General features: G+C 35.4%; 2 protein-coding genes and 1 pseudogene across 3 annotated transcripts; 2 read left to right on the top strand and 1 right to left on the bottom strand.

The window, feature by feature from the left end:
* Positions 1-503: 503 nt before the first annotated feature.
* LOC146942041 (serpin-ZX-like) lies at positions 504-1,731 on the top strand. Its single transcript, XM_085758030.1, has 4 exons — positions 504-854; positions 959-1,225; positions 1,345-1,525; positions 1,586-1,731. Exons 1-4 carry the CDS (start codon positions 504-506, stop codon positions 1,729-1,731), a joined length of 945 nt encoding a protein of 314 aa, XP_085614156.1.
* Positions 1,732-17,613: 15,882 nt separating this feature from the next.
* Positions 17,614-19,600, top strand: LOC146942040 (serpin-ZX-like; annotated as a pseudogene). The gene is made up of 2 exons (XR_015032559.1): positions 17,614-18,080; positions 18,659-19,600. The product of XR_015032559.1 is annotated as a serpin-ZX-like (transcript).
* An 18,724-nt stretch (positions 19,601-38,324) lies between these two features.
* Positions 38,325-40,466, bottom strand: LOC146942039 (serpin-ZX-like). The gene is made up of 2 exons (XM_085755991.1): positions 39,964-40,466; positions 38,325-39,334 (listed from the first exon to the last, which is right to left on the bottom strand). Exons 1-2 carry the CDS (start codon positions 40,357-40,359, stop codon positions 38,528-38,530), a joined length of 1,203 nt encoding a protein of 400 aa, XP_085612117.1. The 5' UTR covers positions 40,360-40,466; the 3' UTR covers positions 38,325-38,527.
* Positions 40,467-56,447: the final 15,981 nt, after the last annotated feature.

Raw genomic sequence — 56,447 nt, 5'->3', positions numbered from 1 at the left:
AAAGAAAGTGTCGAGATTTCATTATTATGCAAACCTCTTGGAACTCATTCGAATGCATTTGGATTTTGGATAAGGACTAAGGAGTAAGATATTTCAATTCATCATATTTTTCGAGAAGGAAACTCTTGCGCACATATACTTGCAATATTAGGTGTTAATCATCAACCATTACGTACCATGTCTATCTTCGGTCTTAGTAGCTGATTCTTATTAGGATGTAGTTTTTCTTTTGCTTTTTACAATGAACTATCTCTTTTGCTTTTTTCTTCTCTCATGTAACAAAAAAGAAAAAAAAATAGAGCACTTTTTTTTTTCTCTTTTCACGATTGATCTTGCATTGACTTGATTAGCAAGAAATAATTTAAATATAAAATAAAAAAATGCAACGGAAATAGATGACACAATATTAAACCTAGACTTTCTCTGTTGCCGTCTCAAGAGAGTCAATCAGAAGAACAATGAATATCCTTAGCAAATCAGTCGCAAACCTAACCAAGAGTTCTATGAATATCACCAAACATTTGTTATTGAAACCAGACTTCAAAGAACGGAACGTCGTGCTTTCGCCCTTGTCACTTCAAACAACGCTCAGTATGGTCACCGCTGGTTCCGAGGGTCCTACTCAACGTCAGCTTCTCTCCTTCCTCGGATCAGAATCCGTCGACCATCTCAACTCCTTGTCCTCTCACCTCGTTTCCCATGTGCTTAAAGACGTTGCTCCTGCGGGTGGTCCTTGCTTGTCGTCTGCAAACGCTATTTGGGTTGAAAAAACGCTTTCTCTTTACCCTTCCTTCAAAGAAACTATTGCTACTAATTATATGGCCACTCTCAAATCACATGATTTCATTAACATGGTAAATAGATATATTACTCCTTTGTTTTATTTTTATTTTTTCTCTAGAACTATACAATCTTTTATTTTTGCATTATTAATTTTATATTTGATGTTGTCCTAAAGCCTGATGAAGCTGTCGAAAAAGTGAATTTATGGGCTACAGAAAAGACAAACGGACTTATTACTGATGTTCTTTCACCCGGGTCAATTGATAGTTTAACCAGACTCATTTTTGCTAATGCACTATACTTTAAAGGTGCATGGCATCAACCGTTTGATGCTTCAAAAACAAAAGACTATGATTTTGACCTTCTCAATGGTTGCTCATTCAAGGTCCCCTTCATGACTAGCATGAAGGGTCAGTTTATCAGTGTTTTTGATGGTTTTAAGGTCCTTCGTCTTCCTTATAAGCATGGTATAGATGACCGTTATTTCTCATGTATTTTTTACTTCCCGATGCAAAAGATGGGTTGTTAGCTTTGATTGAGAAAGTGACTTCCGAATATGAGACCCTGGAACACATAATTCCTAATAGAATAGTTGAAGTGGGTGACTTCAGGATTCCAAGTTTCAAAATTTCTTTTAAGCTTGAACTTTCTAATATGTTGAAGGAGTTGGGAGTGACTTTACCTTTCTCTGCTGGAGGTTTAACAAAAATGGTAGACTCTCTAATATTGATTTCCAATATAAGTCAAAAATCTATCATTAAAGTAAATGAAGAGGGCACAAAAGCTGCTGCAGTCACTGTAGCTGGTTTTGGGAAATGTGGTCGGTTTACTTCTATTCCAACCCCGATAGACTTTGTAGTTGACCACCCTTTCTTGTTTTTGATCAAAGAAGATTTGTCTGGTACAATACTCTTTGTTGGCCAAGTTCTCAATCCTCTTGATGGGTGATATTAAACATCCAATGGATCACCCATCAATTACATATGATTTATGCAGGGCGGAGCCACCTCTTAGTGAGGGGGTGCACCTGCATACCCTGGAATTTTAAATTTTCAGCCAATAATCTTGTTTTATTTGCATTTGCACACCCTCAAATATTTATTTTGCACCTCTCCACACCGTTCACCAACATTCTGTAGTGGCCCAAGTCCAACAGTTTTTCTCTCACCTTCTGACGCGTAAAGATGGCACCGCTGCACACCAATATACAACTTCTTTCTTAGAAGTGTTTTAACTTTTAATTACTTCTCTCCATTTTATTTTATTATATTATTATTTACTTAAAATTTCTCTTCAACGTTAAAATAAAATCATGTGGGTCCTCTTGAACTTATCTCAGTTGGTATAGACAATGCATAAAATATGCAAGGTCTGGGGTTCGAACCCCGACCACCACAAAATATTTTTTGAAGGGAATACAAATGACATGGTATATTTTCTTTTTTGACGGAAATGACATAATATATAATACTCAATAAATAAATTAATATTATTTCTACTATTTTTTTGGTAGTTTAAGTCCGTGTTCGACCTAACAAATTCGACATTTTTATAAGTTGAGATATGTGGACATTTCTACTACTTTTAAATTATATTTCGTGCTATTTACGACAATGACTAACAACTGATAATTAATTAATTAATAACCTCTCAAACAAAGAAGCTAGTTATTAATAAGAATAATTTTGCAATATTGCAACATTATTGAGTTTAAGTCCGTGTTCGACCTAACAAATTCGACATTTTTATAAGTTGAGATATGTGGACATTTCTACTACTTTTAAATTATATTTCGTGCTATTTACGACAATGCCTAACAACTGATAATTAATTAATTAATAACCTCTCAAACAAAGAAGCTAGTTATTAATAAGAATAATTTTGCAATATTGCAACATTATTGAGTTTATGTTTAACTTTTTTAAATTTGTGTAAGAAAAACCTAGATCGACATTGTATTTTTTTTTTTGTGGTGGCCGGGGTTCGAACCCCGGACCTTGCATATATTATGCATTGTCTATACAAACTGAGCTAAGTTCATGATGACAGATCGACATTGTATCTAAGAATATGGATGAAGTATTTTCTAGTATTCCATTTTTTTTTCTTCTAATCCTAGAGACTATGACTCTAATCATCAAAGACATTATATTGTTGTTGATATTTCTCTTGCTAGTTCCGAGCGGTAAAACATTATAACTTTTTATTTGTCTAAAAATCATGAAAGATACAAAACATTATGCCCTTTTTTTTTTAAAAAAAAAAAATTGGTTGAGTACAACAGCTATAAAATTATGAATTTTGCAGTTTCGATTTATTCTTATTTTACCATTTTCTTTATAAATGAAATGCAATACACTAAAACTTAGAATATATATATATATATATATATATATATATATATATATATATATATATATATATATATATATATATATATATATATATATATATAAAGCTAAAAAGTCTGCACCCCTGATCTAGGGTCTTGGATACGCCACTTATGTGTGGATCAAATGGATTGAGTTTGTCGTACTTACTTTTCTGCTTTTGAGACTAATTATAAGATTTAAGGTTATTGATTATAGTTTTGATTTTGAATGGTTACAGCCTCATGTTTTGATTCTTCATCCTTGGCACTAAACTACCAGTAAAAGTTAACTCTAATATTGAATCATATTATCTTCGCAATTTGCAACTACCGGATTTAGTGTAAACTGGCAAGAATATAAATTATTTGGGAGGAGAAACTAGCCTCCATTTTGTGATGAAGTATTCTACCCAAGATAATAAATCAGATATCTAGTACGTTTGAAATTTATATTCTTTTTTATCTAGTACTATAAGATTATTTAAATTGAAATGGAGCTATATGTTAATCTGTGGTTAATTGTGAGATACTCTAGTAGTATGGACATTTTAGAGTGTGTTAAGCTACTTGAATACAATAGTATGCTTGATGCTTTTGCTGTTTGGAGTTTATGATTGCTCTGATTTGATGAAAAAGAGGCAAAGCGTAATATCAAGGAGCGGATTCTCTCGATTGAGAGAAAAAATTGAGGAAATAATTTGTGCAAATCCTGTCGCTCCATTTCGTCTAACTAATTAAATTTCAATGATCACAATCCAAAACACAAAAACCCACGTAGTTTCATTTTATATTTCTCCTTCCCAATTGAAAGATGCGTGCTTTAACCTTGAAGAACAAATTCAAGTTTGTTGATGGTTCCATCGAAATCCCCAAAGAACACGATCTCAATTTCTTGGCTTGGGATCATTGTAACAATTTGGTCCATTCGTGGATAATCAATTCTTTGGCTCCTAGCATTGCTGAAGGAGTCTTGTATATAAAAAATGTGATTGACGTTTGGAAGGATATCATCGAACGGTTTCTATAAGGTGACATAATCTGTGTGGTCATTTGGAGGGCAGGGGTTGTTTGTTTTGTTGTCTTTTTTGTGTTGTTCGTGTTAGTCTCTTGGCGTCTTTGGTGGTGTTGTATTCTTTTTCAGTTTCGGTTGGCGGTGTTTTTGGACACCTTGTGTAGTTGTGTGTTCAATTCTCTTTGTACATTCGTTACCTATTTCTTTTAAAGAAGTAACCTTATTGGTTGAAAAAGAGACAAATGGTCTTATTAAAACTATTCTTCCATATAGATGACTCAACTAGTCTCATCTTTGCAAACAAGGTCCTTTTTGTTTACCTACTGATGAGTCATAGAATAGTCTATTTTATTGCATTATTTAGTATCGTTTTATTTAGATTTGGTTTTATTTTATTTTAAAATTATTTCCTTTTTGAATCTTTTACTTCAAATTGCATTTTATTATATTTTAGGAACAAATATATGGTGGAAGGTGTCTTGGAGCAAAAGAAAGAGGACTGGAGCAAATACAATACAAGAATACGAAGATACGAGACAAAAATATGTCTCTACCAAGTCAGAAGCTTGGCACGGCCCGTGCCAACATGTGGCACGGCCGTGCCACCCTCCAGGACCACTTTTGCTGCTTTTCTTCAAGCCCAAGTTACTCCGTTGCAGCTTTACTGTTTTGCCCTTATAGTAGCTTAGTTTCTAAGTCAATTGTAAAGCTATAAATAGAGGAGCACTCCATCATAAACATTCATCTTTTGTTCTTTGAATAAAAATTCACTTTTATATTATTGTTCTTTTACTTTATTGCTTTCTCTCTTCTTCCCCCACGTCTACAATGAACGTTAGTGAGTAGACTTCTTTGTCTTGGGATTGTTGGAAAAGTCTAATGACGTAATCCGGATCAAGCCAAGCCTTAAACCCTAATTATATGTTACCTTAATTTCTTATCTGAATTCACCGTTTTAACATGAATTAATTATTATCAAATTGTGGAAGCGAACGCGGAGGGTTTGATAATGGTTAATTCATCATCACAGATATCAATTCATAAAGCGAACGCGGAGCTTTGATATCCGAACAAGTGAATTTAGACAAGGTTTGCGAAACATGAGAATAGTCTAGCAAACCTTGGGACACATAAAGTTTCGATCTTCAAGGGTCCCAAAGGCAATCACCCATGAGAATAGGTGTGGTTGTTGGAGGGATACACTCACTGACTTCGAGAGAAGCTGTGATATGCTAAAGAGAAACTTGTCCTTAGAAATTAGGATTAACGCATAATTATAAGTTTAAGGCTTGCTTGTGAAAAGATTCGTTGTTATGATGAACCAATAATCCCAAGGCTCTTTTATTATTATTATTGTTATTTAATTCAGCAATTAAACCTCCTTTTTTATAAGCTTTCTTCTTTTCTAATCATTCTCTAAAAGTTAATCGAATTCATAACTCCCTAGCGGAACGATACTCTTTTACTACTATTACTTCGATAGACCGTGCACTTGCGGTTTGGCCTATCAAGTTTTTGGCGCCGTTGCCGGGGAGTTGTTGTAATTTGATTAACTTTTTAATAGTGATTAGACTAAAAAAAAAAAAAAATCTTTTTCGTTGTTTTATTTTATTTTATTTTATTGTTTTTCAAAAACAAAAAAAAAATCTTTACTTTATTCTATTTTATTCTATTTTCGTTTTATATTTGTTTCAAATATATATATATTTAAAAAAAAAATATCTTTCTCTCTCTCTCTCTCTCTCTATCTCTCTCTCTCTCTCTCTCTCTCTCTCTTTCTCTTTTTCTATTCTATCTCTAACTGTTTTGATTTCAGGCATGGCTCAAAACCTTTATCAATGGACCTTTTCTCCCCTTTCACCACCTTGTAAAGCTTATGAAATTTTTGGTCACACTGGTGTTGAATGTCAACTAGGTAGTGTTGTTAGAAGTCCCGAGCAGGTAAACTATGGGTTTAGGAATAGTCAATTTTTTTTTCAAAACCCTCAAAATCTTTTTGGACAACAAACATCACCACCCGGTTTTGCAAACAACCAAAGAGTCTCTCAAAAATCCGACTTGGAACTTTTGATAGAAAATTTTGAATTAGATAACATTAGGCATAACCAAGAGTTTAAAGTCAAAGCTGGAGTTTTGAATGACTCTCTCAATAGGCTTTCCGCAAAAGTGGATTCTCTTTCTACTCACAACAAAATGCTTGAGACTCAAATCCCTCAAGTAGCCCAACAAGTAACCTCTTACCCACAACCCTCCGGAGTCTTCCCGAGTCAAACTGAAACCAACCCCGAAAGCCCAATAAATGCTATTACACCTAGGGATGGTAAGCAATTAGAAGACCCCGTTGTGGAAACCAAGAAAATTGAGGTTGAGGTAGAGAGTGAAAAGCCACAAAGTGAGAAAGTTGTAGTAGAAAGTGGAAAGCCTCACATATCACCACCATATGAGCCAAAAATTCATTTCCCACAAGGGTTTGATGAGTCCAAGTTAGATGAGCAGTTTAGGAAATCTATTGCAATCATTCAAAGCAAATTGTCATCTAAACTTAAGGATCCCGAGAGTTTTCCCATACCATGTGACATAGGATCCAAGACTATAGAAAGAACAACATGTGATTTGGGGGAGAATATTAGTTTGAAGCCATTGTCCCTTAGTGAGAGATTAGGTATCGGATAGAGAAACCTTTTGATCGTCAAGCTAATGACATTAAACGAGCGCTTCGTGGGAGGCAACCCATGCATTTAATTGCTTTTGTTTTGTTTGTTTTTCTTTGTTTTAAGTTGTTTTGTAGGTAATTGTCCAAGTATGATTCAAGAAAAACTGGAAATTTTGAAGCCCCCGTGACCAGAATGTTGGCACGGCCCGTGCTAAGGTTGGCACGGCCGTGCCAACCCAAAACCACCTAAAACCAAAAAACTGGCAGAATGTTGGCACTGCCCGTGCCAATGTTGGCACTGCCCGTGCCAAGCTTCTGCACCACATACCTTCAAAAAAATTCTTCTCCTTCCCCATTCACTCACTTCTCTCTAAAAACTCCATTAACCCCCAACCTCCAAACCTCCATAACTCCACCAAATCCAACAAATTCTTAACCAAATTATCCCAATTCATCATTCCAAACTTAACCACCAATCAAAACCAACCTTCATCCAACCAAACACCAAATTCATACACCATTAAACCCTAACCCATTTTCTTCACCAATCTTCATCATCAAACTCATAAACCTTACTCAAACATCAACCCCATCCCTAAACCAATCCTTTCCACCACAAATCTTCCAAAACCCTAACCTTCAACCAAACCACACAAAGACAACCTAAGGTCAAGGTCTAATGGCTTCAAGAAGAAGTGGTAAGGAACCAACAAGGTCTCAAGGAGGACCTCCCTCAAAGAAGCAAGCACAAGTGAAGAATCATGGGATCAAGTTCAAAGACGACAAGCAAAGGGATAGGTATAAAATTCTAATCTCTAAACCCTTGCATTCTTCTTGATATCCTGATTCTCCTACTTTGAATATGCTAGAGCTTAGAGATGATGTCTATAGATTGATAGGAAGGCTAGGTTGGACTGATATGTTAGAACCTATGAGGGATTATGAGAATTTCACCTATAAATTTTTGAGTTCCATTGTTTTTACTGAAGATAGGTTGAATTATGATAACCCTAACCATAGAGTTTCCTTTAGGCTAATGAATATTTTGATATGGCTCTTCAGCACTTTTGTGATGCCTTAGGTTTTGCAAACGAGGGGTATATCCTTGATTCTTGGGATCCTAGCCTTAGGCCAGTTGACTATCAACCCGCTGTCTTTTGGGAACGTATCACCGGCCTTAGCTCCTTTGTCACTAGAGCCAATAAAGCTAGCAACATTCACAACCCTGTACTTAGGTACCTTCAAAGGGTAATGACTTGCACTATTTGGGGTAGAACCGAGCTAGGAAACACTAGAACCGATGAGCTGTTCATGTTATGGGCAATGCTCTACAACCACCCTGTCAACACTTGCTTTTATTTGATTAACTACCTAGACTTTGTCGGTACTAGACCGGCCGGTAAAGGAGATATAGTAGTGGTGGCATCATTACATACATAGCTAGGCATTTTGGCTTTGGTGAGGATGAGGGGATCAAACAAATTGAGGGAAACAATAGACTTAACATGGACACCCTCATTGCTATAAATTTCATCAAACCTCGTCCACCACTCCATCACCAACTCAAAGCTTAATGTGCCTATTATGTTTTTATTTCCTAACCCATCTCGGACTACCACCAAGGTGGAAGCAAATTTGTTGTATGTTGATGATGTGCAGGTTCTTAGTGAGCAAGATGATGATGAGGGAGGCGATGCTAACTTGCACTATGATGTGGGAGAAGGTGCTAACTTGCACCAAGAGGAAGAATATCATGGCCATGAAGCAGATGAGTTTAATGAAAACCAAAGATGGGCATGAATGCATAATAGAGTAGAAAAGAGGTAGGAATGATGAGGATTAATGAGTTGTTTATGTTGTGGACTATGCTTTATAACCATCATATTAACATTTGCTATTATTTGCTTGATTATCTTGTTTCAATTGTTAAAAAGAAACCGAATGATAAGGGTGATATAATGGTAGGTGGAATCATCACTTTTCTTGCTAGGAAGTTTGGGGTGAGTGTGAATCAAGGGATCAAGAGGATAGAGGGGAACTATTATTTAGACTTATATACTATTTTGTCTTTCCTTAGAACCCATGACCCTACTCACAATTACCAATATGAATGGAGAATTTGTTTGATTATTCTATCTAATTCGGACATAACTAATCCGGAGGTGGTGGAAAATTTGCTTTATGTTGGTACTAACCCACAGGTACATAATGATGGTGATGATGATGGTAATGAAGAGGAGGTAGGTGCAAACTTGCACCATGAACAAGAAGCCGGTGGAAGCTATAATGATGAACGGCGGGCATAGATGCAAACCAAAGTTCAAAGAATAAGCACCGAGAAACAAGGACAAGGTGTTGAAAGGAACAATGTCCAAATGAGCACGCAACACCTTCACCCTCCAAAGTCCACCTTATGGAACTCAATGAACAAATTGTGAGCTTTCCTCTTCCTATCTTCTCTTATCTCTCCTATCCTTCTCCTACTCTTCTTCTACTCCTTCTTCTTTTTCCTCTACTTCTTCTTCTTTAAATTTCTTTTTCTTTGAATCATTGAGGACAATGCTTCCCCTAAGTGTGGGGGGGGCCTAATAAAGTGTCCAGAGTCGTAGTGTTCCCAAACTCCCTTGAACTTTATTCTTTTGTTTTGTTTTTATAGCAAGAGGCATGACTAAGTAGCTTGTTTTTAATGTAAATATGGCATGAAAATTTTTTGTTTTGTCTCTTATTTAAAGGTTGCTTCTTGTACATAAAAGTAGTTTCTTGTGTTTCTTATATTCTTGCTATACCCATGTCTTGTTTTATTGTGAAAAATTCTCCAATGAGAAAAGCACCCGGTTGCAATCCTTGAGCAAATGTATGAATAGGTATTTTAAGGAACACGTTCTATCTTTAGTGTTAACTTAGACCCTTTAAAGTCTTAAGAGTAAAAGTAGTATAAGTTTGTGTGGGAAAATTAATCAAATTGTTCTTAATTGTTATATTCTTTTTAATTTGTTAATGTTAAATGGGGTGGGAGAATGGCACCAACATGTGGGGGAAAGGACAATTACATCCTAACTTCCTAATTGTGGTGGTGACTCCTTAATTTGAACTTAAATGAAACAAATTCATCAATGCTAGGGGGAAAGGACAATTACATCCAAAAAGACTTCCTACGCGGAGATGAAACAAATAATAATTTTGCAGCACTGCTTAGGGTGATTTTGAATCTAGGGGGAAAGGACAATTACATCCGAGAAGACTTCCTACGAGGATAGATAGCCCCTAAGCATCTGCAGCCCCTTGTGCTTAATTGTTAAATTAATCTTAACTTAAATTCCCATCACTCTTATATGAAATGAAGAAAGGACTTTTCTCGGTTACTTTAGCACTAAGGATAGAACCTATTCCTCATAATATCTGTCTTATACAGGAGCAAGAAAAGGGTTGGACTGCACACACACACTCACTTGAGACTTGATGTTGGGTAGAATAGGTTCATGAGAAGTATTTGGAATTGTAATTAGTGTACTTGAAGCAAAGCCTTTCTTTTGAGACATTTGTTCTTAATATTGCCATAATCAAATCTTTTGTTGCTGCTATGTTTGCTGCCTTTTGCTTGAGGACAAGCAAAGATTCAAGTGTGGGGGAGTTTGATGAGTCATAGAATAGTCTATTTTATTGCATTATTTAGTATCGTTTTATTTAGATTTGGTTTTATTTTATTTTAAAATTATTTCCTTTTTGAATCTTTTACTTCAAATTGCATTTTATTATATTTTAGGAACAAATATATGGTGGAAGGTGTCTTGGAGCAAAAGAAAGAGGACTGGAGCAAATACAATACAAGAATACGAAGATACGAGACAAAAATATGTCTCTACCAAGTCAGAAGCTTGGCACGGCCCGTGCCAACATGTGGCACGGCCGTGCCACCCTCCAGGACCACTTTTGCTGCTTTTCTTCAAGCCCAAGTTACTCCGTTGCAGCTTTACTGTTTTGCCCTTATAGTAGCTTAGTTTCTAAGTCAATTGTAAAGCTATAAATAGAGGAGCACTCCATCATAAACATTCATCTTTTGTTCTTTGAATAAAAGTTCACTTTTATATTATTGTTCTTTTACTTTATTGCTTTCTCTCTTCTTCCCCCACGTCTACAATGAACGTTAGTGAGTAGACTTCTTTGTCTTGGGATTGTTGGAAAAGTCTAATGACGTAATCCGGATCAAGCCAAGCCTTAAACCCTAATTATATGTTACCTTAATTTCTTATCTGAATTCACCGTTTTAACATGAATTAATTATTATCAAATTGTGGAAGCGAACGCGGAGGGTTTGATAATGGTTAATTCATCATCACAGATATCAATTCATAAAGCGAACGCGGAGCTTTGATATCCGAACAAGTGAATTTAGACAAGGTTTGCGAAACATGAGAATAGTCTAGCAAACCTTGGGACACATAAAGTTTCGATCTTCAAGGGTCCCAAAGGCAATCACCCATGAGAATAGGTGTGGTTGTTGGAGGGATACACTCACTGACTTCGAGAGAAGCTGTGATATGCTAAAGAGAAACTTGTCCTTAGAAATTAGGATTAACGCATAATTATAAGTTTAAGGCTTGCTTGTGAAAAGATTCGTTGTTATGATGAACCAATAATCCCAAGGCTCTTTTATTATTATTATTGTTATTTAATTCAGCAATTAAACCTCCTTTTTTATAAGCTTTCTTCTTTTCTAATCATTCTCTAAAAGTTAATCGAATTCATAACTCCCTAGCGGAACGATACTCTTTTACTACTATTACTTCGATAGACCGTGCACTTGCGGTTTGGCCTATCACCTACAAGCAGTGACCATAGATAGAAGTTGAAAAATATTGTTGAAGGTAATCTGGACCTATGGACATGTCTTCTAGTTATAAATACTGTTTTTCACCAGAAGCAAGTTTCCTTTTAAAAAAATATATAGAAAAAGCAAAGTCATGGAGAAAAAATCTACTATAATTGTTTGGTAAATTTTTTTGGAGATTCTTAACGATTTCGAGATGCAGATATTGTTATTCTTCAACTCTTTATTTTAATTCACAAAATGAAGATTTGTTGACTTGATGAATTAGAGATTTGGAGCTGTAGATTTGCAAGGTGCACCGAGAAATCGAAACATCTACATGATTGCTGCTCTTCTCTATGCATAATTTTTTGCTTAGAAATCTCAACTCGAAATCCAAACTGCGTTGCAGTGTTTCACAATTACTCAGATGAGATTTGTTTGATATGCAGTGTGGATTCAAATTTGTAAATTCTCTCAATGTCTTACTCGTGATGGCTTTGTGTGATTAATTTATCGCTTGCAATCATTAATATTTGATTTCAAACTCCATGCATAAAATACTTAATTTGATTGCTGTTGGTGATGGTGGCTAATGCATGAAGTAAAATGGCAAAGAGGACACATAATTTTAACTAATACTTGAGTTGTGGCTAATGCAAGGTTTTCTTTTTCTTATTCTTTCAAACTTTCATCACTATCTATTTATAAAATCTAGAATTAGGAAGATAAACCTCTCAAAGTCATTTCAATTTTTGTGTAATTTCGCAATAGAGAAGTATATGCACTTAGAACCCCAAATTCAAAAGACTTTGACGACTTTCAAAGATTATATTACAATGAAAGAAATGATAGATCCCTAAAAAGATACCTTAATAATTATTTTTTCTTCCTATTACTTTCATGTTATTGCCAACTCTCTCGTTTTATTTTGTGGCCTGGATCTCACTAAGAAGTTTACACTTTGGAAGTGTAAAAACTCTTCCCTTGGAGTGATTTGTGTGTTCCTTCGCGTTACCCTTTCATATTTGGTTTGATGTAGCAAAAGAACGTTACAAAGTTCAAAGTAATTGGGTTGGTGAACCATGTGAACAACCAAACAAGAGACCCGTTGACATGTTTTTAAAGAGGTGTTCTGAACAACATTAGAGTTTGAGATGCAACATGCAACTAGCAAGTATCGACTTAGAATATAATGTTGGAAATATAAAAGCTAATCATAGGAGAGTCCACCATATTTGTCAAACCTCATGTACAGAAAGGTAAAACCACACACCTAGCTTCTTCAGGAAGTCAGAAGTTTCAAGTCCAAAAAAATAATATTGAATCTTGGAATTCTGAAGTCACCTACTATCACTCTTTTTCGAGGACGTCTATGTTGAAGAAACTTAGAGCATCCACATTGGTAGGGTCTTTACCATTTAAAACCCGGTACCTAATAGGTACCCCCAATGTGGAAATTTTTTTTGGGGGTCTCTTAAGACACAGGGTCTCACTTAAGACCATCAATCTTAAGTGGACCTCACACCACTTTTCAATAAAATAATCATTATTTGAGTTGCTTTTGTCGTTTTTCAATAATAAAAATAGTTATTGGTGGGACCCATTTATACCTTTTGATAGAGGATCTCCATTGGAGTGGTTGAGTACCTATTAAGTACTATTATTAAAAATAAAATAAAAAATGATGTGTCCATGTGAGACCCGTTTAAGACCTCAAATGTGAGGGTCTTCATTGTGGATGCTCTTAGATTCAAAACGACCTTTTCAGCCAAAGCTAACAACCCATCTTTTGCATACAGAATAAAAAAAGTAAATAGAAAAATGTCGCTTATCACTTCATGTCTTGCAGGCTTTTTGTCTTTTGTGCAGGAGAGAGGAAAGTGGAATTGTCACTTCATACTCATGCCTTTTGAGAATTGTAGACAAAGAGAAGTGTTTTCTCGCTCATGTGTCGAGTGTACATTGGTCATGATTGCTTTTGCTTTTTGTACTTGCTTTTTTGTCATGTAGAAGCATGTGATTGATATGAACATTCCGACAGTCATCAGAATAAGAATTGTTCCACTTAGAATGATTCGTAAGCTCTTTATTTGATGCAACCAGATTCTAACAGTGGAATTGAATGAAGGACAACATATATAACAACTAGGATGATCTTCTTTAATGAATTAGAAGAATATTCTTAGTGTTTGTTTTTCATTATTTCTTTTATCTTTATGAACAATGAATGAACTCTTTGACTTTAATAACATATATGACTTTAATAACACATAGTCATAGTCCTTCGCTACATGTGCTTTGTTTATGTCGCGTGTGTTTTGCATGTTCTTGGTATGAACATTAATTTATAGGTTTGGTACTGATAAGTGCTAGAAAGTTGTATTTTAAATGAATAATTAAGGCACTTTTATTATTTGTTTTGCAAGTTATTTAGGGAAAAGCCGAGAGATAAGTGATTATTGCCTTCTTACGCTTTATATATCTCACTTTACCCATTTACGCAGGAAAATAATTCAAGACACTAAGCAAAGAAGAAAAACAAAGAAGAAGTACAAAGGGTTACTCGCAATGGCGAGTAGAAGAAGATCAAAGGCGAGCCAGAGGCGAGCAATAGGCAGAAAGTACCAGAAACTACTCGCACTCAACACGCAAAGGTGAGCAGGAGGCGAGTGCACTTGCAATGGCGAGTGAAAGGCGAGTCTCAAAGGCGGGCAAGTTCCAGAGAGCACCAGTTTTTCACACGCCCTCAACTCGAAAAGGCGAATGAAAGGAGAGCAACTCGCAATGGCGAGCGCATTTAATCGCGAGGCAAGTTAGGGCGGCTTAAACTCCTCAGAGATGACGTGGCACAAACCCACTGGTGAAGGAACCTCAACTCGCCTTGGTGAATGAAGGAACTCGCGAGGCGAGTTGATGCAAATCAGAAAATCTATAAAAGCCCACTTGATCCATTCCTTTCATTATCTTAGAATCTCATAGACTTTTCTGTAATAGCTTTAGAGAGAGAGATAGGGCTTGTTCTTGATAGAGTGAGAGTGATAGAAGGTGGATTCTTCCTCATTTGTTGAGAGATCACAAAGTTGTAATGAATCTTTCCATTTCAATTCATTCTTGCAAAGCTTCCATGACAATGAGTAGCTAAATCTCCATTGTTGGGATTAGAGGTACTTGATCTTAGATAAACATGTAATCTTAAGATCTTTAAATATATGGTTCTAGCATTTGATTTGATATTGAGATTATTCTTGCACTTTATTGTTTATGTTTGATTTAATTGTGATTGAAAAATACTTTTGAATCTAGGTTTAGAATAATCTTCTATCCAAACATAAAATTCTAGACATGGAATTGATGTTTAGATAATCACTCTTTGTATCCAAACTTAATGCTTTCTTATCATTTAATAGATTGAGAAATCATCGATTAAACGATACGATCGACTCTTGGATCGTTTAATAGTTTGAGACATTGACGATTAAACCGTACAATTGAAGTCACAATATTATTTGGACACGAATGATGTTGAAGAGGGATACGTGATAATATCAAAGAAAAGCTAGAATCCATGTATGATCTTTAAGTTATGTGTGATGCTTGATCAAGGAACTCTAGTCCTAACAAGTTTTCACAACATAGTTAACTTGATTCTAAGCAAACAAACAAACTACTCTTTTAAACTTAAGATGATAATTGGTGTCGAACGGTCCTTGATATCGTACTAGTCCCTGAGGAGACGATACATATAAATACTTTTTTGATCGTATAAAAATACTACATCAGGTACTGATGTACCTTCTGAACTCTGATTGAGTTCATAGTCTTCAATGTCCTTTGATTACTTTGATTTGTACTTTGTTCATGTCTTAGTTAATCACTCAAGATCACATATTAAATACCAAAAAACTATGAAAGTCCATTAATCATTTAATCATCAAAGTTTATTTATCTTTAAAACTTTTTAGTGATTTAGCCTCAATAAAAGGAATGTCACAAAGATTGGTTATGACTTGAGCAAAGGTCTTTGCTTGCTTTTGGACAACTTGAGGTGGTTTTTTAGGGAGATAATACGAGCTAGATGTTGTTTTGGGGGGGGGGGGGGGGGGGGGGGGGGGGGGGTCTTTGCTTGCTTTAAAATGTTATTTTTTAGATTTAACAAAATTTTATTTGACATGATTTGATTGATGTATAAAAAAATTACCTTGTTTTTGAGGCATATGAAGTCATCGATAAAAAATCACATTAAACATTCACATAACAAATTTTATTTGACATGATTTGATTGATGTGTAAAAAAATTACCTTGTTTTTGAGGCATATGAAGAAAATGATGAATTTAACGTCATCGATAAAAAATCACATTAAACATTCACATAAAAAAATAAATGGAAATTCTATAGAATCAATTCTATAGAAGTACTTTTTAAGTCAGAAGTACATTAAACACAATTTTAAGTCCCATTGTGATGCACATGGAAATGATTTGGTGATTCACTTTTCCAAAAAAATGTGCCCTATCTCTTAAAATGGAATGGTTTGTGGTCCTCCCCATCTCTTCAAATTAAGATAATTCCAACTTAAACAACATAATAAAAACAATGATATATAATCTAATCCAAACAGAAAGGGACCACATCAGTCACACGTGTGTTGAGCAATGTGTTTATTGCAAACAGTGACAACCATATGAGAATGTATAGTGCTCTATGACTATGTTTGTTATCAAAGAAATATAGTAGTATCTGTATAATCATATACGTGACCATATATCTTTATCATTTGTTACCTTTTTTTTGAGGGAAGTTAAGAAAGGGTGACATCACAAAGTTGAAGGACAGCTAAATCAAGCAGCATTGATCTCAGAAGTACTTTTAACCAAAATGAATTATATAGAATCAATTCTATCAAGTAAAAAATAAATCGAAATTAATTAAGGAAGAAAATTTATAGCTCAACTCACTTTTATATGAATGTATCCAAACAAAAATCAGTTTTAAGTCAAACGTACTTTTAACCAAAATCAATTCTATCAAGTAAAAAATAAATGGAAATTAATTTAGAAAGAAAATGATTTTGTTTTTTGAGGTAGTATAGGAAGAAAATGATGAATTTAATGTCATTGACTCAATTAATAAAATTAATAAGATAGTATTTTCTTTTATATAATTTAATTCATAGATTATAAACTCACATACATTAAAGAAGAAGAAAAGTATCCAGTCAATTTTTTTTTTATTTTTTTTAAGAATATCTTTTATAAATTCAACAATCTCTAAATGTAGGGATGGCAAAGCGGGCCGGCCCGCCCCATTTAGGCCCGCCCCGTCTAAGCCCGCTAAAAACGAGACGAGACGAGCCGAGTCAAATTCTGTGACCGAGTCCAAAATCTCACCCCGCCCCGTTTAGTGGCGGGCTTGCGAGTTGGCGGGCCGACCCGCCAAACAAAAACTTTTTTTAAATTTTTTTTTTCAACTTAATTGTTACAAAAAAACTATGTTGCTTTTATCGTAAAAAAATATAAAAGAATAGGTAGCAAGTAAATTTGTGAAAAACAAGATAATTATTAAATTGTTGAATTCAACAAGGCAAATGCGCAACATAAAACAAATCATAAAATAAATCCAACAACCAAATTATAAAATAAGTCTCAAAATAAATAAACTCAACAACCAAGATAAATCCAAAAGCATAAAATAAGTCTTAAAATATATCTAACAACCAAAATAAATTCAAAAACATAAAATAAGACTCAAAGTAACAAATTGAAACACGAATTAAGCGGGCCGCCCCGCCACGCCCCGTGTCCGTCCCGTTTCCAACGAGTTAAGCGGGCCGGCCCGCCCCGCCCCGTGCCCGCCACGTATTTTAACGAGACGAGACGAGCCGAGCCAACTATAGAAAGCGAGTTCAAAACTTCGACTCAGCCCGCCAAAAATAGCGGGCCAAACGGGCCGGCCCGACGGGTCAGACCCGTTTTGCCACCCCTATCTAAATGTATCTATCTGCCAATCTTTTTTAGTCTATAAGATAACTGCGTTTTAGTTTATCTTAAGGAAGAAGAATGGATCTTCATGAATCAATCAACTATCAAACAGATGTTTCCCTCAAAATCACAAAATATTTGTTCTCCAAACAAGAATTTCAGGACAAGAACATCATATTTTCTCCCTTGTCCCTTCAAGTTGTGCTCAACATCATAGCTGCTGGCTCCGACGGTCCTACAAAACAACAACTTCTGTCTTTCCTCCGATCCAAATCCACGGATCATCTTAATTCCTTATCCTCTCAACTTGTTTCTTCTGTGTTCTCTGATGCTGCTCCCCTTGGCGGGCCTTGCCTCTCTTTCGTCAATGGTGCGTGGATTGAACAAACCCTTTCTCTTCAACCTTCTTTTGAAAAAATTGTGGCTACTGATTATAAGGCCACTTTGGCTTCAGTTGATTTCAAAACTAAGGTATGCATTACTTTTCCCATACACCAATCCTGGTCTATTTCCAATAAAATAATAATTTTTTTAATTGAGTAAATAATTATTAACAATGTCCTTGATGTCAAAAAATGATTGATTTTATTGTTATGTGTAAATAACCGTTAAAAAAAGTAAGAAAAATTCTTTGGACATATGAGATGCTTCTTACTTGATGTGTTATCGAGCAAAAAAGAGGAGTTTATATAAGATGTAAAGCAAGTACTGCAATTTCCTGCCGCACAGAACCTTTGGTTCTTCAAAGTTAGAATAGAAAAGTCAACTTCAAACTCTCTAGTACTAATTAAAGAGATAGTAACACTCGATTCTTTAACATACAACAAAAATGCTTACAACTTCTATGTAGTCAATTGATGTTTTGCCAAAATATATAGATGGTATGTCTTGCAACTATATGCTTACCTTACCTTCTCTGTTGTCGGGTATAATGATAACAATATTTGATATGTATTGTATTCAACAAATTGATGAGCGGAAAGTTAAACTATTCTATTGAAATGCTCATTAAATTGACATTTTTGCACTTATATTTGATATTTTTAAAGGCAAGTGAAGTGGCCAAAAAAGTGAATTTATGGACTGAAAAAGAGACAAATGGTCTTATTAAAACAATTCTTCCACCCGGGTCGATAGATGACTCAACTTGTCTCATCTTTGCAAATGCATTGTACTTCAAAGGAGCATGGGATGAAAAGTTCAATACTATGGAAATGAAAGAATATGATTTTCACCTTCTCAATGGCAGCTCGGTCAAGGTTCCCTTCATAACCAGCACGAATGATCAGTTTATCAGTGTTTTTGATGGTTTCAAAGTTCTTTGCCTTCCTTATAAACAAAACAAGGAAAAGATAAACGACAATTCTCTATGTACTTCTTTCTTCCAGATACAAAAGATGGACTCTCATCTTTGATTGAGAAAGTGGCTTCTGAATCAGAGTTCTTGGAACACAAGCTTCCTAACAAAAAAGTGAAAGTAAATGACTTCAGGATTCCAAGATTCAAAATATCATTTGAGCTTGAAACTTCAAATGTGCTCAAGGAACTAGGAGTTGATCTACCTTTCTATCCTGGTGGTTCGACAAAAATGGTGAACTCTCATATTGATAAATACCTTTATGTTTCTAAAATATTTCACAAGTCTTTCATTGAAGTAAAAGAAGAAGGCACCGAAGCTGCTGCATCATGTGCTTTAGAAATGATGGTGGGGTGTTCAGGGTATAGTTTCACTCCACCTGAAATAGACTTTGTAGCTGACCATCCTTTCATGTTTATGATCAAAGAAGATTCTTCTGGAACTATACTCTTTATTGGACAAGTGCTCAATCCTTTTGTTGGGTGATCATACATGACTCATATTGGGGGTACTGGTTATGAAAACTATAGTCTACATGGATTGCAAAATAATAGATTGAAACGTATGATAAAATAAAATCCAAGTTAATGCTCAGACTTTATAAAATATATTTTGTCTTACAAGTTTTATATTAGTCCATATATCTATTTTTAGTTTTTTATTAGCAATTTATTCTCTTAAATGTTTATTACATATAAGAAGCTCGATGATGGTAATGAGGAAAAGAGTATAAGAAGAATCTAACAACAACAAATATTTTCAGGATTTGTCTTATATTTGTGTTTTTTAGTGTGGGTTTGGAAAAAGAATAGATTTTTATGGGTTTGGACAAAGACGAGAGAAGACAAGGGAACAAAAGAGACTAGAGAAGAGATAGAGATAGAGAGAGACGAGAAGTTTTTATTTTTTTTGTTTTAAAAAATAATTCCACATGCCACGTATGAAAAGTCAAATCATCACACCATGTAATCCAAATCAGCGCACCACCACAAAATCTTCAAATTTTGCATAGTCAGCTGTTTGAAGGTCCAAAACCAAAGAATCTTCAAATTACAAGTTGGAATCTCCAATTTATTTATAGGGGTAAATCAAAACTCGATGAAATGATGGGGGTAAACATCATATTTAACCCCCTTTTTTAGTAAATGGTAATCCGTACTTGACACGGAATAAATTAGTATATATAAATATTTTGGAAATTTTATAAGCCATACTTTGTTAAATAGAATCCTCATTTCAATTTCAATTTGTTGTTGAAAGTTGAAACGGTTACTATAAAGTATTTTCTTATCCATAAACCATACCTCATTTCATGAATATTCTTATCTTTATTAGTTTAATTAGTATAGACATTGACTTAAATAAAAATAAACATCGACTAACACTAACCGATAAACACTTGGATAATATGATAAGAATTTTTTTTTTTAGTCTAATTAGATGTCCGAGTTTCCATTATGATCACTAGCGGAAAGACGGGCACTATCGTGCCCGTCTGTCCGTTCTTTCTATAATGCTAACGCATGTGATTATTTTATTATGTTTGTTTTTATAATTTTGATTAAATTTTCTAAACTTTTAAATATTAATGGAAATTATTGAAATATTGATTTATAAACAAAATATTGTCATGTTATATAACAATTATTTATTAACTCAACATATTTTAGTTTGTCTGCATATAAAATAAAGAAAAAATAATGATATTTTATTGTTTATTCTAATAGTAATTAGTAACATCATAACATAAATGTATAAATGACATTTTATGTAAAAGAAACATTGTTATGATTGCGATAAAAGAATATCTTTAAAAACTTCATTTTTCGTAAAGTCTCCATCTTATCCTTCTATTTTCCCTTCATTAATGAGAACTTTTGTTGAATTTTGAGAAACTCCTCTCGATAAAGCTACATATAATAGACCATGACTGAAAACATGTCCTGGAAGATAGATTCCGACATTGGGAATGGTTTGCCCTTTAACATTAATTTTTGCTCACATTTGTTACTAATATTTTTTTAGAGGATTTAAAGTCCAATCTTTAACATAATATTTTGCTCATGTTTGTTACTAATAGTTTTTTCCAGAGGATTTAAAGTTCAATCTTTAACATTGTTTTTTGCTCATGTTTGTTACTAATATTTTTTTAGAGTATTTAAAGTTCAATCTTTAACATTATTTTTTTCTCACGTTTGTTACTAATCTTTTTTTAGAGGATTTAAAGTCCAATCTTTAACATTATTTTTTGCTCACGTTTGTTACTAATCTTTTTTTTTTGTAGAGAATTTATAGTCCAATCTTCAACAATATTTTTTGCTCACGTTTATTACTAATCTTTTATTAGAGGATTTAAAGTCCAATCTTTAACAATATTTTTTGCTCACGTTTGTTACTAATTTTTTTTAGAGGATTTAAATTCCAATATTTAACAATATTTTTTGCTCACGTTTGTTACTAATTTTTTTTAGAGGATTTAAAGTCCAATCTTTTCCATTATTTTTTACTCACGTTTGTTACAATTGATCAAAGACTAAGGATGAGTAATTAATATCAATAAAATAATATGGAATACTGTTTTTTGTGGAAGGTATATGAAAATACTTGACAATCTTTGTCGGTTGTATTGAGGGGTGTTGAAGCAAAATCCTCTTTTAAATTGTTTAAATGTTTTAAGGATTAACAAACATATTTAAATTATTTATCTTGTTATTTTCTAATCAATTTTGTGAGAAATGTTTATAAGAGAATGCTCTCTAGAACAAACTGGATCACAACATCTCTCCATGTCATTTACGCAAAAAAGGACAAGAATGAACTTTACCTTGGATGAACCTTTTATCATTGAAGATCAAGAAGTTAATTGCATGGATTTTGTCACACCAAGAGAAGAATATTCATATGACTTAATTTGGTAAAAGACAAAAGAATATTAAAATGGGCTTTAAAAGGATATTTGACCCATTAAGGAAAAGATACATCATATGGAAATATCTAAGTAACATAAAGCATGACATCATGGTATGACATCATCATATCACTTTATGAAATACAAGTTGCACCATTACAGCTTGCACTCACGCGTGAAAGCTTCTACATATGCTAGCTGGATTTTTTCAGATTGTTCTAGGATCATTCTGCATGTGCTAAAATCAATTGCTTACTCTCTACACAATATTTTGGAGCGCAAATTACAATTCAAATTAAAGCAAGCAGCTGGAATTTTATGTGGACAGCAAGCATCTCAAGTCTCTATAAATAGAGGAAGGCTTACAAGTCCAAAACTAAGAACTTACAATACAAAGCAATCATCTCTCAAGTGCAAATATTCTTCACTTACAAAGTTCTTCACAAACAAACAAGCTCTTGCTCTCTCATTATATCTTGGATCATAAACCTTTGAGTTTGTTTTGTAATCATAGTCTCAAACAAGTGTTGAGCATATCTCGATCCACAAAAACCTTTATCATACAAAGTGTGTTGTAAACTCTCAAGTCTATTGGGCTTAATAGTTTGAGATAGAAAATTCCAACCTTTCTTTTGCTAGTGCGCAAAGAATTGTAGAAGCCTGCTGAGGTTCATAATACAGGGTGTAACAGACTGATCTGGTGTGATCAAGAATTTATAGTGCTAGTCAGAAGTTTCTGTTAGCAGGATACTATAGTGGACAATCTCACACGAAGTGTGGGGACTGGAAGTAGCCGGGTTTGGTGAACCAGGATAACTCTCCTGTGTTAATTTTTCTTCCCTTCTCTTGTCATTTATTTTACACTATATTAATCCAGAGTGCTCTGGTCCTAACTTTAATCTTTAGTATCGCTATTTAAATTAATCACTCTCCAGAATAATCTGGTCCTTATTAATTAAATTAATCCAGAGTACTCTGGTCCTAATTCAATCTTTAATATTATCTTGCAATTAATCTTAATCATTCTCCAGAACAATCTGGTCCTAATTAATAAGTAAATTAATCCAGAGTTCTCTGGTCCCACAATTAATCAGTATTATTATTATTCTGCATATTAATCATTCTCCAGAGTGTTCTGGTCCTTGTTTAAATTATTGAGGATAATTTAAATCTATAAAGATATAACAATTGTTTATTTAACCTTTACCAAGAATCTTACTCTTGAGTATATAAATCTATTTAAAGTTTCAGGATTAAAATTAAAAAGGGTCACAATTCAAACCCCCCCTTTCTTGCGACGTTTATTGCTACTTCAATTGGTATCAGAGCACGGCTCTGAGAAGAAACGCCTAACAGTGTTAGAGAAAAGATTCAGGAAAAAGCAATGTCAAAAGAAAGATACATACCAGAAGGACTTTCCTGCTCAAGGCCACCATACTTCAATGGAAAGAATTACTACTTCTGGAAAGGAAAAATGGAACTATTCCTAAGATCCCAAGATGTGGATATGTGGACCATAATCATAAATGGAAACCATGTACCTATGACAACTGACAGTATTACTAAAGAAAGAGTAATTACACCAGAGGCATCATGGTCAAAAGAAGATAAAGAAAAAATACTTCTAAATTCTAAAGCTCGACTCTTTCTATCATGTGCATTAAGCATGGAAGAAAGTGAAAGAGTTGATGAATGTGATACCGCAAAAAAGGTTTGGGATACTCTGAAAATCCATCATGAAGGAACAAGCCACGTAAAAGAAACAAGAATAGATATCGGTGTAAGAAAGTTCGAAATCTTCGAAATGAATGAAGAAGAAACAATTGATGAAATGTACTCTAGATTCACATCTATAGTAAATGAATTAAGATCACTAGGAAAATCTTACACTACACATGACAGAATAAGAAAAATATTAAGATGCCTACCAAACCAATGGAGACCAATGGTAACCGCAATCACTCAAGCTAAAGACTTAAATTCCTTAGCTCTTGAAGATCTCATTGGATCACTAAAAGCTCACGAGACCTTACTTCAAGAAGACAAACCATCAAGGAAAGGAAAAATGGTTGCTCTTAAGGCATCTCAAAATGACCAAGAAAACAACACCACAACAAATGAAGAAATCAAAGAAACTGAAGAAGAAGAAAACATCCAAGGAGAAGCAGAAGATGAACTAGCACTCATCTCAAAGAAAATTCAAAGAATGATGAGAAGGAGAGATCAAATAAAAAGATACTTTCCTAGCAAAAAAGATAACTCCAAAGGAGAGGTTGACAAAAGTCAAGTAACCTGCTTCGGATGCAACAAACTAGGACACTACAAAAATGAATGTCCATTCAACAAAAAAAGTCAAAATAAATCTCCACACTCAAAATCCATGTTTACCTGGGATGATCTTGACGAAACAAAAGATGAAGATGCAGAAGCCAACATGTGTCTAATGGCAAATTCAGACAATGAAGAGGGATTCTCTCAAGATGCAAAGAAAAAGTCATGGTACTTGGACAGTGGTTGTTCAAGACACATGACAGGAGATAAACAATGCTTCATCTCCTTCATAAAGAAAGAAGGAGGACTAGTAACCTTTGGAAACAATGACAAAGGTCAAATAAAAGGTAAAGGTATTATAGGTAAGAAAGATTCTGCAAAAATTGAGGATGTTCAATATGTCGAAGGTTTAAAACACAATCTACTAAGCATAAGCCAATTATGTGATAGTGGTTTTGAAGTCATTTTCAAACCTAACATATGTGAAGTAAAACAAACATCCACAGGAAAAATATTTTTTACTGGTTCTAGACAGAAAAATTTATATGTTTTATACTTAGACGATATACCAGCTGAATCATGTTTTATAACTATTGAAAAAGACAAATGGATTTGGCACAAACGAGCTGGACATGTAAGTATGAAAACTATTTCTAAAATTTCCAATCTTGACTTGGTTAGAGGACTTCCAAAAATAAATTTTGACAAAGATAAAATATGTGAAGCCTGTACAAAAGGGAAACAAGTCAAAAGTAGTTTTAAAACAATTGATATTGTTACTACTCAAAGACCTCTTGAACTTCTTCACATAGATTTATTTGGTCCTGTAAGAACTGCAAGTCTGAGTGGAAAACAATATGGTTTTGTTATAGTTGATGATTTTTCCAGATATACATGGGTATTATTTTTAAAACACAAAGATGAAGCTTTTGAAGCATTTAAAACTTTTTGTATACTAGTTCAAAATGAAAAAGAATCAAAGATCATTTCAGTAAAAAGTGATCATGGAGGAGAATTTGAAAATGCTTTCTTTAAAAACTTCTTTGATGAAAAAGGAATATCACACAATTTTTCATGTGCAAGAACTCCTCAACAAAATGGAGTTGTTGAAAGAAAAAATAGAACACTACAAGAAATGGCAAGAACAATGATAAATGAATCAAATGTTGAAAAATATTTTTGGGCTGAAGCCATAAATACTTCTTGCTATATCATAAATCGTGTTTCTATTAGAAAAATCCTAAACAAAACCCCATATGAACTCTGGAAAAATAGAAAACCTAACATCTCATATTTTCATATTTTTGGATGTTATTGTTATATTTTGAATGACAAAGAAAATCTAGGAAAATTTGATTCAAAATCAGACAAAGGAATATTTTTAGGTTATGCAACAAATTCAAGAGGTTATAGAATTTATAATCTAAAAAATCAAACTCTAGAAATTAGTATGCATGTTGTCTTTGATGAGTTTGATGATCTAGTCATCAACAAAGAAGATGAAGAAGAAACTCCTCAAAGAAATGTTGAAGCTAATCAAGAATCCCCATCACAAGCCCTTCCAAAAAGTTGGAAGACCATTGGTGACCATCCTCCTGAACAAATCATTGGAGATACATCTGATGGAATAAGAACAAGACGATCTTTTATAAATAATGATGGCAACATGGCAATGATCTCACATATCGAACCAAAAAATATACAAGAAGCGATATGTGAAGAATCGTGGGTAAATGCCATGAAAGAAGAATTATCTCAATTTGAGAAAAATGAAGTATGGAATCTTGTTCCTAAACCTCAAAATCAATCCATCATTGGAACAAGATGGGTTTTTAGAAACAAATTAGACGAAGAAGGAAATATCATCAGAAACAAAGCTAGACTTGTAGCTCAAGGATATAATCAACAAGAAGGTATTGATTACGATGAAACTTTTGCTCCAGTAGCAAGGTTAGAAGCAATTAGAATTCTTCTTGCATATGCATCATATAAAAATATTAAACTATTTCAAATGGATGTTAAAAGTGCATTCTTAAATGGATTTTTAAATGAAGAAGTTTATGTTCATCAACCTCCTGGTTTTGAAAACTCACATAAACCAAATCATGTTTTTAAACTCACAAAAGCATTATATGGTCTAAAACAAGCTCCCAGAGCTTGGTATGAAAGGTTAAGTACATTCTTAATCAAAAACAAATTCTCTAGAGGAAAAATTGACACAACACTTTTTAGAAAAGATGATGAAACAGATTTTCTTATTGTCCAAATATATGTTGATGACATTATCTTTGGATCAACGAATGAAAAAATGTGTGAAGAATTTTCCGGACTTATGCAAAGTGAATTTGAAATGAGTATGATGGGAGAATTAAGATTTTTTCTTGGTTTGCAAATCAAACAAGAATCAAATGGAATATTTATTTATCAAGAAAAATATATTAGAGATCTTCTCAAAAAATATAAAATGAATGAAGCCAAAATCATGGCAACTCCCATGCATCCATCTTCAAGTTTAGATAAAGATGAAAATGGAAAATTTGTTTCTGAAAAAGAATACAGAGGTATGATTGGATCTCTGTTATATTTAACTGCTAGTAGACCAGATATTGTTTTTGCTGTTGGCTTATGTGCTCGTTTTCAAACTTCTCCAAGAGAATCTCATTTAATTGCTGTAAAAAGAATTTTCAGATATCTAGTTGGTACTACTGATCTTGGCCTTTGGTATAGCCAAGGTTCTTGTTTTGATTTAATAGCTTACTGTGATGCTGACTATGCTGGAGATAAAATTGAGAGAAAAAGTACAAGTGGAACATGTCAGTTTCTAGGAAATGCACTTATCAGTTGGGCATGTAGAAAGCAGAATACTATTGCTTTATCAACCACTGAGGCTGAATACGTATCAGCCGCCAACTGCTGCTCCCAGGTATTATGGGTAAGAAATCAACTCGAGGATTTCTCAATAAGGTACGAAAACATTCCTATATTTTGTGATAATACAAGTGCAATTAATTTATCAAAAAATCCCATCCAGCATTCAAGATCAAAACACATTGAGATTAAACATCATTTTCTTAGAGATCACGTAAATAAAAAAGAAATTGAATTAATTTTCGTTGACACTGAAAATCAACTAGCTGACATATTTACAAAACCTTTAATTGAAGATCGGTTTAATTTTATTAAAGAAAAATTACATATTATTAGAAAACCATAACTTATTGTTCTCTAGATCATTCTTTGTTTATTTGGTTCAAACTTGCATCCCACGTCTATCCATATTCCATTAATCTATGTTAATTAAAAAAAAAAAAAATTCAAAATGATTAAAACCAACTAAAAAGCTGATTTGCGCTTCCCCAAGTAAAATTAGCAGCCAAAATTAAATGCAATATCATCATTTGTCTTGAAACCACTCACAAATTATGGAAAACCACTATCAATCACTATTCATACTTCCTTCTCTTGAAATTTTCGTTCTCTATTTCTATCTCTCAAAAACTTCAGACTCTTCAATATCTATCTTCAGAACAACCTTTCCTTCTCTTTCTCAAACAAATTCTGAAATGGCTAGAACCAAAGGAAAAGGGAAGAAAGCTCCACCCATGAGAACTCCATCATCTCCGCCGCGCTCACCCTCACCACCATCTCCTCCATCAAAATCATTTTCATCAACATCTTCCACTTCACAAACTCCTCCATCGTCCTTCTTTGTAGGCTCCATTAAAATATCACCAAAAAACTCATATAAATCTCCAGAAATAGAATCAACAAACCACAACCTAGTTTTTGACACAAATCCTCTTGCCATAATCATACACCCATTATTTGAAGCTATGTTACCAAACTTTGTTCCAGAAGAACCCCAGCTTGAAACTACTTCAACTGAAACCCCAAAACCTAACCCTAAGGCAAAAATTTCTAAGTCTGAACCTCCTAAGGGTAATGCAAAATTCAAAGTCAAAAAGACTAAATCATCTCCAGCCTTTCGAACAAGAAAATCACAGAGATTAATATCTGGAGTGGGAATTCGAAAAAATCCAAAGGTGGACAAAACAGTGTATGAAATTTCTGATGATGAAAAAATCTCAGAACAATCTCCAGAAGATATGGTCAACTCTCCAAAAGAAGCAGAAAAATCGGTTCCACAACAAAAGGAAACTCCTCAAAAATCTCCTACAATCTCTCCTCTAATATCTGCGAAAATCAACAAAGGAAAAGGCAAGGCTTTGTCAACAGATGATGTTCCAAAGGTAAAAACTCCAAAAACAAATCGCATTCCTCTTCTTGATCCTAAACTCCATATAGTCTTTAAACAAAAATGGTCTTGTCGTCCTATTGTTGTTGGAAAGTTTGTTGATTTTCCTGCTTTAGCTCTTGACAAAAATCCATTGAAAGAATATTCTGATTTCATGGGATGGACAAAATTCTTTGAAACTCGTGAAAGAGTTTTTCCCAAATTAGTTCAAGCCTTTTTCTTTCAGGCTGAAGGGTTTAAAGATGAAACCCTAATTGTTTCAAAAATTAAGGATGTTGAGATTCGTCTCACTCCTGAAAGACTTGGAAAAATCTTGTCTCTTCCAACCGATGGCAACTGTGTCTTTGGGGAAGAATGGTCTAACAAATTAGGATTAAGTTTAGATTCTATCATCAAAAGTCTGTTTATGTCTGATGAAAATCGAGTTTCTTCAAACCTACATCCCACTCCAAAAATGATCAATCTTCTGACTCAATCAAACATCTTTCCCAGAAGAGGAAGCTTCGAAATTGTCACCCCAAATGACCTAATGATCATGTACCATGTCTATTTCAAAGAAAGGCTCAATCTCCCTTTTGTTCTCATAAATCATATGATCTCTGTTTCCAAAAACACCAATAAGCAGTCGTGTCTACCTTTTGGAATGCTCCTCACAAAAATATTTCGTGACTTTGAGGTACCTTTAGATGATGAGGACTCAACGTTTGAGGTCCTAAAATTCGGTCCAAAAAATTTGAAACATGTTAAATCTGAACCAAAACCAGATGGTAATACCTCTGTTCACCCTGATGAATCAAAGAAAAGGAAAAGAGATGAAACAGAAGTCGCACCAAATACTGTGGAAAAAGAAAATTCTGTGTTTAAAGAATGTCACACTCCTCCAGATCAGTCTCAAGTTCTTGAAGAGCATCAAAGATTACTTGAAGAATTTGGAAATCAGTCTGCTGAATTCTCTGCTATAGAAGCAACTAATGTGCTTAAAGGTTTCACGTCAAAACCTTATACAACCCAAAGGGTTACTAAGATGTCTCATCTCTTCATTTCACCACCAAAGACAAATTACTCTGAAATATTCAAACCTGATTCTGTGAGTAAGTTTTACAATCAAGCTCCATTTGAATCTTCTGTTCCTATGAGTTCCTTAAGAACAATTCAATCGACCTGCCCCTCTCGCTTCTCAGACGATATCCCTCCTCCTGCTCAATCCATCCCTACGGATGAGAGACCACCTAAACGGTCTAAAATTGAGAAAATTGTTAGCAAACTTAGGGAAGATAATCGAAGGCTGTTTGAAAATCAGATAGCTATCATGAATCATCTGGCATACATGTCCCTTGACAATCAGGTTTCAAGAAATTGGCAAAACAATGCACTGAGTATTCGTCTCAACATGCCTCCACCAGCTCCTATTCCATTTCAGCCTCCAAACTTTAACATGAATACTCCTGACATCTCTTCCTCATCTGATGCATCATCACCAACAGCGCCTTCTAAGTAGCTTCCCTATCCTTTTTGCGATGACAAAGGGGGAGAATTAAAAAGAAAAAATGCTTATGCTTTGCATGCTGCTGCTGTTTTATTTTGCTATATGTTTTATCTTAACTACTTATGTTTTCTTTTTTGTTATGATCAAAATTGCTCTAAGAAGCTTTTGTATTTTGCAGAAACAATATGTTATGTTGTACTGCATTATGTGTTTATGAACATGCTTAATCTATGCTATCATGATAATGAATGAAATAGTTTTTATGGTTTAAAAATCTTTTTGTCTCAATGTACATTAATTAAAATTGAATGCTGTGATTGAGGGGGAGTTATTGATAAATATCATTGCCTCACAAAAACTCAATTAAACAAAATATCTTTGTATGCTTAAATTGAGGGGGAGTTAATATCTCAAAAAGAGTATTTCCTAAAAATCAAAAGCATATTTTAAAATGTTTGTCATCCTCAAAAAGGGGGAGAATGTTGAAGCAAAATCCTCTTTTAAATTGTTTAAATGTTTTAAGGATTAACAAACATATTTAAATTATTTATCTTGTTATTTTCTAATCAATTTTGTGAGAAATGTTTATAAGAGAATGCTCTCTAGAACAAACTGGATCACAACATCTCTCCATGTTATTTACGCAAAAAAGGACAAGAATGAACTTTACCTTGGATGAACCTTTTATCATTGAAGATCAAGAAGTTAATTGCATGGATTTTGTCACACCAAGAGAAGAATATTCATATGACTTAATTTGGTAAAAGACAAAAGAATATTAAAATGGGCTTTAAAAGGATATTTGACCCATTAAGGAAAAGATACATCATATGGAAATATCTAAGTAACATAAAGCATGACATCATGGTATGACATCATCATATCACTTTATGAAATACAAGTTGCACCATTACAGCTTGCACTCACGCGTGAAAGCTTCTACATATGCTAGCTGGATTTTTTCAGATTGTTCTAGGATCATTCTGCATGTGCTAAAATCAATTGCTTACTCTCTACACAATATTTTGGAGCGCAAATTACAATTCAAATTAAAGCAAGCAGCTGGAATTTTATGTGGACAGCAAGCATCTCAAGTCTCTATAAATAGAGGAAGGCTTACAAGTCCAAAACTAAGAACTTACAATACAAAGCAATCATCTCTCAAGTGCAAATATTCTTCACTTACAAAGTTCTTCACAAACAAACAAGCTCTTGCTCTCTCATTATATCTTGGATCATAAACCTTTGAGTTTGTTTTGTAATCATAGTCTCAAACAAGTGTTGAGCATATCTCGATCCACAAAAACCTTTATCATACAAAGTGTGTTGTAAACTCTCAAGTCTATTGGGCTTAATAGTTTGAGATAGAAAATTCCAACCTTTCTTTTGCTAGTGCGCAAAGAATTGTAGAAGCCTGCTGAGGTTCATAATACAGGGTGTAACAGACTGATCTGGTGTGATCAAGAATTTATAGTGCTAGTCAGAAGTTTCTGTTAGCAGGATACTATAGTGGACAATCTCACACGAAGTGTGGGGACTGGAAGTAGCCGGATTTGGTGAACCAGGATAACTCTCCTGTGTTAATTTTTCTTCCCTTCTCTTGTCATTTATTTTACACTATATTAATCCAGAGTGCTCTGGTCCTAACTTTAATCTTTAGTATCGCTATTTAAATTAATCACTCTCCAGAATAATCTGGTCCTTATTAATTAAATTAATCCAGAGTACTCTGGTCCTAATTCAATCTTTAATATTATCTTGCAATTAATCTTAATCATTCTCCAGAACAATCTGGTCCTAATTAATAAGTAAATTAATCCAGAGTTCTCTGGTCCCACAATTAATCAGTATTATTATTATTCTGCATATTAATCATTCTCCAGAGTGTTCTGGTCCTTGTTTAAATTATTGAGGATAATTTAAATCTATAAAGATATAACAATTGTTTATTTAACCTTTACCAAGAATCTTACTCTTGAGTATATAAATCTATTTAAAGTTTCAGGATTAAAATTAAAAAGGGTCACAATTCAAACCCCCCCTTTCTTGCGACGTTTATTGCTACTTCAAGGGGAACAACACAGATGTACAACATAAAAGCGATTGATAAAAAAGTAACATGAGTTGTTGTTTTGTGCTAGTTTTTTTGTGAGTTTGATCTTTGGTTAACAGAGGTAAAAGAGGGTTAACAGTGACGATTAGTGACATGGATTACTAATCCACGTATTATTTTATAATTGGCAATTGGTATTTAAAATTAAGGGTATTTTTTGAAAGAAAAGTCCAACCCAAAGGCGTGCTTATGGATAAAAAAAAGCACACTATCATAGTTTGTATAAGCAATTATAAACCAGCAAAGTCAAATAATTCTTAAAATTAATCGTAAATAATTTGAATCATAATCACTTATAAACCAACAAAGTCAAATAATCCGTAAAATTAATCAACTTTGATTAGTTGTAACATGAAAGAAAAAAAAACTTACAGGTTAATTCTGAATTCTGATGCAGATAGAGGTTGAGAAAAACTAAACAATGCGGGAACGAACTATGAACTGTGAGAACCCAACTTATTAATATTTTTAATATAGTGCTAACAAATCTTTTAGGATTTTGAATCATAATATTTTGCTCATGTTTATTACTAATATTTTTATCAGAGGATTTAAAGTCCAATTTTTAACATTATTTTTTTCTCATGTTTGTTACTAATCATTTTTTTTTGCTCACGTTTGTTACTAATCTTTTATTAGAGGATTTAAAGTCTAATATTTAACATTTTTTTTTGCTCATGTTTGTTATTAATATTTTTTTAGAGGATTTAAAATCCAATCATTAACAATATTTTTTGTTCACGTTTGTTACTAATCTTTTTTTAGAGGATTTATAGCCCATTTAATATAGTGCTAACAAATCTTTTTCTAAAAGATTTTGAATCATAATATTTTGCTCAAGTTTGTTACTAATATTTTTATCAGAGGATTTAAAGTCCAATTTTTAACATTATTTTTTGCTTAGTTTGTTACTAATATTTTTTTTTTCTTACGTTTGTTACTAATCTTTTATTAGAGGATTTAAAGTCTAATCTTTACATTATTTTTTGCTCACGTTTGTTACTAATATTTTTTTTAGACGATTTATAGTCCAATCCTCATCGGCTGTTATTTTTGTTTAAAAAAAATTAAAAAAACTCATAGACTCGTGAGAAATAAAGCTGGAAAAAACATAAACTTTGGATTATTTTTTTCATAAGTGATTATTGTTCAACTTTGATTTTCTCAAATTCTGATTCATTCATTCTTCTAACAAAAAAAAGTAAAAACAAAGCTTGAATTGTACTACGATGAATTCTGGATCGATTTGAATTCATGAGAAGAGACATAAAGAATGCAAATATAATTTTTAAACTTTTTGTGAGTTTGATCTGTTGTTAACGGTGGTAAAAGAAAGTTAACGGTGACAATTAGTGACATTGATTATTAATCCACGTGCTATTTTATGATTGGCTATTTGTATTTAAAATTAAGGGTATTTTTGGAAAGAAAATTCCAACCCAAAAGTGTGCTGAAAGGGGTAGTTTTCTTTATATATAGTATAGATACCCACTTAGAGAAATTTTTCTATGCAGTTAGGTGGAGAGATAATCGATTAACACTAAACAAAACATTGATTAACACCACATCAAAATTTATACTCCACCCATATCAATTTATTATCCACATTTGAACAGTACGGAGTGCTCAATAAAATGATTAGTTTGATTGATTTCAATGGTAAAATTAGTGTCATTTATGAAATAATAATTATTAATTATAATGAAATAATTAACTTGAGTGAAACTCAATAAAAATGTTGCATTATTAATATTAATATTGCAAAAGTGACAATTGTTATGAACAGCCTGAAGTTAGGATTCTCTCTCTTTATAATCCTTACTCAACAGCCGGCCAATTATTTTGCTTATTTTTTTTTTTTCATTTATCATCCGCATTGATTTGGATTCTCTCTTTCTCCGTTTTTAATCTCCACCATATTAAAAGCCACTATCCACATTTTTTTATAATTTAACTCTCCTTTTCTGACATTGACCTCCTTCTCTCAATCATTTATTTTGTTCTCGCCATATATCTCCACTCTCTCTTTGAAGGTGGGCATATCATTAGTACACCATCAACTAAATTCTTTTTTTTTTTTTTTTGTAAAAGCAATGACGCTGATGGCAGACACGACTTTGCTTGACTTTTGTCTAATTAATCTTTTTTAGAAAATTGACATTTATTGTTCACCAAAAATAAAATGACATTAATTGACAAAATCCATCACAGCTCATTTAGGTTGGTCCGACGATGGTGTTTGTTTGTGACCTTAGCTGCTCTCAAGTTCGACACTCTCTTATGTCAATTTCGGATAATTAGTTTGACTTCTTCTAAATAATCCATCACTAGATGTTAGATGTATGTAGATATGAAGGGCGAGAATATCTCCAATAATATTTATCGACTTCTAGCTACGATCAATGTCTGTAGATAAAAACTTTCCCACATTGTAGCTCCTCCTATAAAGAAATTCTAGGCTGACAAGCTATGGTTGTCCACTTATTTGAAGAAAAAAAAACTATGTTTGTTCATTTATCATTCCTCAAAATAATATATTTTGAAGAGATTTTGCTCGCCTCCTCTCCCTCCCATCCCCTCCTCTTCTAAAAATTGAATCAAACACGTCAAATTAAAAATATTCCACCCTCCCCTTCTCTCCCTCTAAAAATCTCGAGCCAAACATACCCTAAGAGTGTGACGTCTCAGATTAGTTCGATATGAATTAGCATATTCTCTCAATGTCTTACTCATGATGGCTTTGTGTAATTAATTCATCGCTTGCAATCATTAATATTTGGTTTCAAACTCCATGCATGGAATACTTAATTTGATTGCTGTTGGTGAATGGTGGCTAATGCATGGGAAGTAAAATGGCAAAGAGGACAAGTGATTTTAACTAATACTTGAGTTGTGGCTAATGCAAGGTTTTCTTTTTCTTATTCTTACAAACTTTTATCAGTATCTATTTATAAAATCTAGAATTACGAAGATACACCTCTCAAAATCATTTCAATTTTTGTGTAATTTCACAAATGAGAAGTATATGAACTTAGAACCCCAAATTCAAAAAACTTTCTATGTTGATCCACATCAAAATACGGGTATGCTACTAAGTGAGTGACTTACTAATTCTTCTATTAATTGCTTTGGCTTGATGTAGCAAAAGAACGTTACAGAGTTCAAAGTAATTGGGTTGGTGAAACCTGTGAACCAAAGAGGCTTAGAATGAGAAACCAAACAAGAGACTGGTTAACATTTTTTTATAGAGGTGTTGTGAACAATATCATAGAGTTTGAGATGCAACATGCAACTAGCTAGTATATCGACCCGCAATATAATGGTTTTGAGTGGGGATTCGAAACATAACTGGGAAACGATTTAAGCAAATGAAATTAAGGGAATTTGAAACAAATGATATCAACCAAAGTGTTTGCAGTTGTCCAAATAACTTAAGTCATATGAAAACAGTAAACTATCTTCATAAAAAACGCATTCTTATCTACTTATATATAAGAAAGGAAATGTCCATTGAATTTACCAATTTGCCCCTATGAGGGGCATTTTGGTAATTCAATTATTGGAGGGTTTTTTTTTTTTTTTAAGGTTTGACCTATGAATTTCCATTTTTGCCCCTAACCAATTTTTTTAATTATTTTCTTATTTTTATATTTTTAATAACATTTAATTATTTTCCAATTTTTATATTTTTAACTATTTTTTCAATTTTTCCTCCCAAATTCAATTGCTTCTACATTGCCGTTGTGGGAGATTAAGGTATCGTTTGACCCGACTTTTTTTCAAACTTCTCTACATTTTTAAGGAGAAGTTAGGCCGAATACAATATCAATTAAGTACTTACTAAAAAAAGTACTTTTTTTGAACGCATAAAATTGAATGGAATGAGCTTTGACCAAAAGCTGTTGAATGTTACTTTAAAAAACTACTTCTCGACAATTTATTTCACAAGCACCTCTTTTCAACTCACGCCGGAAACTTTTTCTTTATTTTTTAATATTATATTTCAATATGTTTTTTTCTTCCATTTAACTTTATTTTTTTTAACCGTTCCATTAATTTTTTAAGGAGATTCCATTTAATTTTATTACCTTTTTTCAAAGGAATTTTATTATCTTTTTATCACTTATATATTTAATTTCAATATCGTTTAATCATCACAATGTCACAAATATTTTTATTCACGCTGTCATTTAATGATCCCAAATATTTTTATCTCCTTTCTTCAACCTCGCGAATATATACACACATTAACGTTTAGAGTAATATTTTATGTCCGTCTGTCTTTTTTTTGTTACGCTAATGCATATAATTTTTTTAGTGTTGCTTGGTTGAGTGCTACCTCACCAATTTTTTTAAATATTTTAAAATTTTTATATTTTTAAAAACTTTTAACTATTTTACAATTTTTTTATTTTTAACTATTTAAAACTAAGTTGATGGTTCATGGTTTTTAAGGTTTATATTTTGACATATTACAATGATTCACAATTATCCGTCATTTTACCATCTATCCTTTCAATGTAATCTTCCAGACTGAATATTACTAAGCATATGTGAAGAGACTGAATATTGCTCTGTTGATATTACTTTTTTGACGTCAAAGAGATTTTTTATTTTTTAACGGTCAAAATATTGATAACAAGTTCCTACACAAGACGCTAAAGAGTTTAATGTGTTTCTTTCGTTCATTTTGTGTCATATAAATATTGGTGTTAATCCCTTTTTGGTAACTCTATGACAGTAGCGCTCACTTTTATAATTTTAACTATTATGTAATTTATGATGTTTTCCTGCTCTTGATAAAGCTTTCATAAATATTTTGATAAAGTTTCTTAATTTTTGTGCAATATTCATTAATTTGTTCATTTTTCCTTCGGAACAATTTTTTTACAAAATACGTTACTGAACCCCATGCCTTAAACCATGCATCACAAATATTTGGATTATGCGAACTTCATTCTCAAATTTACTAAGAATGGTAATATTCCGTAATTTGAACATCTCTCCTTTAAAACAAGTTTTTAAAAGTGCGTATAATTCACATGAAAGGACTCGATACTAAATTGCAGTTAATATCTGCGTTTGCTGTAGATCATGTGAAAAGATTTATATACGTTGAAACTGAAAGGCAAAATGATATAAATCAAGTAGAGAGGCATTCAACTATCTGTCTGATTCAGAAGTTTGTTCACCTGAAAGGAATGGATACTAAATTACAGTTACTATCTACCTTTGTTGTAGATCATGTGAAAGGATTTATATACGTGGTACTAAATTGCATTTAATATCTGCCTTTGCTAGGGGTGGCAAAAATACCCATGCCCACGGGTACCCGTGGGTAAAATCCGTCACGGGTATGGAGCGGGTAGCTAAACTGGTATCCACGGGTATAATAAACGGGTATTTGACTACCCATTATTATCTGGACACAGACACGGATTGGATTGTATCCATACCTATGGGTACCCATACCCGATAATAAATTAAGTAAATTACTAATATATCTTTATATATCATATCTTATTACTTAAAGTTGGTACCTTATTGAAGAAAATTTTACCCCCCGCCTAAAAATCCTCAATAATAACCTATTTTTATTTTAATTTTTTTTAATTCATCTTATTAAGTTCACCGTTTCCACTTCATTCACATCATAAAACATATAGATTATATAAGAATCATGAATTTTCTATGAATTATGTATGATTTATGAAATTTTGAGTGGATTATGTATGGATGTTTAAAAGTTGAAGTTTTTTGGTAATTAAAAAAAGTTATTATTTGTACCAAAAAATAAATAAATTCAAAACTTCATGGGTACCCATGGATACCTCAATACCCACGGGTACCCGTATAGTGAGTACCCACGAGGATACGGGGCGGGCACGGGTATCATACTTATCCAACGGGGCGGGGACGGGTATCATATTATCCGTACCCATGGGTATCCATTGACATCCCTAGCCTTTGCTGTAGATAATGTGAAAAGATTTATATACGTTGAAGCTAAAAACACAAAATGATATAAATTAGGTAGAGAGGCTTTCAGCTATCTATCTGATGCAGAAGTTTGTTCGCCTGAAAGAACTAGATACTAAATTGCAGTTAATATCTGTCTTTGCTATAGATCATGTGAAATGATTTATATATGTTGAAGCTGAAAGTCAAAATGATATAAATCAGGCAGCTTTGGTAATAGGGTTTTCATTGGTTTATAGATAGATATCAATTATTACTGGAAAAGTGTTTCTACAGCTGACAAAATGTGTTTTCATTTGTTACTTGTGATCAAACCATTTTAAAGATTTAATTTTGTAATCCGTAATGTAAGAGTACTCTAAATATTGTATTATGGTTTATAATTATCTGTCATTTCACAATCTATCCTTCCAATATAATATTTTGTCAAATACGTTACTGAACCCCCGTGCGAAGCACGGGTTTGTAACTAGTTAATAAAGCAATCCTTCCTATTAATCTAGGGGTAATCCAAATGGTTCTGGAATCTAGAATGCATGGAAATTAATATCACTTCAGAAGAGGATTGAGAACTTGTCCAATAAAGAGTACCGTTCCAGACAAATCTTCTCTGATCAAAAACAAGAAAGGGTGGTCAGCTACAAAGTCTATCGGAGTCGGTGGAGGGCCAGTACGCCTACCACATGTGCACTTTTGTCCCATAGAGGTCGCCGCAGCAGCTTCAGTTCCCTTTTCATTTACTTCAATAAAAGACTTGTGGAATATGTTGGAAACATAAAGGTTTTGATCCATAGGAGAGTCCACCATATTTGTCAAACCTCCTGTAGAGAAAGGTAAAACCATTCCCAGCTCCTTCAGCACGCCAGAAGTTTCAAGCCCAAAAGCAATATTGAATTTTGGAATTCTAAAGTCACCTACTCTCACTGTTTCTCGAGGACGTGTATGTTCCAGAAACTCAGATTCAGAAGCTACCTTTTCAGTCAAAGCTAACAACCCATCTTTTGCATCAGGAAGAAAAAAGTAAATAGAGAAATAACGCTTATCACTTTGCTTATACGAACCATCATGCTTATAAAAAAGACGAAGGACTTTAAAACCATCAAAAACACTAATAAATTGTCTCTTCATGCTTGTCATGAAAGGAACCTTGACTAGGCTGCCATTGAGAAGGTTAAAATCATAGTTCTTTGTTTTTGAAGTATCAAACTCCTCCGACCATGCTCCTTTGAAGTATAGTGCATTTGCAAAGATGAGGTTGGTTAAGCTATTAACCGAGTCAGGTGGAAGTAAATCTTTTATAAGACCATTTGTCTCTTTTTCAACCCATAAATTCACTTCTTTTCTCACTTCAAAAGCCTTTAAAACAACATCAAATATAAATTAATAGTGCAAAAAAGATCAATTTTCAATTGTAGAATTAAACTTTTTCATGATGTTTTTGTCATATATTCTGTTGCTAAATTGGTTTGGTACATCACAGATGAATTAATACCTTACAACAGATCGGCGAGACTGAATTGCAAAACAGACCATTCATCAAATTAGCATAACACTGATTGTTTACAAAAGAAGTTGATATTTGGAAAAATGCTAAAGGATCAGGAAAATTCTATTCTCTTAGTGCTACTAAATATGAACAGAAAATCCTTTGTTTAGAAAGGTTGTATGGTCAGAATACAAACATTCATAACACCAAATTAAATAAATATACACAACTTTAAAAAAAGGCAAAACATTCAAACTGTCACACCATATGTGCCCCTGCCTCCTTTGTGTTAAAATTACTTTAAAAAAAATCTATTAATAGAAAAAGACAAGAATAAAGATGAATATTTAGGTCACGCATGGTCCCCTAAGTCAAAAGAGTAATATAATATAGAAAATAATATATAACTGTCTCTGACGTAAATTAAAGAATTAGTTAATAGAAATAAAATCATTGCATCAATTCAAACTTAAAAAAGAGGGGTTGCAGATTAATATACCTTGTTCACGAAATCAACCGAGGCAATATTGGATTTGAATTCAGTAGCAACAGTTTCTTTGAAGGAAGGTTGAAGAGAAAGTGATTGTTCAACCCACACACCATTGACAAAAGATAGCAGAGGTCCGCCGGCTGGAGTGGCATCGGCGAGCACATAAGAAACGAGTTGAGAGGACAAGGATTTGAGTTCATCTGTGGATTTGGACTGGAGGAAGGTGAGAAGTTGATCTTGTGTAGGACCCTCAGCGCCGGCCGCAATTATGCTGAGCACAATGTGGAGTGAGAAAGGCGAAAACACAACGTTCTTTTCTTTGTATTCTTCTTTGGAGAACAAGTGTTTGGCGATGGTCAAAGAAACCTTGGTTAGGTTGGTGATTGATTCGCTGTTGAAATTCATTGTTCTTGTTATTGAAATCGAAACCAACTTTGAAAGTTGCAAGCGCAGAAACAAAGAGTCGCTTGAAAACCTAAATAGGCAGAAGCAGAAAGTGATTGATCCTTTTTTCTTTTTCTTTTATAATAGTAGGGTTAGCAATCTTTTTCCGTTTACATATTTTTATTTTATTCTGCATAAATAAAAAAAGATGTCTTGCGAATCAAGTTATCCAAAATAATGAAGGGCCAAATCATAAAATTTATTTGCAAAACAAAAAGATATCAATATTGACAGACGTATACTATGATCAATCTTTTTCTTTCTTTTCAAATAACATTAAAATAAGTTCTATCGGTGTTGATAAATATTTGACAAGTGTAGACAAATTGTCGAAGTAATAAAATTAAATTCGATCGTATCCATGAGGAATGTTATTAATTTCTACTTATCAATTTCATTAATGTTAAAGATGTATTAACTAAGGGTTGGCCTAGGCAGTTGATTTGTTTGCATAAAAGTAAGAAAAAGTGTGATTAAATTTGGTTTGAAAATTAGGTTTAACGAGTGATCAATCCTATGAATCCTCTATTGCTCACTGTAAAATAATTTGCCCCTCTTCTCTCTCAATGTTCACCTAGTTTTACGACGAATGGACACAATAGTTTTGACCAACCTCTTGAGTCAAAACCCTTTCCTAAATTATAATCCCTTAATCTATTAAGTCGATTCATAACCGTTGGAAGTATTACTAGTCTGTTAATTCCTATGTCATTACTCAACAATTTTCTATCTCTAGCTTAATATGTTAAGTCAAACAGATTTATTAGGTCAGATTTTATAGCTATGGCTAGTAGTCAATTAAATTCTAAAATCAATTCATATAATTAGGAAGCTAAGGCTAGTAGTCATACATAATCATATAAAAAGCATTAAACACAAATAAAACAAAATAATACTAGGATTCCATTTATGTCAAAGAGAGTTCATAAGAAATTACATCATTACAACTTACAATAGATTTATCTCATGGCTTAATCAACAACAGGCTTAGCTACTCATAACTAGACAATCAATAACAAAGGAATAATGAAACATACATAAATCATAACCAACTATGAGTTGGTGTGAGATCCACGACGTGTTTATAGATCTCTGACTGCCTTCTATTCTCTGAAGTCTCCTAAAAATTGAACCTTTATTCTGAATTCGCAACTGGCTTTTATAGAGAAATTTATGTAACAGCTTTCAACGTGCCACGTTAGAGGGCCAACATGCCATGTTACAGGTCCAACGTGGCACGATGACTTCATTAATCCTATGTGGCATTTGAAACAAACTCCCATCGTGCCACGATTGCTTCCCAATGTGTCACGATGCTGCAAAAAATAATATACTCCAGATCCTGATGCTCCTTTAGGCATACCACGATACATGTCCATTGTGGCACGATTTTTCCAGTAGCTGAAAGCTCCCTAAGTCTCATCCAAATTGTAAAAAACTTGCTCACTACATAGATATATGACCTCTCTAACTTGCTAAAAAAAGGAATAAAAACAAACTAAAAACATGAGTATGACCTAGTGTCATCACAACCCCAAACTTGCATCATTCTCTGTCCTCAAGAAATCTACTTGTAAATGAAAAAATAACAGTAATATAACAGCTTACCAACCAATGATATTATTAAGAATTCATTCCTGATCGGTGAAATGATGTACTAGATGCCTTGCTCAAACCTCCTTATACACATCTCCTTACACAAATTTGAAAAGGGTTCCCATAGTCGACATGCAGGTCTGCCATATTACCATAGGATTGAAGCATTTCTAAACTGTCAATTGCAATCAATTTTAAATACACACTTTTAAGGACTTTTTGGGTCATAACGTGAATTAGGTATAGGTGGGATATTTTTGTCATCATTATATCGGTTCAATCCTATTGTAGTGAGATATTTCCTATTGTAATAGGATTTAATTTTTTTAATTAAAATTTAAAATAATATTATTAATGGATAAAATAGTTTAAATAAAGGGTAAAATATGAAAAATCCATCCCAAACTTATGTAAATTTAAGCCTATTTTCTTTATATACAGTATAAATAATTGAAGTTACTATTGTAGTGGGGTTGTACTGTTGGAAAAAGTAGGCCTTTTGTTGCTCGATGGAATGTGGTTATATGCACGAGTGTTTGTCTCTGTGACATTTGCTCAGTTGGTAGAGATATTGTTGGTGTTTATATATAGTTTAGAGACTAAATTGGTATTTTCTTCATTTTTTTAACACCTCCGCAAATTCAAATAGCAATTGAAATTCATTATTATTACTAGCACTCAAATAGGCACGAGTTGTATGCTCTTTTTAATGCACTAACATGTGTAAATTATGAGGAATGTTTTTATTTTAAGAAATTTTAATTTTGATTAAAATTAAAGATATAGATGTTTGTTAAGTTCAAATTGAACAAAATATGCTTATCTTTTACCAACAATATATCAAATATAATATAAATTAGGCTTAATGATGTGTTTCGTCCTTGCAATTAGGCGTCATTTAAAAATTAGTCCATGTAATCGCTAATCCTGGCAATTTACCCTTGCATTGTTTAATCATTTAAAATTTCGTCCTTTGACCAACTTAATCATTGCTACGTCATCAAATTAGCAAAATGGCATGGGAATGGACAAAAATACCCTCGTCCCATGTGAATACTTCTTCCTCCAATCCAATTGTTCATTTCCCCTTCTGTTGTTTGATTTGCAACTCTTATTCTCCCATGAACATATATTCAACATCCATGAATTAATAACCTAGGATTAAATATAAACAAACATGAATTTCCTATGAGTAAAACATTATGAGCTTCAAATTATAAACGAACCCATTGTTCATCAACCAATAAAAACCAAAGCTTTGTTCACAATTTCAACACCAAGAAAGAACAAAAAATCCAAGTAACTTACAATGTTCACAATTTCAACAAATTATAATGTCTGGGTGTCACAGATCCGATTGAAAAAGCAGAAAGCTTTGGACAATGATTTGTGGGTGGTGGACGGTGAGATCCGCGTAGCAGCGAACCCAATAGCTCAACACCGCCGCCGGAATCGCCGAAATTCACCCAACCTGCAACGACTCCCTTTGAGCTAGATCCACCGCCGCCGAAATCGCCGGAATCCGCGATTGGAGATAGGATGTGCCTCCCCACATGTTTTGTTTTGTGTTTGTGTTGTTGTTGTTGTTTTGCATTGATGAACATTCACCAAAGTTATGTTTTTGTTGTTATTCATGTTGTTGGTGGTGGTGTATGTTGCTGTTCAAGTTGTTATGGGACTGAAGAGATGAAGAAGGTTTATGTGAGGAGGAAGAGGTGGAGAAGATGAATTTGAGGGATAGTTTGAATGAGTATGGGGTTTAGAGTGGGTCGGTGGTGATTGCGGTGGTGTTGTAGACTGTGACGGTGGTGTTGTTTGCAGATCCAGTAAGAAACATGAAGAGAAAAAGAATAAGGATGGTGTTGGTGATTGTTGTTTGCAGATACGGTAAGAAGAAAAGGGAATGAGAAGAAGATGAAGACTGGGGTAAAAATGTCATTTCACGAATGGATGACGAGAGTATTTTTGTCCATTCCCATGCCATTTTGTTAATTTGATGATGTGGCAGTGATTAAGTTGGTCAAAGGACGAAATTTTAAATGATTAAACAATGCAAGAGTAATTTGCCAGGATTAACGATTACAGGGACCGATTTTTAAATGACCCCTAATTGCAAGGACGAAACACATCATTAAGCCTATAAATTATTATCTTTTTCAATAATATCAACAATGTAGCAACCAAATTTGTTGAATGATATAATTAAAATGGTTAATATATGTTTACCCCCTATAATATGAATGACTTTTGGTCTACCCCTGCAAAAAAAAGTTTAGATTCCAACACTATAAATGAAGATTCTTTGGTTTTTGGGTCCTGGTTTGGATGCACTGTGAAGTTCTACGAGCTTTGATGGTTTTGATGCACTGTGAAGTTCTACGAGCTTTTCATGGTTTCAGAAGTAGAAAACGCTTCAGAGAGTATTGAAGAAGAATTATAAAAGAACCGTAAAATGTAATTGTTTTTCTTTTAATATTTTTTTTTTGGATTTTGTACTTCTTCTTCAGTGGAACCCTTTTACTCTTACTCTTCTTGCTCCTCTTCACCATTTTAGGTTTTGAAGAGTTGGAAAGAGAGAAAATTAGAAGGAAGGCGAAAGAGCTATGGTTGCTAGTACTGCGGCAACGAAATTTTTTTTTTCTGCCCCTATCACAAAAAAAAATGATATATCTGCCCCTAGTTGAAAATTATTGTTGTAAATGCCCTTGTTCTTCATTTGAAATGGCGAGCATCACATTTTTTCAACCCTCCTCTGCAAGCTTGCAGGCTTTCTCAGACTTTCTCTGTACAACTCTGTGTGTTCCTAATTTCATTTGGCGAGCATGAATATTTAAGGTATTTTTCTTGTTCTTTCTTTCAAATGGCGAGCATGTTAATTTTTTTTTCCATGTTCCACATATGAAATGGCGAGCATGCCATTGTTGGTTTTTTTTAGTATTTTTTTTTGCTTAAATGCGTAGGGGAGAACGAAATTAACAATGATTTGTGTTTCATACTAAAATTACAAACAGAACAACACATCCTCCAAGCACAAAGTACCTCCAACACTGAAATTGTAATGCACACAATATTGGCATGCTCGCCATTTCATATGGCTTGCTCCAATAAGCTAAAAAAAAAAAACCAGAAAATTAACATATGTGGAACATGGCATGCTCGCCATTTCATACGTGGAACATGGAAAAAAAATTAACATGCTCGCCATTTGAAAGAAAGAACAAGAAAAATACCTTAAATATTCATGCTCGCCAAATGAAATTAGGAACACACAGAGTTGTACAGAGAAAGTCTGAGAAAGCCTGCAAGCTTGCAGAGGAGGGTTGAAAAAATGTGATGCTCGCCAATTCAAATGAAGAACAAGGGCATTTACAACAATAATTTTCAACTAGGGGCAGATATATCATTTTTTTTTGTGATAGGGGCAGAAAAAAAAAATGTCCTGCGGCAACTTCTTTTAATAATTGTTAATTATAAAAAAACCAAGTCAACATACCACGTCATCAAAATTACATAGTCAGCATGCCACATCAGCATTTTTGTCCAATCATATGACACCAGAGTTCAAAACCAAAGAATCTTTATATTACAAGGTTAAAATCTAAACTTTTCTTTTATAGGGGTAAACCAAAAGTCGCTCATATTACCTGTGATGGCTCTTCCATAAGAATCTTTGTTTGTGATGTGAAACTTTTGAAGATTTGCTCCTATTACGTTATGTTTCATCAAATCAGAGGAGGGGTTCGGTAGCTCAGCTGGTTTGAGCTAGAGGTTAAGGAGTTGGAGGAACTGAGTTTAAATCCAGACAAATGATTAAATATTAATCTAACAATTACTCCCTCCGTTCCCTAATACTTGACCTATTTGGAAAATATATTTGTCCCGCAATACTTGACCTTTGTTTTATCTTGGTTTTCGGGTGTCAAACATTGATTACGTTTGAACCTTTTAAACCGGGATAAAACAGCTGGCGACTTCACTGGGGAATAGATTCTCTTCATTGCCCCATTTTTGCCTGAATTGCCTTCATAGGTTGTCAATCAGCGGGGTGCTCATTTTTGCCTAAGCTGCCCTTTCGGGTTTTCAACTTAGCGAGCTCTTTATTTGTATTCTTTTCATTTTTTCATTTTCATTCTGTTTTTTTTCATTCTTGCCATTGACCACAGATCATCCTAGGGAGTAATCTGCTTGTAACATGTATTGAAATAGACATTGACACTTATTCATTCATGCATGTTTCATTGAAATGTACCTTGTTGCTCAGGTTTACTTTTCAAAATAGACAGAAAAAGATTTTTCAATTTTCAAAGATGTTTGTTTCAGACATTGACATTATCACATAGAAAGAAAATATTCGTATATAGCATTGAAAGTAGAAAGAAAACAGAGTTTCAAACAATAGAAAGGCTCAAATTGATGTAGAAGAGTGAAAGTCAGCCAAAGGCATGACTTCACGGATTTACAAAGCTTGGAAAATGGTAATTTTATTGGTTGGTGATACATTGAACACGATGACCGCTACATTTCATAGAAATTTTGAATTCACAAGTACAGAAACCTCTGATGAAGATGATCATTGACAGTTGCAGATGTCCCAAGGGGTGATGGTGATTTGCCAGATATAGTTACTTGTCTTTTATTGACCTCATTTTTGCATGAACCGCCCTTTCGGGTTTTCGGCTCATCGAGGCACTCATTCTTGCCTGAGTTGCGTACAATCTCAGCGAGCTCTTTCATATTCATTTTTTTGTCCCTAACTTTTGCCTGGATCGCCCTTTCGGGTTTTCGATCCACCGGGAAGCGCATTTTTGCCTAGGCCGCCCTTTCGGGTTTTCGACCTACCACGCTGTTCTTTTCTTTTTAGACAAAGTATTTCTTGACTATATCGGTATTAACAGGATTTGGGAGTTCAACACCATCCATGTGTGTAAGAATCAAAGCACCACCAGAGAAAGCCTTCTTGACAACATAAGGACCTTCGTAGTTAGGTGTCCACTTGCCCCTTGGGTCGGGTTGCTGACTTATCCTTCTTTTCAATACAAGCTCGCCTTCCTTGAATTCTCGAGGCCGGACTTTCTTGTCAAAAGCATTCTTCATTCGCACTTGATACAACTGTCCATGAGCCATAGCATCCATACGTTTCTCTTCAATCAGATTCAATTGATCGTACCGACTTTGACACCATTCAGCCTCAGTTAATTTTGCTTCCATGATCACTCGAAGAGATGGAATCTCCACTTCCAGAGGGAGGACTGCTTCCATACCATACACAAGAGAGAAAGGAGTTGCCCCGGTTGAACTACGCACTGTAGTACGGTAACCATGCAAGGCAAAAGGTAGCATTTCATGCCAGTCTTTGTAAGTAGTGACCATCTTCTGAACAATCTTCTTGATGTTCTTGTTAGCGGCCTCAACTGCACCATTCATCTGAGGTCTATAAGGAGAAGAGTTGTGATGTTCGATTTTGAATTCTTCACATAAAGCTTGCATCATGCTATTGTTCAGATTGGAACCATTGTCAGTGATGATCTTGTTGGGAACACCATATCGACAGATGATATTATTCTTGATAAACTTGACAACCACTTGCTTGGTCACATTAGCATAGGAAGCAGCTTCAACCCACTTGGTGAAGTAGTCAATTGCCACTAGAATGAAACGATGTCCATTGGAAGCCTTCGGTTCAATTCTTCCGATCATGTCGATGCCCCACATAGAGAAGGGCCATGGGGAAGATATAACATTGAGAGCGTGTGGAGGCACATGAATCTTGTCAGCATAAATTTGACATTTGTGGCATCTCTTAGCATGTTTGTGGCAGTCACGCTCCATAGTTATCCAGTAATAGCCGGCTCTTAGCAGTTTCCTTGACATGGTGTGGCCCGAAGCGTGGGTCCCAAAGGTACCATCATGCACATCATGCATCAACTTCTCAGCTTCTTGTTTGTCAACACATCTCAGCAAGACCATGTCATAGTTCCTCTTGTATAGGATTTCTCCGTCCAGAAAGAATCTACTAGCCCATCGTCTCAAAGTCTTTTTATCCCTGTTGGAAGCACCAGGTGGATATTCACGATTCTGCAAGAATTGCTTGATGTTGTAGTACCAAGGCTTTTTACCATTCACATCTCCATCAGCTTGATCTGGCATATTTTCAATGGTAAACACATGAGCGGGTCTATCAAGACGCTGCACTTTGATTACGGGCACATCATTCCAGTGATTCACACGAAACATGGAAGACAAAGTAGCGAGAGCATCAGCCATCTGGTTTTCATCCCGAGGGATGTGGTGCAGTTCAACCTTTGTAAAGTATGTCAACAGACGTCTTGCATAGTCCCGGTATGGGATCAGCTTCTCATGATGAGTCTCCCATTCACCCTTTATCTGATTGATAACAAGTGCAGAATCTCCATAGATGTCAAGGTGCTTAATTCTCAGATCGAGGGCTTCTTCAATGCCCAAGATGCATGCTTCATATTCAGCTATGTTGTTTGTGCAGTCAAAGGTTATTCGAGCGGTGAAAGGAATGTGGTGCCCCTGTGGAGTTACAATGATGGCCCCAATTCCTTTACCATAAGCATTAACAGCACCATCAAACACCAATCCCCACTTGCTATTGGGATCCGGCCCTTCATTGATCAGTGGTTCTTCACAGTCTTTCGCTTTCAGATACATAATCTCTTCATCAGGGAAATCAAATTTTATTGGCTGGTAATCATCAAGAGGTTGACAAGCAAGATGCTCAGCAAGGATGCTTCCCTTGATTGCTTTCTGAGCTTTGTACGCAATATCATATTCAGACAATAACATTTGCCAACGTGCAATCTTTCCAGTAACAGCAGGCTTCTCAAAGATGTACTTGATTGGATCCATTCGGGATATCAACCAAGTGGTATGATTCACCATATAATGACGCAGGCGTTTGGCTGCCCAAGCTAAAGCACAACAAGTCTTCTCAAGCATCGTATACCGAGTCTCACAGTCGGTGAACTTTTTGCTCAGATAGTAGATAGCATGCTCTTTCTTACCAGTCTCATCTTGTTGACCGAGAACACAGCCCACTGAATCATCCAACACTGACAAATACATAATCAAAGGCCTCCCTTCTACTGGCGGGACAAGGACAGGTGGCTCCAACAGGTATTCTTTGATGCTATCAAAAGCTTCCTGACATTCATCATTCCATACAACAGGCTGATTCTTTCTGAGCAATTTGAAAATTGGTCCACAGGTAGTAGTCATGTGAGATATGAATCTTGAAATATAGTTCAGTCGTCCGAGGAAACCTCTGACTTGCTTCTCAGTTTGAGGGGCCGGTATCTCTCTGATGGCTCGGACTTTGTCAGGGTCAACTTCGATGCCTCTTTGGCTGACAATGAAGCCTAGCAACTTTCCAGATCTTACACCAAATGTGCATTTATTAGGATTCAATCGCAGCTTGTACTTTCTCAATCTTTCAAACATCTTTTTCAAATACACAACATGTTGCTCTTCATCACTTGACTTTACAATCATATCATCAACATATACTTCAATTTCTTTGTGAATCATATCATGAAACAAAGTTGTCATGCCTCTTTGATAGGTAGCACCAGCATTTATCAAGCCAAACGGCATTACTTTATAACAGAACGTTCCCCATGGAGTGATGAAGGACGTCTTTTCTCTATCTTCAGGAGACATTCGTATTTGATTATAACCAGAGAAACCATCCATAAAGGAGAACACTTTGGATTGAGCAGTACTGTCAACAAGCACATCAATATGAGGCAATGGGAAGTTATCTTTTGGACTGGCTTTGTTCAGATCTCTGTAATCAACACACATTCGAACTTTCCCATCTTTCTTTGGTACTGGTACGATGTTGGCAATCCACTCAGGGTATTCAGCTGTCATGAGGAAACCCGCATCAATTTGCTTTTGCACCTCAGCTTTGATCTTAAGAGCCATGTCTGGACGAGACCTTCTCAGTTTCTGTTTGACAGGAGGACATTCAGGTCTTGTCGGTATCCGATGTTCCACAATCTTGGGATCTAGACCCGGCATATCTTCATAAGACCATGCAAAGACATCTGGATAGTCGTGGAGAAGCTGAGTAATCTTCCTTTTCACTTCTGGCTCAAGTGCGGCACCAATCTTGATCTCTCGCTTGTTTTCTTCAGTACCCAGGTTGATAAGCTCAATCTCTTCCTGGTGAGGCTGAACGGCTCTTCTTTCTTGCTCAAGCAGTCGAGTGATCTCATATGGTATCTCTTCATCATCATCCTCATCTTCAGCTTCATATACAGGGAATTCAAAATTTGGATGAACCATAGGGTCACTGTGTTCAACGGGTTTATTATGGTTCAATCTGCATAATATGATTGGGATGATTTTAGAAAAAGTTTTTCATGCAGATTTTTGAAATTAATAAGAAAAATACAGATGTTTTGGTTTTTTCTGGCATTACCATTATTTCCAAGAAAAAGGCACTAAAAAGTAAAAAAAAACAAAGAGTCGTGAGAAAAACGACAACTTTTATTGATAACGGCAATGCCGAAACAAACATGCCCTTACAATGATATCACTTTCGCCTTGGGCAGAGCGAAAGGATTGTTATTTTGAAAACAAAAAACATGAGCAACAAAACACATTACATGGAAGCATGCATGACTAAGGGAACATCAATGGCTTCCCAATTTCTCACGGTGCCTCCTGGTATAACAAATGTAGGCACATGGCTTCTTTCAGCAGCATCTTCAGCAATAGCATTGATGAACCCAGCACTGTAGAAGGTTCCCTTTGAAACAGCAGATGTTGGAGAGAATCCAAGGCCCTCTTTACGCTTGTTTTCCAGAATCTGAATCACTTTGCCCCAGCCAGCAGCTTGCCCTGCTTGAACAGCCTTCTGGGCGTCTTTCAGTGAAGCCATGCTAGTACCAGCCCTCCGGGGCTCTGCGCCCTCGACAGTCAAGCCTTGAAACGATGTCCCTTCAGCGGACCCTGCTTCAACACAAGAGAAGGATGATACTTGGCTAACTAGAAATGCCTCTTCACCATGCACAGTGACAATCTTACCATTCTTCATGAACTTGAGCTTCTGGTGCAAAGTGGATGTTACTGCTCCAGCGTCATGGATCCATGGTCTTCCGAGGAGACAACTGTAGGAAGCGTTGATGTCCATGACTTGGAAGGTAATCTGAAATGTTTCGGGACCAATGGTAATTGGCAAGTCCACCTCCCCGAGAACATCCTTGCGAGATCCATCAAAAGCTTTAACCAGATAGCTGCTACCCCTCAGAGAAATTCCGTGATGGTTCAATTGCCTTAGTGTGGATTCAGGCATTACATTCAGAGACGATCCAGTGTCCACCAACACGTTGGATATCATGTCAGATCCACAATGTACTGAGATATGTAGAGCCAGGTTGTGGTGCTTCCCTGCTTCGGGGAGTTCATCGTCACCGAATCCCAGGCTATTGCAAGCGGTAATATTACCCACTATTCCATTGAATTGCTCCACAAAGACTTCATGATCAACATAGGCCTGCTCTAGTATCTTCATCAACACCTTTCTGTGAGCTTCTGAGCTCATGAGCAGAGATAAGATAGATATTTTTGAAGGAGTTTGTAGCAGCTGGTCAACAATCTTATAGTCGCTTTTCTTGATAAGCCTCAGGATTTCGTCCAGATTGGACTCTTCAATAGATTGGCCTGCTGGACCAGTGTTTTTGTCAACAGGAGGAACAACTGGTGGAGTTACCGTGGCAATGGGTGTAACTACCTTCTTTTGAAACAAGGGTGGACGGACCTTTCCGCTTCTCAGAGTTGTAATTTCACCGGCAACATTGTCAACTGCAGCTGGGGATACCAGAGGTACTTCCACTCCATTCTCGACCATGGTTGCATTGTATTTGTAAGGAATTGCTTTGGTAGAGGTATAAGATACCGGACCAGGTAACCTGATCACCAAAGGCTCAACATTTCTTATCTGAGATACACTTTCAACAGGAGAGTCATGGAACACTGGCACAATCACACATACATCACTGGCAATCAAGTGCTTGTCATCCATCAGGCTCTGGATATCACCTTGCACAACACAACAGCCCATGGGATTTTGCAGACATTCTGAACAAGAATCATGATCATGTTTGAACAAAGAGGCCTGGCAGAGCTTGACATGTAATGGCACCAAGGGAGTAACGACATTGCGGACATCCAACATGGGATCCTCTTGAGGAGCGGGAATCCTTTCAAAAGCCTCAATCATATTGACAGCAGCATGGTCTGGAAGTGGATTGCCGAGGACATGAGGAGCATTATTCTCAAAAGTCAACCGTCCCTTTTCTATTAGGTCTTTCACAATATACTTCAGAGCAAGGCAACCCTCAACGTCATGGCCTTGAGCACCCTGATGAAATTCACATGTTAGATCCTGTCGGAACCTGGGAGGCAATGGATTAGGCGGAGGCCTGCCTGGTCTAGTGACACAGTGTCCTTTGGCCAGTAGAGTTGGGAGCAGCTCACCATACTGCATTGGTATTGGTGGAAAGGAAGGTTTGGGTCGGGGACCCTGTTGTTGCTGCTGTTGAGCAGGAGGCTGTTGTTGCACTTGCTGAGCGATGGCATTGACGGGCACTGGTGGTTGGCCCGATGGCAGAGGATATTGCTGGTAGAATGGCGGGAAGAAAGGATGCTGAGAGTACTGCATGTAATGATAAGGCATAGGTAATTGTGTGGCAGCTGCAGATGGGTTACCAGACACCATCCCCACATCAGATTCTTTCTTCTTATGATGACCATTACCATACTTCTTTGATGTACTGTTTGAAGATTCCCCTTTCTCTAGGACAATAATACCATCTCGGACGGCCTCCTCTAGACGCGTTCCCATTGTAACCATATCAGAGAAGTTGTTTGGGGCAGAGACTATCATTCTCTCTTTATATTCCTTCTTCAGAGTCTTCAGGAACGTCTGTGTTAACTCTTCCTCATCAAGTCGAGGAGAAACACGGGCAGCTGCCCCTCTCCACCTCTGAGCATATTCTCGGAAGGTTTCATCTGATTTCTGAGACAAGGCTTTAAGAGAGTCTCTATTTGGCCTCAGACGGGTATTGAATTCATATTGACTCTCAAAAGCAGCAGCCAGATCCTCAAAAGTATGGATGTTGTCCTTACTCAAACTAGTGTACCAATCTGCTGCATCATCTGTCAAGCTACTCTGGAAGCAATGGATCATTAGTGCATCATTGTCGGCGTAGTTAGCCATCTTTCGGACATACCGGATAACATGGTTGTGTGGACAAGAAGTCCCATTGTATTTGTCAAATTCTGGCTCTTTGAATTTCTTAGGAATCTAAAATCGGGACACCAAGCATAGATCACGAGCTTTAGCAGGAGCACCATTGTTTCCTCGGCTAGCCTTGACCTCACGGAGTTCTCCAGCCAACTCCATCAACTGTCTTCTCATAGCTTCCATTGCGGGATCTTGTCCACGCGGAGTATCGACATCAATTACCTGTTGCACAGTGTGTACAACAGGGTCGGTAACAACAGTGGTCACCTGAGGCATAGCAGTAGATACAGGAATCTGTCCTTGTCCAGCAAAACCAGAGACACCAGCAGCAGTATTAGGAGAATAGTAAGCTGAGAGACCATAAGGACGCCCATTGGGCATAACAAAACGAGCATCAGTAGCCACAGTAGATAGTGGGATGGACGGAATTGCTTCAGTAGAAACTGGGACGGATGTGGCTGGTTGTTCTTGTGCAGCCAGCAAAGCAGACATAGTGTCATGAGCCTTAGCCAAGTCTTCTTTCATAGCAGCCAATTCGGCACGGAGCCGAGCGTTTTCTTCTTCAAAGTTAGCCATAACCCTTCTCTTGTGAAATCTTGTTTGGTGAATTCTATCTGGTTGGTAAATCTTGCGACCACGAGCCACTTTTCAGACTACGGCGGACAAAACCAGGAGGCAATGAGCACGAGAGAAGCTTTTTATAACCAATGAATGCATATGATGCATGAAATGTGTAAATGCATATGCAAAAAGATTCTTTTTACGTGTTATCGAAGGGTTTTTAGACAAATTAGAAACTTGTAAACATTACTAAACAACAATTAACATGAACGGGAAACAAATAACCAACATATAGTTTTTACAAGACGATTCCCTTTGAAATGCTAAGCCAAGGGATAGACTTTGAAATGTAAATCAACACAAAATGGAAATAACAACAGGAAATGGAGATCCTCAAGCATAGGAAGTGGAAGCATCGTCCTCAGACTCAGACTCATAGCTGCAGTATCGTGCATAGAAGTCACGGGCACCCCTAGCCCTCTTGGAGTCTCTCATAAGCAACCTATCTTTCTCTTCAATCTCCCTCTTAGCCTTAGCTAACTCTTTCTTCAGTGTCAAGACCTCATGAGTCTTCTGCTCATCCTTTCCATCCAAAGTCATGATCAAGTTCTCAGCCTCATAGTATCTAGCTCTCCACTGATGTTTCTCCCGACTCTCCATAGCTAGATGCTCCTGATACATCTCCTGGGTAGGTGGGAGTAGAGGCAAAGGCATGGTAGGAACAGATGCAGACACATATCTCATAGAGGGGTAAGGCATACCAATCTCCTCAGCTTGGTTTATCACCCACTGTGTATAGGCCTCATGAGCAATACCGGACCTTACACCCATATGCTTTACCTCTTTCTTCCGGAGCTTAGTCCAAGCTTCCATGAAATCCTCTCTTATGCCGGTGGGAGCATTGGAGTAGTGAAAGAAGTAAGGAGCTGTAGCAAGATTGATGGGCTTATCTTTCATCGGAAAACCAAATTGTCGTAAAGCAAGCTCCGGGTTATAGTTGATTCCACCCCGGGTACCAAGAAGAGGTACATTAAGAAACTTACCACCACCAAAGATAATTTCCTTAACCCTAGAAGTGGGAGTGAGCCAAACCACTTCATTAGGAGTGAGAGCCATAATCCTCTGTGAAATAGACCAATTCTCCGGATTGTCGTGGAAAGACTTCGGAAGGTGCGAAATAAACCACCTATAGAGGAGAGGCACACAACAAAGAATGTATCCACGACCCTTGCCGGATCGATCATGAATAGCATGGTACGTGTCAGCTAGCAAAGTAGGAACCGGATTCTTGGAGTGGAAGATCATAATAGCATTCATGTCCACGAAGCCATCAAGATTCGGAAAGAGAATAAGCCCATAGATGAGAAGGGCAAGAATAGCCTCGAGAGTGTCCTGACAAGTAGTACTGAGGTTGGCTTTCCCAAGAAGATACTCTGAAGTGAAACCTCGGATGCGTGCCTTAGTGACAAGATTCTTGGAGACATCGGTGGTCTTGAGATAGAGATCCTTAGCAATAACCAATGGAGTAGGAGAATCTTCAGGTCCTGAGAAAGGTATACCCTTAGCAATAGATAAACCTATCAAGGAAGAATAAGCCTCTAGAGTAGGCACCAACTGAAAATCTGGAAAAGTAAAGCACCGATACTTCGGATCATAGAATTGCACTAGAGTGTGCACAAGCTTCTCATCCACATTAGTATGGAGAATAGGAAGTAAAGCCCCGTAACGACGTCGGAAACCAGTCGGATCCTCAATCTTGAGTGCCAAATCTCTCAAACTAGCCAAATCCACTTCCTTGAACTTGTAGGACTTAGTCATCTTCATTCCTACAATGTTTACAAATTCAACTCGTCTAAGCCCTTCGATAACAATGCATGACAAAAGATTTATGCATGAATGCATGTATGCATGAATGCATGATTATGTTCAAGTTCGGAGAAAACATGGTGGGTGAAGTTCAAAGTCGAGGAGTCATGGGTGGACACGGCGTCCGGTGAATCTAGGGTTTTAGGATAATAGTAACCGGGTTCTAAAAAGGTTCCCAAGTTGCAACCTCTCCGACGTATATCACGGTGTCACGAGACAACACTCGCTCCATAATTATACGTGGAAGGTCTAACTTGAGTGTAGTGTCGCGTGACGACTAAAACTCGAGACAACACTCGGTTTAGCCTCCGCACTACATCCTAGAAAATGGCCATGGATGGGTTTGGTTATCTACGGTTCATAGCGTCATAGAACAATTAGAGGCAAAGTGCCTAAACGCGACAACACGCGCCGACAACATCACCCCCAAAATGCCTCAGCTATGTGGGATTGATCGCATAATCCAAAACACGAGGCAACCCCCGGAATGAATTGTCGATTATATCCCTCCTAAATCCTAAGTTCACTCAGCCCGGGTGCAGGACTTTTGATATTCTCACCCCACACGTTTGCAAGAAATTAAACATTTATTCACATAGGAAAGCAAGTAAAAGGAACAAATAAAAATACAAGCGCAAGCGTGGAAATAAAGACTAGGCGTAACTCTCGAATGTCCCCAGTGAAGTCGCCAGCTGTTTTATCTTGGTTTTCGGGTGTCAAACATTGATTACGTTTGAACCTTTTAAAC

Source organism: Medicago sativa, chromosome 3 (assembly GCF_051527215.1).
Source record: "Medicago sativa cultivar Bolivia chromosome 3, Bolivia_mono, whole genome shotgun sequence".
NCBI lineage: Eukaryota > Viridiplantae > Streptophyta > Magnoliopsida > Fabales > Fabaceae > Medicago > Medicago sativa.
Note: the sequence above shows the minus strand (reverse complement) of the source record. Positions and strands in the feature narration are given on the sequence as shown.

Coding starts and splice junctions, on each gene's coding strand:
- LOC146942041 (XM_085758030.1), top strand. CDS start 504: ATGAATATCACCAAACATTTGTTATTGAAACCAGACTTCAAAGAACGG. Junction 1,226..1,344: donor GTGTTTTTGATGGTTTTAAG/GTCCTTCGTCTT, acceptor TCCGAATATGAG/ACCCTGGAACACATAATTCC. Junction 1,526..1,585: donor AATATTGATTTCCAATATAA/GTCAAAAATCTA, acceptor CAGTCACTGTAG/CTGGTTTTGGGAAATGTGGT.
- LOC146942039 (XM_085755991.1), bottom strand. CDS start 40,359: ATGAATTTCAACAGCGAATCAATCACCAACCTAACCAAGGTTTCTTTG. Junction 39,335..39,963: donor CGGTTGATTTCGTGAACAAG/GTATATTAATCT, acceptor GTTGTTTTAAAG/GCTTTTGAAGTGAGAAAAGA.